The sequence below is a fragment of the Peromyscus eremicus genome, chromosome 19 (genome assembly GCF_949786415.1).
Source record: "Peromyscus eremicus chromosome 19, PerEre_H2_v1, whole genome shotgun sequence".
Taxonomy (NCBI): domain Eukaryota; kingdom Metazoa; phylum Chordata; class Mammalia; order Rodentia; family Cricetidae; genus Peromyscus; species Peromyscus eremicus.
In genome coordinates, this window is record NC_081435.1 from 63,652,956 (window position 1) to 63,724,798 (window position 71,843).

At 48.1% G+C, this 71,843-nt stretch overlaps 1 protein-coding gene and 1 pseudogene across 1 annotated transcript; one reads left to right on the top strand and one right to left on the bottom strand.

The window, feature by feature from the left end:
- The first annotated feature begins 7,306 nt into the window (after window positions 1-7,306).
- Window positions 7,307-18,023, top strand: Zbtb7c (zinc finger and BTB domain containing 7C). Its single transcript, XM_059246191.1, has 2 exons — window positions 7,307-8,523; window positions 15,486-18,023. Exons 1-2 carry the CDS (start codon window positions 7,319-7,321, stop codon window positions 16,135-16,137), a joined length of 1,857 nt encoding a protein of 618 aa, XP_059102174.1. The 5' UTR covers window positions 7,307-7,318; the 3' UTR covers window positions 16,138-18,023.
- Window positions 18,024-44,169: 26,146 nt separating this feature from the next.
- LOC131896235 (U4 spliceosomal RNA) lies at window positions 44,170-44,284 on the bottom strand (annotated as a pseudogene).
- Window positions 44,285-71,843: the final 27,559 nt, after the last annotated feature.

The window sequence follows — 71,843 nt, forward strand, 5'->3', positions numbered from 1 at the left end:
GGATTTGGCAGAGGGAAACATGATCCCCAGCCCCAGGTTTGCTGAGCTGAGCAGCACTCAGGGAGGTACCTGCACTGCAGGTCATAGTAGCAGAATTGTCCCCAAAGTCACACCACCTAGGCAGCCACGGAGGACAAGAAAGCAGTGGCCTGCTGCTCTTTTCTAGCTGTGTGACTCTCAAATCCCATCGAATGGGGATCCCAATCCAATAGAAAATCTGACTAGAAGCAATAAAAAAAGATAGCTTGTGAGTGGCAGACAAGGCTGTGTTCAAATGTCAGGTGTCTCAAGGCAGAGTGTTGGGGTTGTCCTACCTCCGTTAACGACATCCTAACTGTTTCCTTTGTTTCTCTGAGCCAATCTTTTAATTTATTAACTTTAATATAGTGGCTTTATTCTTTGAGAATTTCACACATGCGTGACAATTCATTTTTATCGTATTCCCTCCATTCCTTCTCCTAACTCTTTCTGGATCACTTCCTAGCTCCCATCCCCTCCCAACTTTGTGTCCCTCCCCCTTTTTTTTTTAAAATAACCCACCAAGTCCAATGTGTGCTGCCCATAAAATCATGGATGTGGGGCTGTTCATTAGAGCGTGGTCAACCTACCAGGGGCCACACCCTTAAAGAGAGCTGACTCTCCTCTTCCCATAGCCATCACCTGTCAGAGCTCCTCAGTTAGAGGTGGGGGCTCCTGAGCCTCTCCCCACACAGTGCTGAGCTCATCTCTACTCCGCCATGGCTTGGTGGTGTCCTAGGAATGATGCAGACACAGAAGAAACTGAGTCTGCCCTCCGAATCATCTTGAGATCTATTTCCACGATTAGCGAACCAACGGTAGCAGTGGGTGCCATGTGCTCCTTTCCAGGAATCCCAGCAAGGGTCCTCTGTTAGCTATTGCAGTCTAATGGGGGGCCATACAGGCTTATGCATTAAAGCACCCCCCTTCTGGTTCTCTCAGAAGCTAAAATTTGCCCTGTGCTCCTGAGCCTCGGCTCCCCTGTGTGCCTTAATTTAATCATCTATAAAATGGGCATGTTTGTCTAAGCTCTGCCTGCCTTGTTGGATTAGGAGTCCCTGAGACAAGAAACAGGTTATGAGACCTGGTGCATGCTGGAGATGATAGGGGAGCCCATAGAGGCTGCTCCCAGATGATCTTGTAGGGAGACACCTTAAGAGCATAGGCCTCCACAAAGCTATGAAGGTATGTTGGCTCCTGGTCTGGTCCCATCTGGCCAAGACCCCTGTTTGGGGCATTTGTCCTTTCTGGATTCCACTGGGCAGATGCTGGCAGAAGACGGGCAATGCTCCAGAAGGCAGGTGTGCCTCCCTGGGTCCACACAGCCATGCTGGATGAGACACAGCCCCTGCATTGTAGGAGGAAACCACTCTAGGAGGAGCGTTGAAGTCCCAGAGCCTATCTGCCATGGAGCCATGAAAGGAATCAGACCAGTCCAACTCAGAGCAGAATGAGCTCCTCTAAGCACAAGCTGACTGAGAACCTCAGGATCAAGGTTAAACGTGCTTTTCTAGAAACCCAAAACCTTCCAGATTCAAATGAAGTAGGTTACTGTGGGGTCCCATAAAATCCCCTCTATCCCCCACTGCTTAGATAAGGCCTGGCTCCTGGGAAGAGTTCTGATCAAGCACCCACAGGGTCCCACGCCTTTCTGTCCACACCTCTCAGTTTCACAGGGCTCCGAGCCTCCTACCCCCACTGTTAGTCACCTACAAGTGTGGGCCTCAGCCATCGAATGCACATCCCAGGTCTGCCTCAACTCAAACCCTTGAGCAAGAGAGAGCCACCCTTCAGAGAGAAGAGTTCAGATTTCGCTGTCTCCAAACTAGACCTGGTAGGCAGAAGCATGGCAAAGGCCAGAGGCACGTACTTGCAACATGACTGGGTTCAAATCCTGCTGACACTTGCCCCCTGTGTGGCCTGGGGCTCCTCTCTCATCCTCTGTATAGCTGCTCCTTTATCTGTGCATTGTGAACGATGCTAAGAACACACACCTTCAGCCGTTCTGCAGTTGAGGAAGGATTAGAGGTGGGATGACTCAGGTCTGACAGACACGTGATAAATGGTAGCCGTGGTGTGACTGTGGTGCTGGCTACCAGGGATGCCTTTGGCCTCTTGGAAGGGAGACTAAGAAGCACAGTTCTCTCTCTCTGAAAGAGTAAACACTCACTTGGCAGTTGAATACCTGTTACTTGGGCCCACCTGAATTATAGAACCATTGTGGCCGAGAACAAGGGCCTGCTAAATTAAGCCCGGTGATCATAGCTAATTACCTAGAATGATAATCCAGAGCTCCCACCCCCTCCACCCCCCCCGCACCCCCCACCCCCCACCCCACCCCCGTGTGTGCTCTCTCTCTCCTGTGCCCATTATTCCTAATCTACTTTGCCATTCCCTTCCCATTGGAAGCTTCCAGTCTTTGTCAAGCCTCCGCTTGCTGCTGGGAGTTTGCATGCATGTGCGTTTGTTTTCCCGGTGTGTTATTCTTGGCTTTGGTCTTCACCCTGGCTTGAGTGAGGGGAATGGAGGGAAGAGATGGAAAGCTAAGGCGGGAAAGTTTGGGAAGGGTGTGATGTCTGCTCTGGGACACTGCTGTCACAAGGCCTGAGCACTTCAGGGTCGCCAGGTGAAGCTCCCAGAAGTTTCTTCCCCAAGAGACAGCGAAACAGCCACAGAAGGGCCTCTGTCTGCTTCCTGAACACAATGCTTCCCTCCCTGTCCTCACCCTGAGGGAAAAACACCCCTGAGCTACCATGATTCCATCCCTTCCTCCAGGAATGGAACAGAGATCAGGAACCAACACACAGTGAGAAGTGACTGAGGGAACAGCAGCCTTCATGTCGAGGTCACCAGCCTGTTGACCCCCTCCCGAGCTTTTCATGGTCACATCTGTTATCAGATCATTCATGGCCATCCCATGACGCAATGAGAAGTGGAGAGGCCTCCTACAGCCACCTAACCATAGCTTCATCTTCATGAGTCCAGATCCCAAAGGGGACATGGCTCGGCCATCTGGGAGCCACTTCCTGCACCAGCTGGGGGCTTAGACCTGCTCACCACACTGTGTGACGCAGCAGCATGCCCGGTCACAGGCTCTGGCTGCTGTAAGAAGGCAGAGGAGGGCGTTCTCCCTGAGAACTGATGAATTTGTGTGACCAATATAGACTTCAAACAGACAAGACAGAATTTAATAACACTGTATGAGAAAGTGATAAATCTCCAATTATTGTGAGGGATATGCCTATGCATTTTATCACATATTTACCTATTATACACAATTTTAATATGAATACAGAACATTTTGTAGGGCCATAAATGTAACTCAGTGGTAGGGCACTTACTTGTCCAGCATGTCCCAGGCTCTGGTTCAGTTCTTAATACAGCCACAAAACAAAACAAAAGGGGGGGGGGGGGGGGAATTGAACAATAATTAATGCCTAAACCAGACAGTGTAAGTATTTTCAAGTACACATGAAACATTTGCAAGACTGTCTGTGCTCTGGAATGGAATGAACCTGAGAAGCATTCCCGAGCATTAGCAAGTTCAATAGTTAAGTCCTTAGGAAACAAGAACTGGAGTTCTCTGTGAATGCTCATTCTCCCCCCTTCCATCAGCCTTGGCTTTCACTTAGAGGAAAGGCCGCCCATCCTTCTGAGGCTCAGGACCCAATTACTCCGAGGGTGGCTTTGTGGGAATTAGAGCATGTCAGTTCCTCACAAAATTCACTCTCGTGTGGACTTCTTGACACTGACACATACAATTGTCATCTACCAGAAAGCATCAGAATAAAAGTCCCAGACCTATAATAGAACAAACAGTGGTCCTCGATCAGTTATCTACTTCCGTGTAACAAACAGCTCTGAAACGGAGCGGCCACGGTGGGAGTGAACGTTGATTGTTTTGCATCTGCTGTGGGTCATAGCTTCAGCAGTGGCTCTGGTTCTGTCTCTCATGAGGCTGTGTGCAGTCAAACTGTCACCTGGGCTGCCATCATAGAAGGTCTGACAGGGGACTGGAAGGACCACTCTCAAGTGGGCTTCCTCACACAGCTGTCAGGTGGCACTGGTTGTTCCCAGGAAGCCTCAGTCCCTTGCCACATAGCCCTTTTTGCGGTGTTGTTTGAGCATCCTCCCAACATGGCCTCCTTCCTAGAGTGACCCGAGAGAGCAGAGCTGAAATAGCAATATCTTTCATGACCTCCGTGAGAGGTCAATTGTCAGCCAAACCTGCCCAAATCCTCTTGACATACTACGGTACCATGAAAAACCTCCACAGCAGTAATTCCAGCACTGATAGGGACAGCCCTTACCACAGATTCTTACTACAGACATACGTGCCAGCAGTGTGGTGAGCATTTAATGCCTCTGCCTGCTCTGGTGCAGCAGAGATGCCCCGACATGCTTAAACAAGGGACAGTACAGAGACAGCTAAACTAAATGACAGGATCAGCAAGATACTGAAGATCAAAAACTAGAGAGGCCCCGTGCCTGATTTGAGGGATGGAGATGGCGGTCACATGCCTGGGACACTGGAGTGCACGGCTGTACCTCGGACGTTTATGATGTTCTGTGTTCTGCCAGGAGCAGATCGTGAGCAAATGCTTGGGGGACAAAAGTGGGAGCCATGCCTGGATAGTGGAGATGCAGGGGGCTCTTTGGAGCACAGTGGAGGGAAGTGTGTGCGGTGGCAACCTGTCCTTCCACAGCTGTGTCCAGAAGGCGAACCAGCTGTGGTCCAATTGATTGTTTACCTAGCATGCATGCAGCCCTGAATTCAACCCCCAGCACCCCGTAAAACTGGGCATAATAGAACATGCCTGTGATCCCAGTACATGGGAGGTGGAAGCTGGAGAATTCAAAGCCAGTGTGGGTTACAGAGGACTCTGTTTAAAAAAACAGGGGGGAGGGGTTTTGAAAGCCTGGTGAAGCCTCATCTCCCATTCCTTCCCTCTGTTCCTCTTTCCCTGGCAGAGCTTTGCCAAAACTACCTGGAAAGAGCCACTGGAAACACCTGGCAGGCTGCCTGGAGAGCTAGCAGGGGTCCTTCCGGGGATCAGTGAGAAGCCCCTCCCCTAGACTGTGAGAAAAGGCAGAGGTTCGGAAGGGCCCATGTTCCTGAAGCTGTTCCAGCCTGCCCACCCTCCCGAGAAGGCAGCACCACTCACCCCTGCCACGCTCGGGGATTTCCTCCATTTCAGATCTCCCTCAGGTCTCTGAATGACACTGTCCATGCTTGGTTACCTTTGCTGAGTGGTTAAAACAGACCCAGGGAAGCCACGCTGCGGCTGCCGATCTTAGCACCTCTCGTCTGTGTGATGGTCTCTGCGTGCTCAGTACTCCTCATGGGTGACACAGAAGTCACGATGACACTGAGAGGAAAAATGGTCCTGCCTTGTCCAACCAGTGTTCTCCCGGTCCTGTGTGTCTGAAGCAGGGAGCTGGGACTCGGGGACAGGTGTCCTCAGTTCCCCTTGCTCATGCACAGGTCACACCTCCACGTGGTCAAAAGGCTGTTACCTGGTATTCAGCCACGTAGACTATCCTAGACTGTTTTCTATCACTTGCTTTTTTTTTTAAATTAAATTTCTCTTTTGAGATAGTTTCACATATGTTTGTAAGAGATACTACAGTACCCTTTATATGGCTTTCCTTCATGGTACACATCCATGGTATTACATCCAATATACTGATGCTGCTATGGACAGGACACAGAACACTTCCAGCGCACCAGGTCCACCCCACCCCCCAGTGCTCCTTCACAGCCACACTCCCTCCCCTTCCACACCAGAACTCCCCTCACCCATCCTCTGCTTCTGTGAAGTACCAGTTTCAAGGGTGCTGTGTAGGAAGCCTGTGTTTGGGGATTGGCTCTGTTCACTCATATGACTCCCTGGAGACCCATCCAAGCTGCTGAGTGTATCGGGGTATCAGAGCGCTCCTTTTCATTGCTGAGTGGGGCTCCGAGGAACTGATGCTTTATAGTATGTTCAGCCACCCACCTAATGAGGGGTATCTGTGTGGGCTCCAGTTCAGGGTGATTACCAGACACTCTCAGTTTTCACTTCTCTGGGGTAAATGTGCCACTGCCGGATCGGGTGGTCATTGGGTAGCTAGCCCTTTCAAAATGCTCACAGTGCTTTGCAGAGAGGGTGGACCGTTCCGCCTTCCCCAGCAATGTGTGAGCAATCCATTCCCCCACCCCAGCCTTATCCGGTTTTGGAGTTGTCGCTATTTTTCATTTTAGCCTGGAGACTTGAGTTTGATCCCTGGAACCACATAAAAGTAGAAAGGGAGACAACATAATTGTCCTCTGACCGCCACATAAACTCCATGGCATGTACATCTATGCATACAAACACAATAATAATAATAAACTTAAAGTTATATTTAATATGCTTGACCTTCTGCCAAAGCCTGCCTTGGACATTCTCAGAGCACCTACATTAGCCTACAAGCTAAGCCAAGTCATTGACACAAATCAACTTTATAATAAAAATACCAACTATCTCATAGCTTTTTGAATTGCCGTACAGAAAGAGGATAAACAGAATGGCTGTAAAGTGTCCTTTACACCACCATAAAGTCAAAAGTCCTATATCAGATCATCGTAAGTCAGGGACCATCCATATTGTCAAGAAGCCTCAGCCACTGTCTCTTGTAGGCTTTAAAGAGCTGTGAGCTTAACCGACCAGACCTGAGAAAGTCATCGACAGAGTGCCTGCATCTGTGTTAACTTTAAATACCTGCTTCCAAGAGAAACAGCTTACATATACATATATGGGATGCTAGGGAAAGAATTGCTGAACTGCACATGAAAGAAACTCTGTCGGGCACAGTGAAGCCAGAAGCAAGCTCAGGAGACAAACCATATGCCACCATGGCCCTGTTCACTCACTGAAAATGGGCCACAAAGTTGAGCTGAGGCTTCCTGGTAGCGTATGTAAAATATGAGAATATTCACCACCTGGGGACTTGTGAGCCTCTCCCAGCAGAAGCACTAAACAGTTCCCATGTGAGAGAAGGATGCAGAGGTTTTCACCCCTGTGTTTCATGATGCCCATCATCCTGGCATTCCCCGTGTCCATATTAACAAAGCAGAATTCTGTGAATCAAGCCCATGGAGGTCGCTGTGGCAGCTGATGCACACCACCTGGTAAGACGCTAACTCCAAGAGTCTTAAGGTGCAGAAACCCCAGCCTGAGCTGGGTTGCGACCTACAGGTAAGGCTTGGTCCTCAATCTGCTGTGCTCACTAACTGGTCTCCCTTTCTGTGTGTCCCTGCAGGGCTCTGGCTGAGAACATGGCCAATGACATTGATGAGCTTATCGGCATCCCTTTCCCCAACCACAGCAGCGAGGTGCTGTGCAGCCTCAATGAGCAGCGGCATGCAGGGCTGCTGTGCGACGTGCTGCTGGTGGTTCAGGAGCAGGAGTACCGGACGCACCGCTCAGTGTTGGCTGCCTGCAGCAAGTATTTCAAGAAGCTCTTCACAGCCGGGAGCCTGGCCAGCCAGCCCTATGTCTATGAGATTGACTTTGTCCAGCCTGAGGCTCTGGCCGCCATCCTGGAGTTTGCCTACACCTCCACACTCACCATCACCGCCTCCAACGTCAAGCACATCCTCAATGCTGCCAGGATGCTGGAGATCCAGTGCATCGTGAATGTGTGCCTGGAGATCATGGAGCCTGGCGGCAACGGTGGTGAGGAGGACGACAAGGAGGAGGATGACGATGATGAAGATGACGATGAGGAGGAGGATGAAGAAGAGGAAGAAGAAGAGGAAGAGGAGGAGGATGACACAGAGGACTTTGCTGACCAGGAAAACTTGCCTGACCCCCAGGACATCAACTGCCCCCAAAGCCCCTCCGAGACGGACCATCTCACAGAGAAGGCCTACTCAGACACACCCAGGGACTTCCCCGACTCCTTCCAGCCAGGCAGCCCTGGCCATCTGGGAGTGATACGGGACTTCTCCATTGAATCTCTGCTGAGGGAGAACTTGTACCCCAAAGCCAACATCCCTGACAGAAAACCCTCCTTATCTCCATTTGCCCCAGAATTCTTCCCACACCTCTGGCCAGGGGACTTTGGTGCCTTTGCTCAGCTGCCTGAGCAGCCCATGGACAGTGGGCCACTGGATCTAGTCATCAAGAACCGCAAAATCAAGGAGGAGGAGAAGGAGGAACTAGCCCCGCCCCCACCCCCTCCCTTCCCTAGTGACTTCTTCAAGGACATGTTTCCCGACCTGCCTGGTGGGCCACTGGGCCCTATCAAGGCAGAGAATGACTATGGTGCCTATCTCAACTTCCTGAGTGCCACCCACCTGGGGAGCCTCTTCCCACCCTGGCCGCTGGTGGAGGAGCGCAAGCTGAAGCCCAAGGCCTCCCAGCAGTGCCCCATCTGCCACAAGGTCATCATGGGGGCTGGGAAGCTGCCTCGGCACATGAGGACCCACACCGGGGAGAAGCCGTACATGTGCACCATCTGCGAGGTCCGCTTTACCAGGTGCGAGGCTAGCAGAAAGCTGGCAGGCAGCAGGGGGCGGGGCCAGAGGCCACGGGGGCGGGGAGTGAGAATAGAGAGGAATGTGGAGGTCCGGGGATGGAGAGAGAGCACACACTGAGCTCACTGCTCAGAGTGATGCTAAGCATCACCAGATGCAATGATTTCAACCCCCTCTTAGGAACTAAACTGTTTTCTCAAATACAGTGTTAGGGTGAAGCCTGAGACATAAAAACAGGTCAGAGCAGGGCTGTGCTGGGGAGAACTGAGGAGCCAGGCAGGTCCCGTGGAGGGGAGGTCCTCCCTGTGCTCCATAGGATGAGCAGCAAACGTAGTTAAGCAGTTTCTGTGTGCTGGGGGGGGGGGGGGGGGGCAGTGTTTCCCAGACACTGCTCATGGCTAGCTGGCTGCTCCTATGTGCAGCTGGACAGTCACAAAGATGGGCCTGGAATCCCAGACCTCCCACAACAATAAAGTCTATGAATAGGACACTGCAGGAGCCCCCATAGACCCTTTCCAGTCTCCTGACAGGATGGGCCTCTTACCACATTCTCCTCCTTATTTCTCCACATTGCCAGAAGGATAACTTGAGATCTGAAATCATCACATCATAAGCCTGCTGTCTTGCAGAAGCATCATTCCATTCAGCAAATGTGTGCTATGTACCATTTTGGGCCATGACTTTTGTAGTCAAACCAATAGGTGGGGGGATCTGGGGTCACAACTACCCTCTGCTAGGTTTCAAAAGCTGCTTTTTAAAAAAAAAAAAATCTGGCCTGTTGCTACATCAGTGTCCCTGGTGTAAGGCAGATCTCCTCAGCTAGGTTCCACAGTGGAAGAGTTCTGATGAGTGGCCTTCACATCATTTTGGTGTGTCTGATGTGGACAAAGCCTGTTGGTACCTGTCTTACAGCCGTGGCTTATTGAACGAGGTCCTCTCCCTCTGTCGCTGTGGACTTCAAAGAACTTGCCTTAACAGACCCATTTATTCTAATAGGGTTTCTTGGAATTTTATTCCTTTGAGTTTTCATAGTAAGCATAAGGTTTTGGCCTTCGTAGATGGAGTGGATTTTTGAGTCATGCCCATGTCAACCTAGTGGCTCTTCCAGAAGAAAGCAAGATGAACACTATAAAGTGACAAGGGCTTCTGTCATGGGCGGCAGGACACTCTGTTTGACATAGCGGAGGAAGGACTTGAGAATGTATTTCAGGTGACCTTGGCATTGCTGAAATGTCTCAGCAGGCCATCTGGTGACCGCTTTGAAGGACAACACCGAGGGTTTCTAAGCCACTTCTGGGATGGAAACCACAAACAGAATCTGTCCTGGGTTCTTCCAGAGGGCTTGGAGGGAGAATCTCACCCTGGTTGTATGCCCTTCCTCTTGGCAGATGGCTACAGCAGCCCTGAAATGCTGATGTCAGGGCACCGTATTCCCGTTATCTCACAGGGCAGCTGGAATCCAAATTCCCAGATTCAGCTCCGCCTGGCTGTCCCTGATATGTCCCAGCACACTGAAATCCTGTGGAGTTACACTGTCCCTACTCCCCTCTGCCCCTGAATTCATTTGGCTCCACAGAGCCAGCCAGCCTAAAACACCTGGGCAAGGCTTAGCTAAAGCGTGGAACAGCAGAGGAATGAGCCGGAGTTCATGTGAAGCTAAGTTCAAGTGTGATTCACCCAGCTTCAGCAGGGTCTTTGTGCCTGCCTGCGAGTCCAGCCCCCAGGGGAAGATGTCGAAGACACAGACCAAATGGGGAAGACAGCTGGATCCCAGCCCAGCCATGCTCTTCTGCCCTAACCTCCTGTGCCCGGCCCTGGGCAGAATGGCCAAAGGAACAGCAACCCTCCCTTCAGGGGACGCAGGGTACCCACACTGAGCTACTAGGAGCCCAAGTCCTCTTCTTCCTCCCTCCCTGCCCTCCCTCTGATTTCTCACAAGACAGCCTTCTCAGTGGTCTGTGCAGATCTAGGCCAGTCTACAACAGGCCCTGCCTTTCCTAGGCAAAATGTTAAACTTGTTCGGTCCCTGCAAACAGACTTTGAGCCCTCTGGACACTAGAGCAATCTCCAGGGGAGATTCCCGGGTTCGGGCAACAATGCTGTTTTGTATAGAAGAATGAAATTCCAGAATGTTCCCTCCCAACAAATTCCTGAAGGCCACTTTGTGTGGCCTCTGTGTATGCAGTCCCCCTACCCCTCCAGGTCAGCTCAGCCCTAGAGAGTTTCTGGTTATCAAGCTCCAACCCTGCCCGTCCCAGTCACTCCCCCTCCTTTGCGAGACGACAGCCATCTGGGATCTGGGCCTATCTGTAGCAACTACATTCCAGCCCCCATCTCACCTCCCCTCTCTTGGTTCCCACTCCCCTGACCCTTCTGAACAAGATCAGACCGGCTTTGGGGGCTGCTCTCCAAGGTCAAGGGCAGGAACTGCAGAGGAGATGTTGCTGGAATCCAGACTCCCATCAGGGACTTTTTCTCACCGTGGACTGAGACTGTCGTGCTGATCACTCCCCCATCACATTCTTCAGAACCACTGGCCCTTTGCTTGCTGCCCTCCCCAGGGCTACCCTGAAAGAATCCTTTCCTGCCCAGCCAAAAACCATCCATCTAGAGCTCCAGCCTCGACCTGCCAGGTTGAGGTTTTCCTGCGACCCTCTCTGCAGCCAGTTCCCTTACAGCCCTTCCATGAGGATAGCCTTTGGGCCGAGTTCCCTGGCCGTCATTCATCACACCTTCCCCTCCTCCCCACGTGGAGGCTCTTCTGCAGCATGGTTGCCTCCAGACTGGAATTCCCAGAGTTCCTTGCAAGCTAAGCCATTCCTTTGTACTGAAAGCCAAACAGGCTGAGAGGCTCTGAGCTCAGGCCTTCCTCCCCACAGCTAAGCTCCTGAGTCCATGGGACCTTTTCTCTCTCCTCAGTGCTGGGCAGAACTTAGGTTTTCTGGCTCACCTCAGCCGTCCCATGGATGTAAGAAGGGCCTGCCCTTCTCCATCATAATAGGGTCTGTTGTCTGGATGCCACTTTCTAGAATGCCTACACTTCATGGGAACATCATTTCTTTTGAGTCCTATAGCATTGCCCAGGGCAGAGTTCTCCAAGCAAAACCCCTGCCACCCCAAGTCCTATCTGCTGCCTTCATTCTGTGGGTCTCCAAGAGGAGAGACTTCTCACACCCTGCTATGACCTTGTCCTCGTGATCGCTCAGTTTTAGATAGTCTCACTCATTGTCCCATCCTTGGTTACCAGAGTCTGGAGACTAAAGGGAAGAATTGCGGTGTCTGGAGAGGGGACACCTCAGATGAGCCCTGAAACAGAGGAAAGATAAGAGGTTCTGCTGACTTGGTGGGTGTCACCTGACCTCACCCTGCAGCTAACCTCTGAGCAATTTGTTTCCCCAAAGGCAATCGTTGCTACCAGGCCCTGGGCTCCAAGAAGGCCTCAAGTCCCCTCCTTTCCCTTCTCAGCTCTTGGTCATAGGCCATGAGGTCCTGCCTGTGCCTCCCCCAGCCCTTGGCCAGGAACTCCTAGAGAGTAGGGCTATCCTGTGTTCCTCTTGAGTCCCTCAGGCTACCCATAGCTCCTCATTCAAATGCCTTAACATGGCAGCCAGCAGGAGACAGAGACAAGAGATCCCATGGAGGACAAGGGACAAGCCATTCAGGCAAAGATTAGGTAGCACTGGCTCCCCAAGAACTATGGTACCGCCGGTTTCTGCAGAATCTCTCCAGTAGTCCCAACTCTGTTAGACTACTGGGTCAGCTGAAGGCAAGGTATCAGCAAGGTCTGGCGTGGGCTTTCTCTGCTTTCTTTTTAGTGAAACCCTCTCAACAGCTCTGAGGACCTTGATAAGTTCACAAAATGTCATCAGCATTGGTGACAGGGAGAGTCCCATCAGACCATCAAGCCACAGGAAGTCTGGTTGGACAGTGGCAAGAGACTTCAGACTGACTGGGCATCTCCCAGAGGCTGGGGCCCAGGCCCTGACCCACAACCTTGACTTTTACTAGGACAAGCTCATAAGGCCCCACCAACAGTCTTCCTTACTGTGAGCCTCTCTTTGGGCTGGAAGGCGATGGTGCTCTGGGCGGGATCTCCAATGTAGGGCAATGGAACAAGGTAACAGGAAAGGAGAGGAGAGCCAGAGAGGGCGGCCACTGTTCTCATCGGGGCTGCCCTCGTCGGAGTTAGACTGGGAAGCTCTTGGTGACAAAATGGCACAGCAGGTAAAGGCACTTGCCACCAAAGCCAAGCCTGAAGAATTGAGTTTGATCCTCAGAACGCACATGATAGAAAGAGAAAACTGGATCCCAAAAGGGTGTCCTCCGGCCTCCACATGCACACAATAGCACAGGAATGATCACCCAGGCGTGTACACATTTGTGTGCATACATGTACACACACGCACACACACACAAAAAAAATGTAACAAAAAATTGTGTTCACAGAGACTGAGGAGTTGTTAACCAGCATTCCATGTCACTGGTCAGTCAACAAAGGAATGACCACCACCAGGCTCCTCAGCTTGCAGTAGGTCGTAGCACTTTGAAAAGAGCCTCCAGCAGTCAAAGGTCACCAGGAAGCCTAGGGTTGGACCAGCCTCTGCCTCTGCCCAGCTGTGTGCCCTCACCCAGTCTCCTGCCACCTCCAGCCTATGGTTCCCGAGGTGTCACTTAAGGACATAAAGCAGGTGCTCCCTAAGCCTGCTTCCAACTCCGAGATTCCATTCACAGCAGAGAGGAGGGAGCTGGGAGCCTTTCCTGCTTGTCTGTGCCCTCAGTGCCTGAAGGGATTGGTCTTTCATGGGTTCCAGAGAGACCAGGGGGGATAGATGGCCCACTGTGAGCACACAGCCATGTTGATGTTGGCATGGAGGCTGTCCCTTATCATGTGTCCCTTCCCTCACACACCAGGACTTCTGTGTCCTTGCACATGAGCTTTCTGCCTCCTGTGTCCCACAGCTCCTGGCATCATGAGACAGTTCTGGGTGCACCCATGGACGGAGGTCCTTGACGGGAAACAGCACATCCATGCCACCACTAAACAGATGTCCTCCCTTGCCAGCAAATGGAGGGCCTCGCAGGGCCACCGACATGACGATGACAGTCTAGGTCCCCCACAGTGGGAGACATGCAAACAGGTCTGCAAACAGACCACCAACCAGCAGGAAGAGCAGCTGACTCTTGTCTGGTTCAGGGCTCGGGTTTAGATTTGTCCTTTTTTCCCTTAGTGCTGAGAACTGAACCCAGGACCTTGGACATACTAGGCCTTGTCTTCTGTGGTCACTCCATCTTTGTCCCTCAGGTGACCTGCCTTGAAAAAGAGTGTCTCAAAAAAAAAAAAAAAAAAAGAGTGTCTCAGGTCTTGATAATGGCTCTCATGCTTGCTCGGGAGAGATCCACTAGCCAGGTGCGCCCTGTGCCCCCGTCATGCTGAACACTCAGCCTCCTGGGTTGCAGACGCACTGGGCATGTGCTGCTGGTGGCTGGGAAGTCACAGCAGGTAACTGTGCATGTCAGGGTTGCCGGAGGTTGTAGAAGGGAGGAAAGTCTGATGTGAGGAAACTCCGAGCACCACACCTCTTTCTCCTCTGCCTCCCCTGCTAGTCCCGCTCCCCACCTCCCAGGCTCCCAGCCCCAGGGAGCACAGAAGGGAGGACTGGCTGTGCACACATAGCGTACACACACACACACACACACACACACACACACACACACACACACACACACACACACACACACACACACACACCTCTCTACCTGGCAGTGCCCACAAGGACTTTTTCCTTCTTGCACCCACCCCAGGGGAACTGTTTTCTAAATGAGATCTCATGCGACCTCTAGTGGCCAGAAGACACCCTGCTGTCCAGGGTTATATTGCGGGTGGTTTAAATCTGGACACTTTAGGGAGGACGCTGTGGACTCCACATCTGCTCTGACCTCAAAGCCCAGCCTGGAATTACAGCAGAGGCCACACCCAAGCCCCACCTGCAAGAGGTGGTGGAGACAGCACACGGTGCTCCTGGCCCCTAGCCACGTGGGGAGAGCTGTAGAATAATTCCAGGAGGACATGCCCACTCCCCCACCCCCATCCCCCAGCCAGGCCGAAATGCTCCCTATACTGGTGTCCCGGGTGCTCAGTCCTTAGACAACAAAGCCAGAAGATCGGTTTCCCTTTGCGGACCACCAGGAGGGCCTTGAACTCCCGCCCCCTCAAGCACACCCGGAGTCTCTAAGCAACCCTAGACAACGGGCGTCATGTCTGACCCTAGCTTCAGCTTTGCCTGGAGAGTTTACCTAACTTTGCCTAAGGTCACCCAGCAAGTGGATGGCGGGCCTGCAGCTGGAGCCCCACCCCACCCCATGCCTTGCCTCTGAATAACACTTCTAACCCCAGAGCTCTCCCCCAGATCAGGCTGCATTCTCTCTGCCCCTGGCTCTTTCATAAGCCCTGCAACCCCTGCAAAGACAGAGCCCAGGGCTTAGGTGAGAAACCACCACACCGGCGGGCGGAGGAGCTTTCAGCAAGGTGTGCCAGGCTTCTGGAGTCTCCAGAAGAGTGCCGAGGACTAGCGGCTTAGGATGAGCCTAGAGGCAGAGATCAGAGGGCATCCTGCTTCAGAAAGTCCTTTACCCTTGCAGGGCTGAGACCAGAACGCTGACGCATCTCTCCTGCACGACTGTCTTCCAGGATGTGAGACGGGCCCCTAGTAATAAAGTGGGAGCTTCTCACTCAGAACCTGTGTGTAAAGGGAGTAATGGGATGTCTTTCAGAACATTTCTTTGTCCTGCTTTAATCCAGAGGTGAGGCAGATGTTTGGGCAGAAGTCGAAGGTCAGTCTTAAGACGAATCCCGCTCCTGGGTTGACACCACGGACACACGAAGCCAGTTCTGAAGCAGGAAACAATGTGACGAGCGGGAGCCTGCATCCCACTCAGGGACTAAATCCTGGCTTCTGTATTGCAGGCAGGACAAGCTGAAGATCCACATGCGGAAGCACACGGGGGAGCGGCCCTATCTGTGCATTCACTGCAACGCCAAGTTCGTGCACAACTACGACCTCAAGAACCACATGCGCATCCACACGGGCGTGCGGCCCTACCAGTGCGAGTTCTGCTACAAGAGCTTCACGCGCTCCGACCACCTACACCGCCACATCAAGCGACAGAGCTGTCGCATGGCACGGCCCCGGCGCGGCCGCAAGCCCGCCGCCTGGAGGGCCGCCAGCCTGCTCTTCGGGCCGGGTGGCCCCACGCCCGACAAGGCGGCCTTCGTGATGCCACCCACGCTGGGTGACGTGGGGGGCCACCTGGGCGGCGCGGCGGTGTGCCTCCCGGGCCCCAGCCCTGCCAAGCACTTCCTAGCGGCACCCAAGGGCGCCCTGAGCCTGCAGGAGCTGGAGCGGCAGTTCGAGGAGACGCAGATGAAGCTGTTCGGACGTGCGCAGCTCGAGGCCGAGAGGAACGCAGGCGGCCTCCTGGCCCTGGCACTGGCCGAGAACGTGGCCGCCACGCGGCCCTACTTCCCGCTCCCCGACCCCTGGGCAGCCGGCCTGGCCAGCCTCCCTGGGCTCACTGGCCTCAACCACGTGGCCTCCATGTCTGAAGCCAACAACTAGGCTGGCCCTGGTCCACCCCACTCCAAGACCCTGACTCAAGTCCCTCTTTTAGGCCCGCCCCGCCCCACCCAGTGGATCTGAACTTTCTAGTTGGCAAACACAATGGGAAAAGGAGAAAATACATTTTAGCTGCGCTGCTCTTTTCCCGGCCTTTGCGGGCAGCACCTCCCTTTTGCTGGAGTCTGAGATGGGCATCTCTTCCCTAAGGGTTGGGAGCCCCCGCCTCTTCCTGGCTGTCTCTGATTCACATAGAAACACACAGGGTGCCATGTCTCAGAAGGCCCCCCACGCTAGTGCCAGGAGCACTTTGCAGTGGTATGGGGGAGGGGGGCAGTGAAGAGGGAGCACTCCGCCGGAAGGCATGCCAGGAGGAGCCAGCAGGAGGACTGTGTCCTGACCAGGCACCTTGGTTGAGCCATACTGCCCTGTGGGGGAGTCCCTTCCAACACTGCTTTAGTCAGGAGTCAGGTTTCAGTTTAGAAGTCCCAGGTTCAATTGAGCAATGCTTCCCAGCCATGGGGAAAGACCATCCCACTGGGCAGACAGGCCTCCAGGAGCTAGAAGCTGGCATAGAGAGAGCCCATTTTAAATGGGCTTGTCCTGTGACCTTGGGCAGGTCAACCCTCTGTGCTTCAGAGTCACCCTGCTGTGAAAGGGGGTGGTAACATTCCCCTCCCCCTCTTCCATACACATTCACACCTGTTCCTAAAAAAAAGAAAGTCCCTAGAAAGGTAGCAGTTTAGCACCCCCAGAGTACTGGGAGACAGTCTATCTTACTGGGCTTGGTTACGTTGCCTCCGCATGAAAATCAGGATTTTAGATGAGACCTGTGGCAGAACTAGACAGGGACAACAGAGAGAGATGACTTTCAACGCCCAGAGGTAATTCCAGGAACCCCAAATTCTGCCCCACTTTCTGACAGGCTACTGTCACATCTGGACACCCCTGGAACAACAATCAGCATTTGCCCACTCCCCACCTGCTCCCGAGTTCAGTCTCCTTGAGCTAATACTCAAGTGGGGCTCGTTTCTAACGGCCACCACCTACCTGCCTCCCCCATCTCTGCAAGCGTCACAGCACCCAGGGCTCATCTGTTTGTTTGGAGCGGGGGAATCTCCAGGGTTTGCTGGTGACACCCTTCTACTGTATTTGAGTCGCCAATCCCCCTTTCCATGTTTGACCAAAGGGTTCCCATGCAAAGAGGCAGAATCCTTTGGGTTGTGGTACCCTCCGTGTAGCAGGTCACATGGTAGTAGCAAGACAATTTTGCTGGCCCATGCCTTCTTGGGTTTGCATTGGTTTCTTGACATCCCAGGGAGGAGAATCCACCTGCTTGGAAGGCTTAGGCCTGGAATCCCAGGGCCCCAAGCTGTGGGTACGTGAGACTCAGTTCTTCCAATACTGATTGCCTTGGCTTTATTCTGTACAAATGCAAACAAAAAGGCCAGAGAAGACAGTAGACTCCATCCCTCCCAAAGCTCCCGAGAGAGAGACACCTTGCCTCTCCGTGCCACCAGACCACAGTCCATCCGCGAAGAGTTTCCTCAGATACCCCATCCTCCTCAGCAGATACTGGGGCTGCTGCCTCATAGATCCCTATCGCAGTACAGACTTGTTTCTGGACCCATCCGCCAATATGCACACTCTGACCCCTCAGCCAAGGGACTGCCGCCGCTGACCCAGACTCAGCCGACAGAGGAACCCAGGGGAAGGCAGTACTGTCAGGCTTTTGTTTTGATTTTGTAAAGGTAACGACTTCTTATAAACTCACTTTTTCAGATGACCGCTTAGTATCTTTTGTCATTTGTTTTTGTTTGTTTGTTTTTTCTGGGCTGCCGTTTGGAGTTGTACATTGTAAAATATCCAAAGATGTTGAGTACTGTATGATCGAGCACTTGAAACAAATGGGTTGCGGGGAGAGGGGTGCTTGAGTTTTGTTTTAAACCTTTTTTTTTTTTTTTAATGTTTCTGACTTCCCTGTCTGTCTGTGGGAGAACTTCGGAATTTTTTCTATTTATAACTCTTTTTATGTGACGCCTCTGTGTATAATGACACACAACAGTTTGCCTTAGTGATTCAAGGGACAATCTTCCATAACTTTGGTCGCACGCTGCATCCTGCCCAGAACTGCTCAGCTAATTTTCTGGCCTATTTATTAAATAATGTTAACTGATTTGATTATATTGAGAGTGGTACTTCTGTGAGATGTGACTGCTGGACGTTCACAGGACAGCAAACGAGCCGTACAATCTACAGAAGTTCCTTGCTTACAGTTCAGACCCCATGGGCATGACTATTTGAATGTCAAAGACACCTATATAAAACACAGACCTTTGACTCTTTTTTTAAACAATGTTCTTTTTCACGTGTATGGGTTTTCACTACATGTAGATCTGTGCACCATGTGCATACCTGGTACCCAGGGAGGCCAGCAGAGGGCACTAGATCCCCCGAAACCAGAGTTAGAGATGGTTGTGAGCTGCCACGTGGGTGTTCCGAATCAAACCTGGGTCCTCTGGACCAACTGCTGAACCGTCTCTTTTGGCTCTAATTACTTAAAAGATAATGGGAGGTTTAATTTTATTTTTTGAGGAAGAGGCTCACTATGCATCCCAGACTAGCCTTGAACTTACCATCCTCTTGCCTCAGCCTTTGTACCCGAAGTGTTTGGAGTCAAAGTGAGCTGTTTGTCTAGTGCCACAGCTCAGGCTGGCTTTCCACTTCCCATCCTCATTTCAGGGGGTGGGGGTGGGGAGAAAGGCCAGCGCTCAGTTCTCCAGGCACCAGAGTCTTAGCACAAGGTGGATGTGTGCACACAAGCATGTAGAGATGCAGCCTGTGCTGTGTGACAGGGACAGTCCTGAGGCTGCAGACTGTGGCAGTTCATCTGGTCCTACCAGTTCTCTGGCTTGGGGCCCATCGCCTCCAGCCAGCCTTGCTGCCATGCTGTTCTTGGAGCTCCCTCTCCCTGATGAGGAGTCAGACTTCTCTTCCTCCTTTCACCCAAGCCTCTTCCAACCAGAGCCCCTGGACCCTGCCAGAGAGAGGGAATATGCTCGTCCTTGAACGAGTTCTCCCCGGTGCAGAGCACAGAGCCAGGGCTTAGATTCCTTCAGTAAACAGCATTATGGACAGGTGAAGGCTTAGCCCAGAGCCCTTTCTCTGCTTCCCACCCCCTTTATGGATGTGGTAGGCACTTGCCAGGCAGTAGTTCCCAGGACTGGGGAAAGGATCTGGTCTGGGGGTTGAATCCATTCTCCTCTGAGCTGCATGTTCCCAGACTGATCACTTCCCCACACTGGTTCTCACCATCAGGACTCTTGGTAAAGGAACGTTCCCATGTCTCTACCCAAATAGCCCTCAGGAGAGGACCCAGCCCAGCCTTCCTGACAAGAGACTGAAAGCTAACTAACTGGCCTGACATCCTTCCTGTAAGGGTAGAGTGCCTGCCTCTGAAGTCACCTGGTGGTGACAACTGACACCTCTACACTCTGATACATGCAGGCCTTTATCTTAGCACAAAAATAATGCCCAAGCTGTTTGCCAGGCAAATGGCTTGCTTCTTCACAGACTCTCCTGGTGACATCAAAATGGTCCTTGGCTACCCTACAGTGTTGGGAGGTCAGTCCACAGCTGAGGGCAGGAGCATAGGCTACATGTTCCTAGGAATTCAGGCATTCTGGGATTGTTCAGTTCTCTGCATGTAATCAGACTATTAAAGGATGTAAATCATGTTGGAGGCAGAGTACAGATTAGGGCCCAGTGACTTCTTCCTCCTTGAAGTAAATCTTCTAGCCAGACCATGTGGGAATTCCACAGAGCCGCTCCAGGCTAGTCCCAAGAGAGCTGGTGTGCTGGCCGCCAAGAACCTTCAGGGAGGGACGAGAGCAGGATGAGTCCTCTGAGGACAAGCCAAGGAGCATGCCCCTTCAGCTGGAGAAGGAAGTTTAGAGAAGGGACCAGAACGGACCCCAGGGCTGCGATGGATGGAGGAGAGCATTGGGCCAAGAGTTTGACCAGCTTGAGCCAATGAGAAAGAGACGAGGTGTCCAAACAGAAGTTAGCTTCCTAAATCTGGAGCTCTCCGGAGAGGCATGAGGCCACTTGTGAGGAGTGGGCTCTGACCCTGGCACCATCCATTTCAGAGATGCTGAGGTGGAGAATCCAGCAGGGGAGGAGAAAACTCCCGCTTCCCTTCAGCCGCTTCTATCTGGTTTGTGAACCGTGATATCACGTGGAAGGACCGCTGCCACAGAGACTGGTACAAGTGCAAAAGAAACATAGGGACAATTTCACAAAGCTACCTTGGTCCAGGGCTGCTGGGACATCCCTCTACTCTACTATTGGGACTGGAGAGAAGTGAGTGATAAGGTGACTGGGCCCACATGCTGTTACCTTGGTCTCCTCCACCTGTCCCTAGGGCTTTCTCCATCCTCTCCCTTCCCTCTTGACCTCTTTCCTCCTGGTGGTCCTCCCAGATTGCCACAGAGCAGGTAGGTGCACTCTAGGGGCTGAGCTCTTCCGGGGTGACATTTGCTTTGGGGGTAGGGTAGAGAGCTGGGACTTCGTGGAGAATGCAGAAGCGGAGTGTGAGGCCTTGGCCAGGAACCTGGCTGGTCCTCTAAGGAGGGTATGCACCGGTTGCCTGTTGAGCAGTGGAAACGGGATTGTCCTGGGACGGTTCTGCAGTGAAGTTTGGTGATCAGTGATACCCCGCTCCCAGCCCCCGTGCTCTCCTCCCCTTTGCTCCAGGGCCCTCCCTACTGAGACTGCTCCCACGATGGGGCAGCCCTCGAGTTCTCCAGGCTGGGCGCTGGATGCGCCGGCGCTGGCATGGCTCTCGAGCTCCCCCTACCGGTCCTTTCCGGCGCTGCTCCTGCTCACACGCAAAGAAAAACTAAGGTAGTTTCTGTCCTTCTAGGGTTCAGGGGTACTGAAGACCAGTCAACAACTGAGTTTCCATACAAGAATGGAGCGACTCCCTGGGAAAACCGGGATCCCTTTCCTCCTGTCTACACCCTGGGGCAGAGGTTTCCAGGAGCCAGAGTGCCCACTGACCTAAACCAAAAACATGGATCAAAACAGTTCTGACCAAAACAGAACATGAAAAACATGGAAAAACAAACAAACAAACAAAATACTGACAATTGAGCATTTTAACAGCAGCTAGTCCTGCACCAAACCCAGCTCCCATGCTCACACACACACACACACACACACACACACACACACACACACACGCTGGATCACCAAACGTCTTGGTTAGATTTCTATTGCTGTGATAAAGACTATACAAAAGGCCAACTTGGGGAAGAAGGGATTTGCTCCACCTTCTGCTTCCAGGTCACCCAGTCCATCACTGAGGGCAGGGACTCGAGGCAGGAACCTGGAGGCAGAAACTGAAGCAGAGACCATGGAAGGACACTGCTTACCGTTTTGCTCCTTGTGACTTAGCTCACCCTGGTTTTTACAAAACCTAGGACCACCTGCCCGAGATGGCACCACCCAGAGTGAGCTGGGCCCTCCCACATCAATCAAGAGAATGTATCATAGGCTTGCCTACAGGCCAGTCTGCTGAAGGCGTTCCCTCAGTTTAGATTCCCCCTTCCCAGACATGTTTAGGATTGTGTCAACTTGACAGAAACCAACCAGCACACCAGAGAAGCCATGTCCAAGATGATGTTACTCCTCATAACCATAGGGGACCCAAAGTGCATGACAGAAATGGGCACAGCCGTTGACCCCCAGGCTTCCCAGCTGGACTGTCCATACCTCACACTCTTCATCCTCGTAGCTCCGTCTTTAGCCATGAGCTCTGACCTAGAATGCAAAGCAAAAGACCAAGCCAATGGGTTTCTAGAATGAGGAAGGAAGGCAGATTGAGTCAGACTCATGTTTGTCTAAAAATTAATTAAGTGAAGCATGAAATGACTGTCCAGGTACCCCTGGTGCCTTGTGCCAGCTCCAATCCCGGAAGGAAACATTATCTCCATTTCTGTTTGTTGGGATCCCTGGTCAAACACCATCCTACCTATAAAAGGCATTCCTTAGAGGGAATGAAATCTCTGGCAGGATTTCCACAGGGTCAGAGGGTCAGGCTATCAGGGCTGCCAGGATCGGCTGTGTTACATACCACTGCCACACTGGAAGGGTGCCATGCCTGGACAGATCTGCATGTGTGTTACATAACGGACACGTATGTCAGGATGGTTTCTAGCAGAGGGCAGTGGAGTGACTTAAGAGTGTCTCTGTCCAGTCTGTGCTTGGTCTCCACAGCCCCACACTGCACTGTCAGCTTGCTCCAACAGGGTTTGGATGGTTGCTGCTGTGTGCCACACCCCCAGAAGCTCACAGGGAACTCTGCCCTGAGGCCCGCTGCCACAGACCTACTGCACCTCTCTAGAAACAGATCCCACACTCCACAACTGCTCACTGTTCCCTGCTTAGGACAGTCCAGGCCGGGGCCCCTTACAGGAAATGCCAGGCCCGACACAAGACTATAAGAGGCTGAGGACCTGGCTTCCGTCTTACAGGATGGTTCACACTGTGGGCTCCCCAAACATCAGTCTTACCAATGCAGAGTGGCTTTAAAACATGTCACAGCTCCACGCAATTTCTGACTCACAACAGGCCTAAGGCTCAACTGACAGATGGTGGGGACAAGGCCTCATGGTGAACTTTGACACAGACAAGAGTGGTCCTGGATCACCCACTCCCTGACCACTGAGCCCTGTCTATGGAAGTCAGAGGCCAGAACAGGGCAAGGCTACTGGGCATCTTATTAGAGTTCACTGCTGTTTTCTCTCCTGGCACCTCAGCCCTCTGCAGGTCTCGACAAATGTTCGTCACAGCCCCACCGGCCTCATTCAACACTGCCTCAGCCGAGAGCTCTGGGTAGCAAGACCAAGATGGTCCGCACCTCGCTGTTCCTCAGCAGACATGGCTGAAGAGGCTTCCCTGTTACACCAGGCCCTTCCCTTTAGAGGGAAGAAGTCTGAGAATCCTCTCCATTCAACCGCCTCTCTCTTCAAAGCCAGGTTTCCTAATTCAGTTGGCCCTGCAGAACCAGGTGTTTTGATTTAAATGGCATTTATTTTCCGATCTCCACACCAGTCCTCTAGAAGCCACACCCTAAAATGGAAAAGTGTCGTCTTATTTCCCAGTGCCTGGGATGTCCTGAGCAGGTAAGCCCCTGAGGGGTTAGAAGTGAAGGGGTGAGAAGGCCCGAAGGTCATAGCAAAATATGTCAAAGGGGTCCTGAGAGGAGGCTCCCTCCATCCCGTCCAGGCTCTTCTCTGGGGGAGCTGGCAGACTGACCCATACATGAGTCATGGAGTCCTCTGCTCGCCTGCTCTTCTCCTTCATGAGTGACAGCCACCTGGAGGGTTCTGTAGGCTCTTCATGGGAACACGTGGAACCCAGCCCTCCAACCACCCGGTAGTCGCTGGATCAGTGTGGACTTCCTTCCCGCCCGTTAATAACACTTAAACTAAGAGCGTCCATGTCTTTTCCTTGCCTTCCTTGGCTGATTTTCTCTTACCTTTAGAATGGGAAAGGAAGGAGGGAAAAAGGGAAAAGGATGGAGTGGTTCACTTCCAGGCCCTCTGCCTGGGTCCCACTTCCCCAGACCAGGGCATCAGCAGCATTGGCCCAGGTTGTGGCCCAGCAGTGTGTGTAGGAAGCAGCCCCGGGCACCAGCAGCAGCAGCAGTTCATCCACTGCACAGCTACTGTCTAATCCACGCAGCACTCTCTCCAGAATTCCCTGGAAACACACGCAAATAGGCCACGCGCAGGTGTTCTAAACTCAGCTGCCATCAGGCTGGAAGTGCATACTCCTGGTCCTCTTAGGTTCTGTGTCACATTTGCAGGGGTTTTCACACATAGAAACACGCTGCATGCAGGACAGCCAAAGGGGAACGGATGTTGACCATGGTCAGCACACTTTGTCTGAAAAAATATCACATTCTACGACTGTCATCATCACAAGGAAGACGCTATGATGGCACAGGAAGCCAGTGATAATGTCTAACCATTGGTGTGGACTTTGTTTTTCGGAGACTTTTATTTGTGATTTGGGGATTTGGAAAGTTTCCTTGATTGTTTATTATGCTCCATCCTTAAAAAAAATACTGCTAAGGATAGCCTGATGGAGCACAAAATTAGGTGGCTGGTTTCCTAACCTTTTTCTGTGCCAATTCTCTGCACAACCCTAAGAAAGTTGCTTCCACTCTGAACCTGTGCTGTATGATCTGGAGAATGATGAGGTTCGTAAGAGGAGCCCCAAAACTTCTTTCTACTCTCATAAGAAAAAGGGGACTTGTTTAGAGTTTGTCTGCTCCAAGCAACCTTTGGCAGAGGTCCCATCTCCTAACCTAAGACCACTCTTTTCTCTCTCCAGGACTGAGGCTACCCAAGGGGCAGCAGGTTGTAAATACTGTTGAGAATGCCTCCATCCCAGTTCACACGGCCTTCTGAAAACACCTTCTGTACTGTTCTACCAAGCAGTGCACAGATTGCTTCAACTTCAGGTTTCCTACCTGCAGGGATGGTGCACACATTCTCCTGGGTCATCCTCATGGAGCTGCCTGTGGGGTAGCCCGGGTGAACAGCTTCCTTTCTCATAAGTGGTGTTTTAACTGCAGACACAGAACTGGTCCCAGGGCTTTCTTTCTGCTCACACTTGACTTTTTACTTTGTTCACTATGTCAGACCTGTCTGTAGACACACCCTGCCTCATCACCTGTCTGAGGGTCAGGAACAAGTACTTGTCTAGAGGGGCAAGTCAGAGTCTACCCCCAGATCTCTACTATGGAATCATGGGGAAACGGGGCAGCTGGAATAGGAGTAGGCTCTGATGGAAAGTGCCTTTGAAGTGAGAAGATTCTATGTCTGGTTGCAGGTTTTTCTGAAGTATCTTTGGAAGGCGCCAATGTTGCCACCTTGATTTATGAAATGATGCCAGCTTCCCAGCAGGTCCCAGCAGCCCTACAGATGCTCCATGGCAAGGCTTTGGGAGCCTGCACAAGGTAATCAGAGGGGAAGGGAACTGGGATGTGTGAACCTGCACAGTGACCCCTGTGTGTCTTTTCGGGACTATGCTATCCTGGGTCCCACAGCAGCATTCTTAGCAGTAACAACATCAAAAAAAGTGCCCACACCCCACACATACTACATTACACAAAATGCAGGCCCTCATAGCATTTCATACCAAAGAGGCTCCTTTACAAGTATTTAGAAGTCAACCCAGGCCAGTTTCAGAAGGCTGTGATTCTCTCGGACTGGGCCTTAGAACACCTGAAAGATGGGGATGCTGTATGTCCAGGTGCAGACTGTGTCCTTGGGACACCAGACCACCTTGCGATGGGTCTGGAAAGGGACAGTCAGGTGAAAAGTGTGTTCCAGGTGGAAGGCATGACAGATAGAGGTAAGGAATAGTGGGAGAATCCAGTCACTTGCAAGTGAGGGGAAATGAAAGCCATTCTTGCTTCTGTCTGTCAAGTACCTGGGAACACCTGAGAAAGACCAGAGTCTGTGTTTTAGCACCTAGGATGCCTAGGGATCTTCAGAGAGCATGGAGAATCTACCCTGCCTGCCCCCAGCCTCTTAACTGACTACAGCACCTCAAACCAAATGTCCACTGAAAGGATTTAGGAAACCTAGAAAAAAACTATTTTTTAAAAGTTTCTTTAAGGCATCAGAAAGCAATTGAAGTAGAAAGAATTTGTGGAGCATAATTCAAAAATAAGTCAAGAAAGGCAAGTGCAGAATTGCAAGTAATTTGTCACCACACTAAGACATGGAGCCGAGCTTCCCATCAGCTCCAGAGGCAGGGAGCATATAACCAGAGTTTAGACACCAGAAGTAAAATCAGTAGCTATGTGAGAGGAAATGTTAATTTGTTTCATGTTGTAAACTTCAAGTATATGCAATTAAATGTGGTTTTAAAATAATAAAAAGAAAAATAGAAAAGAAGCACACAGGATGCAAGTTTGGAAATGACTAGAAACAGACTTTAGTATAATTGTGATTAATATATTCTTGGAATTAAATGAGGTAGAGAATGTTGGCAGAAACTTGGAAGCATTAAAGAAAGGTTCAATCTGTAACTACAATATAAGAAATTAAGATTTTAGTGGATGGGCTTAGCAATAGATTACATTAGCTAAAAGAAGATGAATGACTGGTAAAACACAGAGAAGAAAATGTGTGCCTAAAAGGCAGAATCTAAGGAACAGAACACATACAAAAGTATGTGCTGAGGCGCTCGAGAGATAGCTCAGAGGTTCAGAGCACTCAGCAGTCTGGCAGAGGACCCAGGCTGGGTTCCCAGCACCTACAAGGCAGCTCACAACTGCCTGAAATTTCAGTTTTGTGGGAGACCTCTTCTGGCTCCTCCATGCATGTGGTATATAAACTTATGCAAGCAAACACACACACACACACACACACACACACACACACACACACAATTTGTAGTTGGAAGTTTCTCCGGTCCCACCAAGCTCTGAGGTCCCGTATTTCTCCAGTCCTGCAGCCGCTTATAAAATAATCTCTCAGAGGCTTATATTAATTACCAACTGTATGGACTATGGAAAGCTTCTTGCTAGCTAGCTTTTTCATCTTAAATTAACCCATTTCTGTTAATCTATATTTTGCCATGTGGCCATGGCTTTACCCGTGTCCCATTACATGTTGCTCCTTGGATGACGGTTTGGCGTCTCCCCCCACTCTCCTTTCTCTTCTCACTATCTCTCTTGGATTTTTCTGCCTGGCCCCATCCTGCCCTGCCACAGGCCAATGCAGCTTTATTTACTAACCAATTGGAATAGCATACATTCACAGCATACAGAAAGGTATCCCACAGCAACAATTAAACAGATAAATAAATCATTTTTAAAGTATATGCTGAAAAGATTTAGCATATACATAACTTATACCCTGCACAAGAGGAGAAAAAGGAAGAGGTGAGAAGTGTTGACCACTGAGACCCACCCTGAACTAAATAAGGATGTGAGAAACTCTGAGAAAGCCAGGAGAGATGAGGACAAACACATATCTGTAGCTGGGTGCATCTGTGCTGCTGACAACCACAGGGCAAGTCTTCGGAGCACTCAGAGAGAAAAAAGAAGCAACAGTAATACACACAGCAGACTTGGTGGTATCATGTAGCAATTAAGCGGTATTTAGTAGTAAGAATTAAGCAGTCAGCCACCAACAAACTAACGTCTTCATAACACTGTAAAATCCAACAACCAACTCAGGTTTGGGGATATTTTTGTTTGTTCTTGTTTATGGTCTTAAGAAAGTGTCTCACTATATAGCATGGACTGGATGTCTTAGGGTCTCTGTTGCTGCAATGAAACACCATGACCAAAAAGCAAGTTGGGGAGGAAAGGGTTTATTCTTCTTACACTTCCATATTGCTGTTCATCACCAAAGGAAGTCAGGGTAGAAACTCAAACAGGGCCAGAACCTGGAGGCGGGAGCTGATGCAGAGGCCATGGAGGGATGCTGCTTACTGGCTTGTTCCTCATGGCTAGCTCCGCCTGCTTTCTTATAGAACTGATGACCACCTGCCCAGGGATGGCACCACCCACAATGGGCTGGGCCCTCCTGCCTCAATAATTAATTTAAAAAATGACTTACTGCTGTGGGATGTATGGCAAATGTGTTGCTAATTAATCAATAAAACACTGATTGGCTGTTGGCTAGGCAGGAAGTATAGGCGGGGCAAGGAGGAGAATAAAGCTGGGAAGTGGAAGGCTGAGTCAGAGAGAGACACTGCCAGCCGCCACGATGAGAAACAGCTTGTGAAGATGCCGGTAAGCCACGAGCCATGTGGCAAGGTATAGATTAATGGAAATGGATTAATTTAAGCTATAAGAACAGTTAGCAAGAAGCCTGCCACGGCCATACAGTTTGTAAGCAATATAAGTCTCTGTGTTTACTTGGTCGGGTCTGAGAGGCTGTGGGACTGGCAGGTGAGAGAGATTTGTCCTGACTGTGGGCAGGCAGGAAAACTCTAGCTACAACTTACAGGCTTGTCTACAGCTCTATCTTATGGAGGCATTTTCTCAATTGAGGCTCCTTCCTATCCGAGGACTCCAGCTTGTGTCAAGTTGACATAAAACTGGCCAGTACACTGGCCTAGGATTTTCAATCTTACCTCAGCCTCCCTACTACTGGAATTACAGGCATGTGCCCACACTGCCTGCTCCAACTTAGAATTTTATAGTCAATAAACTATCTTCCCAAAGTGAAGCTGAGATAAATTCGTATCAGACCATCAAAAGAGAGAAAAGTCATCACTCGGGGAAGCACATTAAGAAGATACTAGGGAATTATTCAGCAAGAATAAAATGATCTGAGAAAGAAATGCTGGGGAAACAGGGAAATCACAGATAATGAGGTCATCCATTGAGGAAAATGCAAATTAATGTCACCTATGTATCTAAGAATGTCCAATGGGATTGAAATGTAAATTAAGACATAGAACAATAGAGAAACAAAGCCGAGGAGAAGAAATGGAATGAAAGTATTTTACATGAAGCACATTGCCTGGGGATGTTAAAGGTATCAATTAGATAGACCACGTCTGTCTCTAAGAAAACCAATATGGATTTTTTTTAAAAGATTTACTTATTTACTATGTATACAGTGTTCTGCCTGTATGTATGCCCGCATGACAGAAGAGGGCACCAGATCACATTGTAAATGGTTGTGAGTCACCATGTAGTTGCTGGGAATTGAACTCAGGACCTCTGGAAGAGCAGCCAGTGCTCTTTACCTCTGAGCCATCTCTCTAGCCATCTTCCATATGGATGTTTAAAGTAATGCATAAATCAAAAGTGAGTTGCAGAGAAGTTGGACACACACACACACACATACATACCTGCACACATGCACTAAACCAAAGACAGCAATAGACATAAAGTATGAAGGGAAAATTTTTAAGTTAAATATGGTCATTTATGAGAAAAAATAAAGTTAGGATTTGTACATATTTAAGTCCTAGCGTTAAGTACCGAGCGATTTCTTCCACACCAGTCAAGCATGGAGTGGATTAAAATGCAGTAAAGTCAACTACGGACAACAGGAGGGGCTGCTCCAGCAGATCTCAAGGTCACCAATCTTCACAAGTTCACTCATCACACTATTGTGTAAATGTGGACACGGAGACCATTTAAACAGAAGAGCAGTTCTTGAAATAGACAGCTATGTGCAGCTGACAGATGAAAGTGTTCTGCAGAGAAGGGGGAGAGCATGGACTTTCCAGTATGTGGAACTGGGAGCATTAAAATCCAGACCCTACCTCACACCATGCATAAAAACCAACTCTAGGTGAATGGTTGATCTCAGTGTGAACTGCAAAATAATACAGCTAGAAAGGGGTAACTTTAAACATCCCAATGATACATCAGCCACAAAGGAACCAGATTCGCTGGACTAATGAAGACGAGAAACTCCTGTTCATCCAAAGACATCATTAAGAGAGTAAAAGAGGAGAGGAGACATCCTGGGTTTGCTACACTCAGGAGACAGAGGACATCCGGGTATGGTGGCACACACCTGTAATCCAAGCAGTGGGGAAACTGAGGCCTCTGGAGGCTCATGAGTCAGCCTGGGCTACTTAGAGAGACCCTATCTCAGAACAAATAAGTAGCAATGGAAAGAGAAGTCACCAGGCCCCGAGTGGAAAGACACTGGACAGCTATAGCGAACATGAACAGGACTGCAGCAAGCATCTCTCAAAAACGAACAGCAAGGTGACCAGCAAGCCTCAGAAAATGAGCACGGTTCCTTTACTCATCAGAGTCATCGCAGTTAAAACTGCAGTCCAGGCAGGGCAGTGGTGGCGCACGCCTTTAATCCCAGCACTCGGGAGGCAGAGCCAGGCGGATCTCTGTGAGTTCGAGGCCAGCCTGGACTACCAAGTGAGTCCCAGGAAAGGCGCAAAGCTACACAGAGAAACCCTGTCTCGGAAAAAAAAAAAAAACAAAAAAAAAAAAAAAAAAAAAAAAAAAAAAAAAAAAACAAAAAAAAAAAAAAACAACTGCAGTCCAGAACCACAACCCAAAACCAGATTGGCTAAATCGTTAAAGCTGACAATACCAAGTGGTAGCAAAGATGTGGAGCAAGGAACTACTCCCCCAACACTGCCAAAGAGGTGGAACTGGGTATAATCACTTTGCAAAATTATTTGGTACTATCAGCTGAAGTACACATACAGACCTCAGGACCCTTCCCCTCGCTCTATGCCCCCACACAAGTGTATCCATATGCTCACTGAAACATACATCTACAAACATTCATAAGAAGCATTGTTCATAACTGTCCTGAACTGGAAACAGTCAGTGGCAGAAAGAGAGAAATTGAGGCTTCGAAAAACGGGAGGCATGGCCCATACCCATTGGGAAGTAAGCTAAGAGAACTCCCTCCTGGGCACTCTTGTTGAGGACATTGCCCTCCCTGACAGAGGCCTCCCTCCTCCAAGCAGCCCCTTTCCAAGCCACCACAGTAGACAGAAGTAGAGGGCGGCTCCTTGTTGGTTGGTTGATCGGTTAGTTTCTGCCACACTGGAGACTGAACCCGGGGGCCTCTCGTGTGAGGTAAATACTTTACCACCAACTTGTATCGCTATTCATTTTTATATTGTGTTTTGAGGCAGCCTCAGGAAGTCACCCAAGACGGCCTTCAACTCTCTGGGTAGCTCAGATGGGCTTCGAACTTGTGACCATCTTGCTTCCTGAGTAGCAGTTGGGGCCCCGCTAGAAGTCAACTTGTTAAGTCAGTCTGTCTCAAAGAACATTCAGAAGTTATGCTCCAACACACTTGTCCAGCCTCTGCAGGCCTCTCTACCGATAGTTGTCAGGTCCCAGCAGGAGCTCTGAAATGGGAACGGAGTTTGGGGTGAGGACGCCCCTAGAAGTCTCACATAGTAAGTTCAGAGCCCATGGTGGGGAGCCAAGGTAGCCCTGCCAGCGGCACAAGGTGGCTCTTCTTTCAAGCACTACCTGTCATGTTTCCTCCACCTCCCAGATGCAGAGGCAGCCAGGAGGGGCCGTGGGACCTCTCAGAGGAGTTCTCTGGGAAGTCCCCATGCTTGCTGGACAGGACAGTTTTGTGCTGAGGAGTCTGGGCATCCTTGGTCTGCTGTCACATCATTGCTGGCTTTACCCAGGAGGTATCCCAGAGCAGTGTGTAAGCAGAGAGCCTGGGTGGTCACAGGATTAGGGCCCTGCCTGGGCCTGGGTAATTATTTCTGAATCTCAGTTTCTTCTAATGTAAACTAGGAAGTTCATCCACCTTGATGGTTATGGAAATTAGGTATGATTCTGCAAAACTAGAGAGGGTGTGTAAGGACCAGGAGTTAGGGCTGAGAGAGGAGAGTGTTTGTAGGGCAATGGAAATGCCCTGTGATTACTGCAGTGGTCGATACTGGCACCACACATTTGTCGAGTTCCATGAACGCCCCCATGTAAGATATGGGTGGCAATGTGTCTGTGAAGGTTCATGGGGACTAATGGACCACTGTGTGGGTGTTGATGGTTGCCAGGCTACTGGTGCATGGCGACTAGGATAATACAGACCCTCAGTGCTTTCCATTCATCTTGTGTGAACCTAAAAAAGCTGGAAAAAAAAAGTTTTAAACGCGCTTAGTAAGCGCTTTAAAAGACATTCTTTGAGTGTCTACTTTGTATCAGTTTCTAGATACTCAATAAGAGTAAAATAGGTATTGCCTGTAAAACACAGAGAGTTGGGAGTCTAGGAGGTGGCAAGAAATCTCCCTAAAGAGAACATGAACCACACGTCATTTGTTAGGACAGGAAGGCAACCATGCCAGGGACCTTCCAGTGTAGCGAAACTCCGTGAGGAAGATAAGCAGGCCCTGGGCCCTAGCGCCCCCGCGTGGCCGTCTTGAGCATTGCGTCCGCGAGAAACAAAGCAGCTCCGTGCGGCGGGGCGGGGCCGCCACCCCCAAAGGATCCACGTCTGCAAAGAAAGCAGCTGAGCTCTGGACACGCTCCTGGAGATTACTGCGAATGGCAGAAGAAAAGGTACGACGAGACGCCCCGTCCTTTGGGAAAGGCTACCAGCCTGAGCACCGTCCAGCCCCGGCGCCCTGCGGAGATGCCACTCGCGCCAAGTAGGAGAGCGAGACCAAAGGCCACTGTCATGGGGCTGGGGCTGCTGCGTATAGTGAGCCACTGAGCATCGCTTTACCAGTCCAGAGCCTCCGGCCCCTGCCAGGAGCCTCATCAAGTTTGGTGCTTCTGTGTCTCCTGGTCCAGCCGGTAAAGGCTGCCCTTGCTCGGCAGCACCACCTTAGGGCCAAAGGAGGAAATGCAACCAAAGCCTATGGAACAAATCGAGAGCCACCAACCTTGGCAAGGACGGGAACTCTGGTGAGGACAGGCTATGGTGCTGCCACTACTGTCCTTTACTCCGATCCAGAACTAGCCAAGGATCCTTCTTCTGCACCCTGGGCCTGGCTAAGACCAAGCAGGATAGCCCATCAAGGCCCCACTATGGGGTCTAGAATGCTGGAGGGAAAAAGCTAACAGACCCTCTGAATCTAGACTCTCCTTCCCCAACACACGGCCTATAGTACAGTTCGTCTTCTAAGGTCTAAATCAATCCCTATTCCACCTTCCAAGGCGAGCTCCAGGAAGAACTAGCTCAGAGGCTGCCTGGGAACACATCTCTTTTCCTCAGAAACAGACATTCAAGAGTGGCCTTATAGACACAACCCCTTGCCTCCCTCCCCCATCCCCCACACAAGTGTGTGTGCAGCCAGGCACTAGCCATCCTTTGGAAAGGTATAAATGCCATCTACTCAGTCATTAGTCCTTGGTCACAGATTTCACCTTCGCCAATCCTGCCCCCACCCCGTAGCCAACATTTTCCTCTAGGATGCTGAGGGTGGAAGACCCCAGGGAGAGCATTTCATACCTTCCCATCCAGCTGAGAGGATTTTCCAAGAGTCTCTATGCCATGGTAAGCTCACAGCAGGTCTCCTCAAGCCTGCCCCTCTCTGACTCCAAGCTCCCAGCCTCAAACATAGCCTCTTCCTCTGAAGACTATTTCTCAAAGTTGTCAGACACCTTGAGTATGAACCTGCTGAGGCTGTCACTCCTCAGTGACATGGGATGAGCCACCTGCAAGAGTCTTTAACAGCTGACTAAATACAGGGGCTGTGGCCACTTGTGACACTGCTGTGTATACTTAAACACCAGGGCTTGGAAATCACTCCCTAGTGACCTGCTTTCTTAGGGAGATCCATCTTGGTTTCCATATTCTAGACTAGGACAAACCAGATAGGAAATACTGTAGACTCTGGGAGCCATGCAGACTCTGTTGCAAGACTAGCTCTCCCCCTTAATTAAGGCTGTCACAGAGGATATGTGAATGAACAAACGTATAAAACTTTATTTGTAAAAAGCAGGCAGCCAGCTATATCTAAAGGTGGTTTTCTGTTGTTTAGCTTGGGTTAAGACCTATAATTTGTACTTTGGCATCATGACTCAATTGACTGGATGAGGTAAGTGTAAAGACTTCAGTCTGGCTTCAAAAGATCTAGATGTTAAGGCCAGACCCATGTCTCACAGTTGGGTAACCCTGAATCTGTTTTCTCAACTCTTAAAGTGGGAATAATTATGAATGTAGAGGATGGCAAAGATCACTGGAGACCCCATAGGTCTCTGATATGAGCTGAAATTTACTGTAAAGACCTTTATACCCCCAGACCATTTTTATAAACTCTGGAATGCTCTATACTTACGAATTGCCCAGTGTGAATTCGAGGACCATCTGATGTCTCAGCCATCAGAGGAAGAGTGCCAAGGGTCCCGGCAGGTCTGGAGACCTGTGCTTGACTTCGTGGGCTCCTATTTGGATGGATGGCTTGCAGGTGCCATTGCCTACTGCCCTGCACCTTTGAAAAGCCTGCCACAAGCCGAGCGCCTTCACAGGTCTTCACCCATGCTATTCCTTCAGTGTCTAGCCTTTCAACTCCAGCTGGCTAATTGCAGCTACGAAGCAGAAGTTCCTGCCAGCCAGAGACTGGGCAAAGCAGGATCCGTGCTGATACAGCCAACCTCAGGCACAGGACCGAGCTACCTTCTGTCCCCTTGAACATCTGCACTGCTCCACTGTAATGGATGTAAGGATGCTCAAGGACTGGACCACCTCTTTGCACCATTCCTCCTTGTGCTGGCACCCAGGCTAGAACTCCAGAGGCCTTGTTCACACCAGCTCTTTCTGAAAAGCTGGCTGGCTGGAACCTTCCTTGTCCCAAGGACTGGCCCTTGGAGCTGCAGGATTCAGACTCCATGGGTGTTTAGGTGCCACTCCAGGGGTGTCTGTGTCATTTCTTGGTGACCTTCAAGTAGCAGAGGTTGTTAGGTGGGACAGGCTCTCAGCTGGCCAGCCTTGCTGAGAGGCTGGGAGTAGCATCCCTGGAAGGCGCCAGGCGGCTACCCTGGAACTCATGCTCTCATAACTCTGCCCTTTGCCTTTGCACCAAGGGCCCTGCATTCCCAGTGAGTTACGACTGTCAGTTCTGAACTGACAAGCTGTACAGAGGACATTAGCCCAGGGGAGGAAGTGGTAACTTTGCCAACCAACAGCATCATTCTGCAAAGGGATCTTCTCAAGCTACCAGGACAGGCGGCTTCCCACGTCAATAGGTATAACTGCATTTGCTGTTTCCCCCTTTCTGTCCTTCCACTCTCTCTGTATCCATGGAACAGCTGCTTGAACCCTCCCAGAAGGACCCCAACTGGGCAAAGGCTCAGGGTTATCGGCAGAGCCTCAAGGACCTGAGGCTTCCCAACATGAAGGCAGAGGCTCTGTCCTCTGCTCCCAGGGCCAAGCGCAGGGCCCACAGGGAAGACAGGAAAAGGTTACATCAAGAACAGCCTTCTCTGCCTGGACCTGCTTGCTCTGCTGCTCCAGGAGGAGGTAGCAGAATGTGTCAGCTACCCGGGGAGCCAGCAGTGTCCAGCCCCAGGGCCTGGACACAATGACCTCATCAGGCATTTCCAGCTTTTATGATCTGCCAACAAGGCCATCAAATGATGCAGGCTGACCTCTTGGGCAGTGGGTGGTGATCTCATGCCCACTGGAATGAATGTCACTGCCGTTCCCATGCTCTCGGCCAGACCGCAGGCCGCTAGGCCCAGACCAGGGCACACAGCAGGGACCAAAGGGAGAGGAGTGGTCTGGATGCAGAGGACAAGTCAGCAGATAAACTGAGGTGTCATCCAAGAGACTGGGAACTGGGAAACAAGAGTGCTCAGGCCTAGACTACGAGAGGATGTTGGGCTTCTATGTGTAAATGTCAATGGGATCTTTATCTGGCTCCCCAAATGGGCCCCTGGGGAACACCATCATTGCTGTTCATTGTCCATTTACTTGCCTCAGCTTAGGGCTCTGACACAGTCTCTCTCTCCCCATATACCTTTCCCACACAGCCAGTGTCTCTCTGCACAAACATGCTGTGTATGTATCTGCAGACAGTTCTGTAGCGTTGGCTTTAAATCTCGAACCAGACACTTGATAATGGAAGGACCTTGGGCAGGTTTCCTATCCTGCTGCTTGGGTGCTTTGCCTCCTGCCTAGACCAACTGTCCGCATCCTCCCCAGCAAGCACCTAGCCCCAAGGATCCAGCCCCAAACTCTCTTGCCTTGCTGCCTTCTTCCTGCGGGGTGTGGCTGGTTCCTCTACTGCTTTAGATATTTGCATGAAAGAAAAGCGTCTTCAAACTCTCTGCCTCGACTTAAAACAAGAAGCAGCTGCACCCCTGAAGAAAGGGGAGGAGAAGAGGTGGAAAAGGAGGTGGGAGACAGGAGGGAGAGGGAAGAGGAGAAGGAAGGAGAAAGAAGATGAAGGGGAAGGAGAAAAAAGAAAGTGGAAGAGAAAGGAGGAAAAAAAACCAATACCTACTGAGTAGCAAGCTGTCTGCAGGACCACGTCAACCTGAGAAGCGGGCACTATATAATTTGTCTCATTTTGTTTGTTTCTCTGTGTAGCCCTGTCTGTCCTGGAACTCGCTTTGTAGACCAGACTGGCCTCGAACTCAGAGATCTGCCTGCCTCTGCCTCCCAAATGCTAGGAATAAAGGTGTGCACCACCACTGCCCAGCTCACTATAATGAGCCCATGATGTAGGTCACATGCACTGAGTAACTTGTGCTTGTCCATGTGCCGCCCTCGCCTAAGAGTGACATTATTTGTCCTACTTTTTCACTCTGTGTTACCCATATTAATTCTTCCTGTCACTCTGTTGGGGAAGTTCAGGAAACACTTTGAATAAGAATGGTCCCCATTGGCTCACTTGAATGCTTAGTCACCAGGGAGTGGAACTGTTTGATAGGATTAGAAGGATTAGGAGGCGTGGCCTTGTTGGAGGAAGTGTGTCACTGGGGGTAGGCTTTGAAGTTCAAAAACTCACACCAAGCTCAGTGTCTTTTCTTCTTGCTGCCTGTGGATCAGGATGTAGAACTCTAAACTACTCCAACACTATGTCTGCCTGAATGCTACCATGCTCCCCTATGATGCTAAATGGACTAAACCTCTGAAACCATAAGTCAGCCTCCAATTAAATGTTTTCTTTTCCAAGAATTGCCTTGGTTATGATGGCTCTTCACAACAATAGAGCAGTGACTAAGATAGTACTGGAGTAATAACTGGTAACAAGCACCAGGAATGGTACTGGGCTAATGGTTGGTGGCCTGGTTTCTGGTCCAAGCTCCACCAGCTGCAGAATGTATAAATTTAGGTGAAATCATAGTATCTCTGTAGGACTCGACTCCTGTATCTAGCAAATGACAGGTGGGGAAAGTTCAGTCTAGTTCCCCTTTGTCTTGAAAATTCTACCAATCTCTGAAGCAGCCACCCCTTAAGTCCTAACTCAATAAGGCATGGCAATCTGACTACACACCCATACATAAAACATTAGAGAGCACCAGTTTGGCTATGCCATCCATTTACCCATCCCTTCCAGACAGCTTGAAGGGCACCGCTCAGAACAGATTAGTGATTTGAAGCAAACAACTGTGAAATCCCCGGGAGAGCCAGATGCACTTAATCCAGGGCTGGTTATCGGGTCATTTCTGATTCATAGCTCTTGTCTGGTCTTAATTTGCTTGTTAATAGCATGTCCTTGTTCTGCCCTACTTCCCCACTTCTCACTATTGTCCATGCTCTGTTCCTCGGAGGAATTAAGATCACCAAATGTCGCTCTTCTATGGAGAGATGGCTCAGCCCAGCCTCTCTTTTCTGGCCTCCTCATGCCAGGCTGGTCCCTGAATCTCCCACCCACCCACTGCTTCAATCAAGACACATACATGGTAGGAAACATCACTGAGTGAACAGGATACAAGTTTTATTATCTCCTTTGAAGCCAAGTATTGTCCTACTGAAAGGAACTTTGAAGTTTAAGGTCACCGCCCTAGGTGGCCTTTCCCGTGGCTGTCACCAGTCCATTTCTTACTTGACTCTCATTGTAATGTCAAAGCAAAAATCAAATGAACTAACTATACCTATTGTGTTTGAGGTTTTTAAGATGTGTAAGCCTTGGCGACCACAAGAGAGTGCTGAAGTGGGAGCTGGTAAATACTGTTAGTGAGAGCCCCAGCCACTGTGTCTCTCTGGAAGGCAGCTTGACACCACAAGTCAGTTCAAAACCAGGAGTATGGCCGAGAGAACGGCAGCGAACAGCATTCCTCCACGGGGTCTGCTTTGAGTTCCCGCTTAAGCTGCTACCCTGACTTCCCGCAGTAGTGGCTACTGGGAAGTGTAAGTAAATAACAGAAAAGATCCAAAACACGCATGCTTGCATTTGAGTCCATGATTGGTTGGTTGGTCTGTTTTGTTTTGCTAGAAAACTGAGTACAGAGAAGAATAATCATAGGACAGAAACATGGAGCTAGAAGGCATCTCAGAAGAACATCTTTGTAACTGAAAAGTGTCGGCTACAAAGCAGATGTCCAAGAACAAGAGACTCAACAGATAAACGATGCATTTAATAAGGGAATACTCTATGCTCATTAAAATTCATGAATTTCAATGGCAAGAGAGATGGCTCATGATACTCTATTATCTACAAGAATTGGGCTTCAAAATTTCTGTGTGGACTACACCATGAAATCTACACAAATATTAGAGTGCAGCTTATTAATGCTTTTAAAAAAATCTAGGATATAAAGCCAAATATGAACAATGTTTAGTTCTGCATGGTGGGATAATATATGTTTCTTTTCTTTTTTGTAACTATTAAAATTTAGCTTTCTTAACCAGGAAAAATATTCACACATAAAACATGCACTTAAGAAAAAAGAAAAACCGGGCATATATGATAAGTAGTTCTTACCTGGCTGGCTACTCCTGGACTTTCTGCTTCTCATTCTTCGAGTGGGAGGTCTCAGGAGTTTCACATGGTAGTGGGTGGTGCTATCTGTCATTTCAGCAGTTACTCTGGGTTACAAGCCTGTTCCCTCCAGCCCCCCACACCCCAGGTCTGATGAAAGAGCTAAGTTTGCATGTCTTTTTCAGGTCTATTCAGCAGCATCATTCTGGTAACTTGAAGCTGGCTGAGATTTGATAATTTATGCCCTAGAAACTGTCAAAAGTTCCAGAGAGTGTGCATACATATTGTATACCCCAATAAAGCTTGCCAGAGGATCAGAGGACAGAGCCAGCCACTAGATTAGATATAGAGACCAGGCGGTGGTGACACACACCCTTAATCCTATCACTCAGGAGGCAGAGATCCATCTGGATCTCTGTGAGTTCAAGGCCACACTGGAAACAGAGCCAAGCAGTACTAGTTTTAATCCCAGTACTGGGAAGCACACAGACTTTTAATCCCAGGAAGTGTTGGCAGGGCGGAGAAAGGTATATAAGGCATGAGGAAACAGGAACTAAAGCAGTTTAGCGAGACCCTTTCGGGTGAGGACTCAGAGGCTTTCAGTCTGAGGACACAGGATTGGCTGAGGAGTTGGTGAGGTGAGGTTGGCTGTGGCTTGCTCTGCTTCTCTGATCTTTCAGCTTTTACCCCAATATCTGGTACTTGGTCTTTTATTATAAGACCATCTAAGAGTCTAACAACAAGAGAGCCCAAGCAGAGCCAAAAGAACAAGAACAATGCTAGAAGGATCATTGTACCCGACTTCAAGTTATACTACTGAGCCATAGCGTGTGACCAACACAGAAACAGACTCGTGATCATTGGAGTGAAATAGAGGGCCCTGAGACGAACAGCGATAGCCATCTGATATGTGACAAAGGTGAAAAACAAAAAACAACTATGCATTTGAGAAAAGACCATCTCTTTAACAAACGGCATTGGGGGAACTGAGTATCCATGTGTAGCAGGATAAAAATAGATCCCTATCTCTCACCCTGTACAAAAGTCAAGTCCAACAGGATCAAAGACTTTAAAGCAGGCCTTAACACTCTGAAACTGTTAGAGGACAAGATAAGGGAAACACTTCCAGACACAGGCATAGGTAAGCACTTTCCGAATGGGCTCACTCAGGACACAGAGCCAACAGCTGATGAAGGGAACCTCTTTCTGCACAGCAATTGAGTGAGGAGACAGTCCTCAGGCTGAGAGGAAAGCCTTGCTGACTACACATCTGGTGGAGGATTGATATCTAGAATATAAAAGGAACTCAAAACAATTCAAATAAATAAACGGATGAATGAAATGAGCAGAGGGTTCTAAAAAGGTAAATGACAAACAACAAGTGTTCAACATCACTAGCCATTAGAGAAACACAAATTAAAACTATGTGGAGACTATCTCACCCCAGTCAGAATGACATTGCTTCAGACAATAGGCAACAGAGGCTGGAGAGACGGCTCCGCAGTTAAGAAAACTGGCTCTTGACCAGGTTTGGTTCCCAGCATCCACATGGTGGCTCACAACTGTCTGTACCTCCAGTTCCAGGAGCCCTAACTCCCTCTTCTGAACCATGCTGTGGGATGGTCTTTCTGTATGCTGTAAATATGTGTCGCTACCATTGCTTAATAAAGAAGCTGCTTTGGCCAATGGCAAGACAGGTTAGAGCCACGCATGGAAATCCAAACAAAGATACAGGGAGAAGAAAGGCAGAGTTGAGAAAGACGCTGTGGGCCGCCGGGGGAGCAAGATGTAATAGAACACAGGTAAAGCCATGAAATGTGTGGCAATACATAGGTTAATAGAAATGGGTTAATTTAAGATAAAAGAGCTAGTTAGTGAGAAGCCTAGCCATAGACCAAACAATCTGTAATTAATATAAGCCTCTGTGTGTTTATTTGCGACAGAGCAGCTGTGGGACACAGGAAAACTTCTGCTACAGTACCAGGCTTGCAAACAGTGCACAGACATACAGGCAAAACACTCAAACATATAAAATAAATAAATCTAAAAAATATTTTAATTTTTTTACCTAAAAGAAAACAATAAACACTGGTAGGGATGTAGACAAGCTGGAAACCCATTATACACCACTGGCAGGGATATAAACTAGTGTAGCTGCTATGGAAGTCAGCATGGGGGCATCTCTCTATACTAAAAATAGATCTGCCCTATGACCCTGCTGTACTGCTTCTGGACATTTAACCAGAGGACTCCACGCCAACACATAAAGGGGATACTTGCACATCAGCCAATTCACAATGGCTGAACTGTGGGTTCCATAATTAACTTAGGTGTTCATCAACATAAGAATGGATAAAAGATGTGCTACATATGCACAATGAAATTTTTTCATCCATGAAGAAGAACAAAGTTATGTCACTTGCAGAAAAACTAATACAGCTGGAGACAATCATGGCAAACAAACTTAGTCTAAGAAAGTAAACATTACATGTTTTCTCTCACTTCATGTAAATACATAAAGTCATATATGTATGGTGACATGAAAGGGAAAAAGAAGACTATTGGTAATGGGTGAGAGAAGTGCTGGACAGGTTTTATGCTTTTATACTTGTGTGGAAGTGTCCTTATAAAAACCGGCACCATATGCAATGAATAAATGCCAGTGGAAAACATCAGTAAAGCCAATGTGGTAGCACATACCTATAATCCCAGTACCCATTGGGAAGAGGCAGAAGGCACCCATGAGTTTGAGGCCAATCTGATCTACCTACAGAGTTCCAAGCTAGACACAACTAGGGGACACTGTCTCCAAAAACAACAACAAAACAAGGAGCTGGAGAAAGGCTCACAACAGCCTGTAACTCCAGTTCCAGGGGCTCTGACACCTATGGCCTCTGTGCACAATGGTACTTACGTGTACGTGCACACAGCCACACATACTCACATACAAACATAATTTAAAATGTTTTTAAACCTTAAAAAAAAGAACATACATACACACATGCCTTATACTAAAAACAATAAATTGGCCAAGCCATCAATCAACTCCTCCTGTCCAAGAGCCAGTTATTAGACATTGAGTAGTACATGGTTGCTTGAGCTTTTGACACCTCCTCAGCTCCCTGTCACCTTGTAACCTTTGGTGCCTCCAAGCAGCTGTAGGCCTAGTGCCTGCATACCCCCCTCACCTCCAGAAATGACCTTCAGTCCCTTTATCTGGGTCTCAGTATAGCCAGCACTGGCAGAGATGTGAATCACTGGGCTCTACACCTGAAACTCTGGGTGGGCTCAGCTACCTGGATCCAGCAAGGACGTTGCAGGAGAAGCTGGTGTTCTCTCAAGTGTGCACAGAAAAGGGCATCTCTGGCCCCACAAAAGATAAACGCACAGGATGTCAACTATTCTCTTTAAATAAGGCCTGGCTTGAGGGTGTGGGGAAGTCAGATCTACTCCTACCTGAAGTGTTAATGTAATCAATAAAAAAATCGAGAGTCAGATATTGAAGTATTCAATATCTGATAAGATCAGGAAACAGGGAGCAGCCACAGTCGCTTTCTACCTCTACTGTTCCTCTGTCCAAAAGGGCCAAGACCCTCTCTCAGCCCTGCCTTACCACTTCCTGTCTCTTCTCTGTCTACAGTCCTCCAAACCTCTGTGGACAGCTAGACTCCAAGCAAGCTTTATTGTCAGAACACAAAGTATCACACAACATTTCCCATTTTTGTCTAAATGAAAAGCAAAGGTTTTAACTAACATAGTAAAACTATATACAATAAGTACAATAACTATATGCAAATATATACAGGCAAGAATTACATTTAAAATGTCCACTTGCATGTGACAAATTCAGAGAAAATACTCCATTATCTATCCTATTTTGGTGAATTCAAAGTTTTGTACCTAACTCACTTTCTATCCTAACTTGCATTACCAACCCCAAACTATCTTTTTATGTCTCTCAACCTTATACACTTTACACCTCTTTTGTGAGTTTCTTCTGAATTTGTTAGCAAGGAAAATTATAACTATCTAGTCTTCAAATCCACCAGAGACTTCAGAAAGATATAATATTACCTGAGTAAACAGGAAGTACAGAGCAAAGAACTTTCAAAACTAAGAAATGACAGAAACAGCTGAATGCCTGGAAATTCATCCAAGGGTCTTCTGTAATATTGAGGCATCCATCTTCAGCCTACAGGCCTAGACTATGTGACAGACTTTTAAAACAGGAATTTTGAAGAACTGTCCTGTCTTGTCTTGTCAAAGTTCAGCAGCCACTTTCTTTTCTGTCCTGCTTGTCCAATTTGAACAGCATACTGTCAGCTGTCAAGGCAAAGGCAGTTTCTTGCCAAGTGGCTAACTTTTGCCACAAAGAAAGTAAACTCTAGATGGAGTTTCTTCAGTGCCCATCATCTTCCCTGAAGTAGACTGGTGCTGCCAGGAGCAGACATGTCTCATTATCATTAAAAAAAAAAAAAGAACCTTACATTATTAAAACATCGTATATGCCATATTCTGTAGATATTTGAAGTGTTTGAAGACCTCTGTATATCTAAAATATATCTCTGTTTGACCTTGGAAGCATACCTAACATGACTACAAGTTTGATTGTAATATGTGACTAACTACTAACCTGCATTTCTTTATTATCCTAAATAGCTCATAATAATAACTTTCAAGGACTAGAAATTTATATTACATTGTTAAATGAGCTGTATAGGTACAATACCTTAAACAAGAGTAGAAACATATGTATAGAATGTTCTAACAAAAATAACCTTAAATTTCTACCAATATACAAAAAATCCATACCAATGTAAAATATTTAAGACTAGTAGTTGGGTTTTTTTTTTTGTTGTTGTTGTTTAAAAGTAGATTCAATAATCTACCCTTTTATCCTATCATTTCTATATCTCCCCTTTTTTCTCTTCAGAACAAGATCCCTGAATCTAATCTCCTTTGTTCAGCTTTTTTCCTGACCATTACCAATAACAACTTGTAACCAACACCCCCCAAACAATAATAAATATCCATAACCCACTGAATGACCAAAAACCACCCACCTCATCTCTTGGGAATGTTGGCATCATGTTCTTAAAATTACTTCCTGCTGTCTGGGGTGATAGCATCTTTAGGAAACCTTGAAAAAAAATGGGATAATTGTCAAGTCCTAGGGGAGGGTAGCTGTATCATTTGTTGTCCAGTCTTTGTGTAATGGGAAAGTACAGGACTTATCTCAAGTCCTGGCTAGAGCAGTCTGTGAGGCTGGACCATCTCACCTAGCCATCTTGAAATTGTCCTGAGCAGTTTGTAGTTCAAAGCCAATTTTTGGGTGGTATTTGTCAGCTTAGTAGAGTTACCACTATGCAGGTGGAATTATCGCTAAAATCCATCCTCCTTTGGGAGACTTCCAAAGGTCACTCTTAGGCATGGTCATGGTTCACTGCAGAAAATTTAAAAATTTAAATGTCATATGCAGCAGATTTCAAAGAGGTTAAAGGACCATAATTTGTTATGTACATCCATAGTACAAAAATTTAATTTTTACTTACCTGATAGACTCAAACTCAAAATCATGTATAGGAAGCTAGATGAAGCCCTTTTCTAGAATTAGTTAGTACTCTATATGACTGTTAATATTATGACAAAAAGTTTAAAATATATATATAAATTTTATAAATTTTGAAATAATGTTTATACTTTAAGATTTAATTAGCAATAATCGCGCCTCGGATAAACCTCATTGGCTACGATACTGCCACTGCGCAAAGCTATACTTTAAGATTTAAAGAGTCAAAATAAAACCAAAGAATTATGAGATTAGTAGCAATAGAACAGTCGCTTAATTTTGGTTTTTCTTCTGTCCCATATCAGGTGGCTCTTCTGACATGAGACAGAGATTTTGGGTTTTCCTTTAACAAGCATGCTTGGATTTAGAGAAGGAGAGAGCCATGCTCCAACTCCAAAATCAGCTTTAATTTTTAATGGAACTGGGACTACAACAGACCATTTGCATTATGTGTCTATAGAGAACAGCAGAAACAAACATTTGGGAAGATTTATGAAATCTTATCCTGTTGGAAATGTGTTATATCAATAGACCAATTTACTCCTTTTCTTGAGACATTTTCTCTGGATGATTTGTCCTTTGTCTTTAGATGTCTCATTTGTCCAGTGGTCTAAATTCCTTAGCTGGATGCCTTCATTCTCCTGGAAAGACCAAAACAGAACCCTGCTGCAGCCCTAACTTTGGGGAGTTTCCCTTTTGGCAAGTTATATCTGATCAAATGACAAGCATTTGTTAGTCGTATAAGTTGGTTTAGATTGAATGGTCACACTGCTTGATGAACTACTATCTCTTCTAATCAAGAGATCTCTTGTTGGAATCAAACCTTTATCCATTTTGTAGAATGTCATTTATTCATATTTTTAACTTTGGCCTTTGATCATATATAGACGTTTGCCAAAATATTTGCTTTATGGTTTTTCCTGAAATATTTGTTTTATCTTCTAAAGCTATTCTATCATCCTGAGCAGTGTGTGTTTTTTTGTTTTTTTGTTTTTTTTTTGTTTTTTTTGTTTTTTTTTACAATGGGCATTAGGTCCTTTAATTGCTATGGTGAGGAGTTTCCCCCACAATGACAGGGAATGACTGAACCAAATCTGACATGGGGGCCTGTGAGAGGCCCCCCTCAAGGCATTTCCTGATGGTAAAGGGTTACCTTGTTGATCTGCATTCATTGGTCCAATGCATATTCCAGAAGGAAGGGGCTTCTGTTTGGATTATTCCTAGAAAAAGCATTCTTTCTAGGAATGCCCTGCCTACAATCCGTTTAGGTGACCTTGTTTATCACTATTAAAACATCTGACATTTTGATTTTTCTTCAAGCCTCTGGAAATCACCTCTCTTATCCAAGCATCATCATGGTTATGAGATTCAATATTAACTGTATCTCAGGTCCATTCTTAAGACTATGGGTGTTGATCTTGCCTTTAAAGGCCTAATTACCCTTTTGCATTGTGAATTAGCATTTTCAAAAGCCAAAAATTCAATTATTATTTGTCTAGCTTCTAGATTTGGTATCATTTATAGCTGAAGTCAATCTTTATAAAAAATCAGTGAAGGTTTCTTTTGAGCCCTGTATAACTTTAGTAAATGACTCAGTTCTCTTTCTGACTTCTTCAACTATGTCCCAAGCATTCAAAGCTGCTGTATGACGTAGAGTCAAGGTGTGGTCATCATATATAGATTGGCTTTATACATAATCACTCTCTCTAAGAAGTTTATCTTGGGAAATTTCCATACCTCTAGCCCTACTTCATTGTTCATGGTCTTAGCCTCATCTTTCCACCAGGTCCTCCACTGTAATTGAGGACCAGATTCCAATATTTTTGTAACCAAGTCTTTCCAGTCTTATGGGATAATTCTGTTACTAGTTGACCATGAATTTAGCATCGGCCTCATAAAAGGTGACTACATACCATATGAGACTATCACTTTCTTAAATCTCCTCAAATATAACATTTCCACAGGAATCCAGTCAGCTCTTACATAGCCTTGGGGATACCTGTCATTTGGCAGTTGTTCATGTATGGTGACTGGATAAATTAAGGTTGTTGTTTGTTTTTTTTTTTATAAACTTGGGCTGTTCTTTTTTAATTTCATTTTGTAGGGGGGAGGTTGGTTCTCCCTTAAATTCCTCTGTCTTTGTCTGAATATCTCTATTATCTGTTTTAATACGTTTTTCTAAGGCTTCTAACTATTAGTCAAAATTGCATTATTTTCTTTAGTAATTAGTGATAGGGCTTGCATATTATCAGTCAATTTCTCATATTTGGCATTGATATCAACCAACTTTTTTAGGGATAAAACAAAGATTACCAAACCAATAATGATTATAATTAACATTATGTAAATCACAGCTAAGTTAATTATCCCCTCATTTAATTGTTCTTTTTTTTTGTTTGTTTGTTTTTTTGTTTTTTTGAGACAAGGTTTCTCTGTATAGTTTTGGTGCCTGTCCTGGATCTCACTCTGTAGACCAGGCTGGCCTTGAACTCACAGAGATCCACCTGGCTCTGCCTCCCAAGTGCTGGGATTAAAAGCATGCACCACCACCAGGCTAATTGTTCCATTTTTAAATCATCCATTGTGGAATCATACAGAGACCTAACTCCCTCCATCACAATAGTGCTTCCCATTTTTTTAGTGTGGGAAACATCTCTCTCTCTCTCTCTCTCTCTCTCTCTCTCTCTCTCTCTCTCTCTCTCTCTCCCTCTTAACTAATTTCCCCCTTTAAAAAGTCCCAGTGGTCTCACCCAATCTGCTGATGATGATGGTGAAGTGTGAGGCTGACTGTCACTGCATAGAACATCTGGAGGAGAACACAGGCAGTGCACAGCCTGGCTGAAGACAACTGCCACTGATCACGTGGCAGCAGCCTGAGAAGGGGGTCCAGGGGAAGCCCACAACCCATAAGAAAAAGGAGCCAAGGAGCCAACCATCTGAAAGACAGATGTGGGGGAACCTGCCAAGACAGTACATGTGACAGACAGGAAGTGAGAGCATAGAGCTGCCTGAAGGCAGAGCTGGCCACTGGTGAGAGCCTAACTCCAACAGCGTTTGGAGCCCAAGCGCCTGTGGAGTTTGAGTTTGTGGAGATTGCTGTAGAGAGGCTGCAACAGGAAAATCCCAGACTCACTCAGAGGGCTTGGGGAAGAAAGGGAAGCAAGCCAGTGGTGCAGTGACTCTGGCTTATACAGCTCCTGCATGCAGCTCTCATGGGTGCTGGTAGCTGCAAAGCCAGGGGCAAGTGGCTGTTTTGTGAATTCATGCCTCAAAAGTTGGATGCCAGATGAAGTATTAATCTAATTAATCTTATCAATAAAAAATCAAGAGTCAGATATTGAGGTAAGATCCTGAAAGGTCAGGAAACAGGGAGCAGCCACAGTCACTTTCTACCTCTACCGTTCCTCTGTCCAAAAGGGCCAAGATCCTCTCTCAGCTCCGCCTTACCACTTCCTGTCTCTTCTCTGTCTACAGTCCTCCAAACCTCTATGTTCAGCTTGTGACTAGGTCTGCCCTGTTACTCCAAGCAATCTTTATTTGTCAGAACACAATCAAAATATCACACAACCCCTACCTTCTAGAGAGAAAGATCACAGAAATCATTAAGGTTTTATCTCATCTTTTCTCCACCTTTCCATGAGAGAGATGCCTATTACTACTAAAGCCCTCTATACTGAAAGACTGTGTGCTGTGAAGCCCATTCTCCATACACACCTGTTATAATTTAAATGATATGGAAATACCAAACATCAACATGTTTAATGCTCTTTTGGTATTGAATAATCAGTCCAGCCTAGCCTGGCCTCAAGCAGGGGCACACATTTTCATTCAAGGCTGCCCAAGCAAATCTTGGCAGCTCAGGTTCCCAGGCACATACTTTGCACTCGATCCAAGGGGGTGGTGGGTACAGAAGATCTGTTCTGATGTCAGGCACTTGCCTGGGGCAGCCATCCAGTAGACAACGGTAGTCTTGGTTTGACATGCCACAGAATAGAAGGGACTTTGGGACATGCATTTTCCCAATGCTAAGAAAAGAGAACCTCAAAGCAAGCCCGGCCCTTTATCCAGCCAGGTATGCTTGGGCTTCCTTCCCTCAGCCTTCCCTAAGCCATACATGCTGCTGTAATCTGGGGATCTGTCCTTTTCCAGCAGTTACCTCTTGGCTGTTAGGGAGGGACCCTCACCTCCCATGAAAGGGAGTTGTCTTTTAATCGGCACCAGCAGAAGAGAGCAATCACATAAATAACATGCATAAAAATAAAAACCCTACTTGGCTCTGCCATGCACGGTATGTTCCAGGAGCAGCAGATTTGTTCCTCTAATTTGCTTTGGCTGCAATTAATATTAAAACGAGGTGGCAGGGAGTAGGGACAGAGCCTGGTTTCAATGATACGTCACAGCAGAAAACTGAGAGCAGTCAGCAACTGGAGCTGAGCTGTATGACTATGAATGGCTGACTCAGGAGCTATTGATATCGTAGAGGCTTCCCCATAAAGCCATCCAACCCTCTCAATCCCAGACAGGGCATTAGTTTGGGCTACTATTGCTAAGATAAAATATCATGACCAAGCAACTTAGGGAGGAAAGGACTTATGTGGCTTACCTTCCACAGCACTGTTCAGCACTGAAGGAAGTCAGGACAGGAACTCAGAGCAGGAACCTGGAGGCAGGAGCTGATAGAGATGCCATAGAGAGGCGCTGAGTACTGGTTTGTTTCCCATGGCTTGCTTAGCCTGCTTTCTTATAGAACCCAGGACCACCAGCCCAGAGATGGCACTACCCATCAATCACTAATTAAGAAAATGCCCTACAGGCTTGCCGGTAGCCCAGTCTTATAGAGGCATTTTCTCAATTGAGGTTCCCTCCTCTCTAATGACTCTAGCTTGTGTCAAGTGGACATAAAATTAACCAGCACAGCCAGCACCCCACCCAGACTGACTCTCAGAGGCTCCATGCTGTCCCTTAGCCGGGCACAGAGGAGAAACCACAGGCCACAGGGGAGTTCAGCCCAGCACAGTCACAGCATCCCTCCACCCAGAATCCCTGAGCCAGGATGTGTGTGTTGCAGGCCTTGATCCTACTCTCCACAGCTCAAGAAGACAGAAATACCAACACAGAAGAAGCAAGGGGGACAGATGTCACTTTTGTGACAAGCTGCTAAACTTTATTCTACAAGAGAAAATTATCTTTATACTTTTAGCACAGCCTCTCTATCATGCCCCCCCCCATATCCAGCCCTATCCTAAAGGTCTCTAGAGGCTCTGCTAAGAGTTCTCTTCATCAGCATAAACTCAGGTAATGCTGGAAGAGGCTCACTATGAATAACGAAGTATGCTCATGTCACTCAGGAAATTCCAAGGGTTTTAGAAATCTCTGTGCCAGGAAACTGGGCAAAGATCAAATGTATCTTTGATTCCAAGCCAACTTACTTACTGGTTCCCCTGGAGGCCCCTTCTTAATAAGTTATGGGCACACGAGTCTTCCTGCCAGTCTTCTGCTACCAGACAAACCCACCTAGGACAGAGACTAAATGAAACCACACTAACAGCAGCCTCAAGGCTGCCTGGGGGCGCTTGTTCATTCAGTCATTCAGAAATGCGTTGAGTTTTTTCAAGCAGCATGCTGGGCCAGACACATGCACTGCGAACCGCCGGCCATGCTCCCTGCTCTCAGAGGACTTATACTCCAGCTAGGAAGACTGGCACACCCACGTGGCTACTGCTCTGTGTGCTGGGTTACCAGACCATAGTGTGCTGGTAAGCCACACTCATGGCAATGGAAAGCCATGGGCAGGCTTTGCAGAGAAGCACCAGAGATGAGGGGGTTGTACTTTTCTTTTTCTTTCTTATTAGTATATGAGAGAGAGAGAGAAACAGAGACAGAGACAGAGAGACAGAGAAGCAGACAGAAAGATAGAGATAGGCAGAGAGAGAGAGAGAGAGAGAGAGAGAGAGAGAGAGAGAGAGAGAGAGAGAGAGAGAGAGTACATGCGTGTGGTGATACACTGTGTACCCTAATAAAATTTAACTGAAGATCAGAGAACAGAACAAGCCACTAGATTAAACGTAGAGACCAGGCAGTGGTGGCACACACCTTTAATCCTAGCACCCGGGAGGCAGAGATCCATCTGGATCTCTGTGAGTTCAAACCCTGGACTACATGAGATTGACTCAGTCTAGGAGAGAAACAGAGTTGGGCAATGGTGGCACACACCTTTAGTCCCAGCCCTTGAGATCTCACACCTTTAATCCCAGCCCTTGAGATCTCACACCTTTAATCCCAGTATTTGGGAAGCACACATGCCATCAATCCCAGCACTAGGAAGGAAGTGATGACTGGGTGGAGAAAGGTATATAAGGGTGAGGAGACAGGAACTGAAGCTTTCTCAGGCCGAGGAGTTGGTGAGGTAAGAGGTGGTGGCTGTGGCTTGTTCCTTTGTCTCTCTGATCTTCAGGCAAATGTTATTAGGGTACACAGTGTATCACCACGGTTGCCATTGCACTCGTGTGGGGATTAGAGAACAACTTGCAGGACTTGACTCTCTCCTTCCACCTTTCCCTGGGTCCTCAGGCTCCCACGCCGGTTGTCAGGCTTGCAGAGCAAGCACCTTTACCTGTGAGCCGTCTTGTCTGCTCCATAGTTTTGCTTCTCAGGAGGAGCCCTCAGGCTGGAAAGACAGTTGTGCCAGCTGCCATGGTCTGGATGTGAAGAGTTCCCAAAAGGTGTCTGGGCTGAAGGCTTAGTCCTCAGCTGGCGGACACAGATCTGAACCCAGAGAGGTGATTGAATGGACAGGGCACCTCCTTCCTCAATGCATGAATCCCTTGACAGGTTCACAATCCAATGGCAGTATCGGAGGTGATAGAAGCTAAGAGGTGGGGCCTAGTTAGAGGAGGCAGGTCATCAGAAGTAGATCCTGGAAGGTACGTCTTTGGATGATGTATTGTTCCTATCTCACCCGTCTTTCTGCCTAGCATGAGGCGAACAGCTTTCCTCTGACATGCATTTCTACCATGATAATTCTGCCTTGCCACTAGACCTAAAAGCCATGGAGCCGACTGACCATGCACTGAAATCCACGGGTCAAACTAAATCCTGCTTCCCTGACATTGTTCTACTAGGCATTGTCATAGTGATGAAACTCTGACTACAGGTCAGGAAGGGCTACACAAAGTCACTTAAAAGGCTCTTCTAGTGGCTTACGGTCCCAAGGATAGCTGGGACTAGACAGTGGCCACGTGTTCGACAGAGATGACAGAGGAAGAAAAGAACCAGGGGGTTAATCACTAAATCAGGAGACAAGAGCCGTTCATAACATGCTAGGGATGTATCTCAGTGGTAAATACCTGCCTGGTATTCACAAAGCCTTAGATTTGATTCCCAGCACCAAAATAAAAGCCCTTCATGGGGAAGATAATCAAACACCACAGCAGATCTAACCACAGCCCAGGGCACCTCCAGGGCAAATGGAGGTCAGAAGTGATCCTGCTGAACCAAAGTTGGAGGTCAGGATGGCTGCAGAGAGAAGACTTGCACACCTCTATGGGACAGAAAGTGATCGGCTCAGTCTAAAGGCTTGCCCACACTCAAAAGCCTTGGGGTGGGGGTCACAGGCAGGGGGAGGAGCAGGACCTGAGTGATGTGACGTGGAAGACAAGCTAAGAATTTCCCCCAAGACACTTCATGTTGGGGACGAGGGAATCCTAACTGCACAATAAGGCTTACCTGGATGATCTCTCTCTCTCTCTCTCTCTCTCTCTCTCTCTCTCTCTCTCTCTCTCTCTCTCTCTCACACACACACACACACACACACACACACACACACACACACACACACAGAAGGGAGAGAGAGAGAGAGAGAGAGAGAGAGAGAGAGAGAGAGAGAGAGAGAGAGAGCAGGATGAAGAAGGCCACCGAGCATGTGGCTTCCATGCAGGAACAGGTGACTGCACTGGAGAGCTGCTGATATCGGGGCCTAACTAGAGAGGCATCTGTTGAATCCCTCTCATCCCTGGGGAATCTGACAATTGGGTTGTATGTCTCCCCAGATCTCAGCATTCCGAAGTCATAGAAGGAGGAGACAATGAATCCAAAGGTCTGCCCTTACAAACAGAAGAGACCAGGGCCTGGTCAATGCCTGCTGTCTGTAAGGGAGAGTCCTTTCAGGAACCACAGGGTGTTGTGGAATATTATTTTAACTACGCAAAGGTGGTTACATTTATTGATGCTGTGGAATATTACTTTAGCCATGTAAAGGTGTGTTACATTTGTTTATGCTGCATTTGTTTAATTATGAAAATATGTGTTGCTGTTTCACCTTGCCTGCCTCAGGCACCTGATTGGTCTAATAAAGAGCTGAACAGCCAATAGCTAGGCAGAGAAAGTATAGGCGGGACTGGCAGGCAGAGAGAATAAAAAGGAGGAGACATCTAGGCGTGAGAAGAACAAGAGAAGAAGAGAGAAGGGAATGAGGAGAAAGAGAGAGAGATGCCAGGGGCAAGAAGCCAGGCAGCCGCCAGCCAGACTCAGGAAGCAGTGAAAGTAAGCTATGCAGAAGGAAAGAAAGGAAAAAGCCCCTAGGCAAAAGGTAGATAAAGAGAAACAGGTTAAGTTAAAAGAGCTAGCCAGAAATGAGCCTAGGCTGAGCATTCAAAACTAATAATAAATCTGTGTCATGATTTGGGAGCTGGTTGGTGGTCCAAAAGAAAAAGCCTATTTCAACAGGGGGCATAACCACACCTCTCTCCCGACACATGATGGGGTATGAAGGCCAGAGACATGACTTCCTTGTCCCTGGGTGCTCTGCCTTTAGAGCCCCTTCACCTATGCATTTCGCATATAGGTTTACACAACCCAGGACTTTCACCAGCAATTGAAAAGCTCACTCAGCCTGTGGTTGGGCTTCAGGGAATTCAGCTCCAGGAAGATCTGTTGAGTATCTGTTGCAAGTCTGGCTCAGAGGTGCATGCTCTGTGGTCAGGCGGTTTGTTTAGAGCTTATTGAGATAGATGAGGGGCCTCCCTTCTTCAAAATGCTCACAGCATCCCTCCATGGCAGCTGTTAAAATCCCAGTGTACAGGTGAGAAAAAAAACTGAGCTCTACCAGAAAAATAACCTGTCTGACATCACAGTCATGGTAGTGCCACAACTATACACACAATCTAACTTCTAGAACCTTCTCTTTCTCCTCACTCCCTCCAGTGACCTAGTCCCTGCCTTTAAAGTTGTTGGTCTCACCAGAGAGAGAAAATAACAGACGTGAAACATTGACTCACATCAGCAGCGGCAAAGCCTCATTCAAGAGGAGTTGAAGGAAAGAGCCAGCTCTGTGTCTGGAACCCCACATTTCTTGTTAAGTTTCTTTCTCCAATATCTGGTGGGAAATGATAAATAGTATCCTTTCTCATCAATACCACTCAATGAAAGAGCTCATAAATAAATATAGCCATGATGTGTCATTTCATGGTGTGATGCATTGACAGAAATGAGTTCTGCTATTCCATCATTGGTCATTGATTCAGCAACATAGGGCTAGCTATACACCTCTGGAAGGTAATAGTCACTCCTGGTGGCTTCTCATACAACTGAGAAATGCAGCAAAGATGAGGTAGGAGGGTGCTGCCTGTTTCCACAGCATGCTGTTGACTGGGACCTGTTTTTATTGTTTGGGGGTTGTTCGTTTTTGTTTTGTAAGAAGGAACACACTCTGCAATAAGCATACATAGTATAATGTCATAAATGTACAACCTGCCAGCACCGTTGCTGGCCACATTATCTGGTATTACATATCATATGCAATTGTAGGTTCTGTTCGCTATGACTGGCAGTTCAGTACACTTGTTGGCATGAATATTACTGTTAAATATTTATTTAGCATGTAATATAAATATTACTAATAAAACGTGTTAGCGCTATTCCTCATGCTGTGATAGCCCAGGAGAGATGATGTCACCAACCTTTGTTCTACTCCTACAGGACCACTGGTGACCACACTCTGAAATAAGCATACACAGTATAATGTCATTGACTGGACCATTGTTATATACGTCACTGGCATTGGCATAGCTCTAAAGCTGGGGGTGGGGCGCACCTATGTCCCCAGCTACTTGGAAAGCTGCAGGGATCACGTGCTCAAGACCAGCAGTTCAAGAGCAGCCTGGGCAACACAGAGCACATCTCAGAAAACAAAACAGGAGTGTGATGATGCGTGCCTGCAATTCTAGCGCTCAGGAGGCTGGGGCAAGGGCACTGTCTCAAGTTCAAGGCCAGCCTGGGCTACACAACAAGACCTTGTCTCTCAAAACAAAGTAAAAACCTCCATGAGGCATTGTAACACTATTGTTTTTAGTTGAATTTCAATTTTTTTGGATGCTATCTAAAAACCTGAGCTCTTGCCTCCCGCAGAGAGAGATTAATACCAGGATAGTCCTGCGTTGCCTTGGAGACGTCTGCAGGACCATCCTCCATTCCATCAACCACAACCTCTTCGATTTCACAAGCTTCCCCAGACCTCCCAGCCCGTTCGCCTGTGCTGTGCTGGCCCGCCCTCCGTCAGTCTGCTGTCTTCCTCCCTTTGGTTCACCACTGTGGTCCTGTTAACGCACAGCACTTTTCTTGAATAGTCTCCCATTTTCACACATTCTCAGCCATTCTCTCCCCACCCCACCCCCCACCCCCACCCCCGCTTTATTCACCATTTATGTCTCTTCCTCTCCTCTTCTTCCCTCCTTTCTACTGCCTCTGTCTTTTGGGTTTGAAACCTCCAGAAGCGTGAAGTCAAGGCTGATAAGCTAGCTACTGGGCTACTAATGCTCTTCCTCTAGGGCATTGGTTCTCAACTTGTGGGCCATGACCCTTGAGGTCACATATTGGATATCCTGCATATCAGCTATTTAAAGTAGATTCATAACAGCAGCAAAATTACAGTTATGGAGTAGCCATGAAATAACTTTATGGTTGGGGGTCACCACAACATGAGGAGCTGTACTAAAGGGTCACAGCATTAGGAAAGTTGAGAACCCCCCTGCTCTAGAGAAAGGCACATTCGGAGTCTTGAAAAGAAATTAGACAGGATAAAGAGCCAAAGCCATCGGCCATGGAGGCCTTGGGTCCTGCTGCTGCTGCTGCTGCTGCTGCTGCTGCTGCTGCTGCTGCTGCCTTTAGCATATGCATCGGCTGCAGCCTCTGCTGGGGGGTCAGCTGGCTTGTTCCTGGACACCTTCTGGGAAGTGCCAGAGTTCGGGACCATGGAGCACAGCCTGCTTCACTTCTCTCGTGGGGTGAAATATCCAAAAACCGTTTCCTCCCTAATAAGCTGATTCCTGTGACTAAAAAGACAAAGCCATTTCCATCAATGAGTTGAATGATTTCTGTTTGAGAACACATTTCCCCGTGAGACTGAAACAAGTTATTCTCATTGTGGCTGAAAACTGGTAGCCCAGAAACATTTTTATCACCCTGCAATGGGCTTTAATACAGAAAAAGGAAAAAAGCTGCTAACCAGTATCTGGGGCCCCACAGACTTTGATTTCACTCGTACCTCCATTACTGGTGACCACTAGTGGAACCCTAGGCAAGGACTCTTAACGCTTTGTCTAAAATGAGGGTTGAAACGACCCCCTCATGAAGTCACGTGAGGAAAATCAGGAAGCACATGACATGGGTGTAGCCAGAGCGGTCGCTAATTTCATACATCAATTTGGCTGGACCATGGCGTCTAGGTATTTGTTAAACAGTATGAGTATCTCTGTGAGGAGGCTTTGGGATTTCAGCTAAGTGAGTTTGAGTAAAGCATATTGCCCTACTTCATGTAAGTGGGCCTCACCCAACCAATCAAAGCTGGACAGAACAAAAGAATCCAGCCTTATCCAGCACCAGAGGGCTCCCCACAAACAGCCTTTGAAAGTCACTTGTGACATCATCAGTTCTTCCTAATTCTAGAGTTGGTTAAATATCCACCACGACTTACCACTGAGTATGGGCTTGCCAGCTTCCACGTTCACCTGAGCCACTTCCTTCCAAAATCCATTCCTGTCTACAAACGCTCTCCCTGTTGGTTCTAATTCAACACCCATTTCATGGAAAGTATCCAACAAGACTGCAGTTTTTGATTTTGAAATCCTCATTGTTGCCATTTTTTCTGTTGTGGTGGCCAAGGAGGGGGACATAGACCCCCTCCTGTCACATAGACCCAGCCTCCTCACTAGTAACCTGTGGCCCCCGGGTGATGAAGTCAACACAAAGGACCAATTTACAGGAAGCCACTCTCCATCTACTACACCCAGAATGCAGCACCAACTTCTCAGCACTGAGCCAAGGTCCCCAGGCTGACCTCTCTCCTTCCCCATGCAAACATTTCCTCCAGGACACTCCCCCTCTGTGACCAACTGCGACTAACAAGCACAATGGGCCTCTCTGCCTGGACTAGCATCCTGACTGCCTTGCTGTCTTCTTTTTACTCTGCATAACCCTGGGCACATCAGAGCTCCACCGTAGTCCGCCCCCAGTCTGGGAACCTGCTTAGGAAACCAATCTCTGGACTCCCACACCTCAACAGGCTCCAGACCTTACACCTGATGGCCTTGTAAGATTTGTCTGAAATGTCTCAGTAATGCTACATGAAGGCCAGGGCCTGTATCCAGCTCATTCTCTTCCCTCACAGAGCTCAGGATAGCATCGAGTCAAATACTCATACTCAACATTCAGTAGAGAATGGCGAGATCTTCCCCATCTCAACTTCTAGGTTTTGTGTACAATAAAGGTTTGAATAGCCTTTGGCAGCTAGCCAGAGCAAAGGGGCCTCACAGTGAAGTTAAGGGGCCCCTTGGAAAACAGCAAGTTCCCATGCTGATGGCTGCCAGTCCTCTGCGGTGGTCTTTATCTCCAGAACCATTAGAAGTGCTGAAGAACCCCTTCCCACTTGGTTGTTCACATTTGCAGATAGGACTGGAGTCGGTTCTTCGACTGAGCCATCTAGAAGCAGAACGTGAGGCAAGGCCTCGGCACACTTGATTGATGGGAGGATGCACATAGGAACAGGGGGTGTGGGACAGCCTAGGAACGAGCTCTGCAAGGATGTCTCAGCTCAGGGGCAATCTCAGCTTGATCCTTGGGGAGCTTCAGAGCACAGACTTCACGGTGAACTTCTTGTCACCATGAGGTAGTGGCAATTCAAACCAACCACCCTCCTTGGAACTGAAACTCCTCAGTGTGAACAAACATCATTGTTGGGGATCCAGCTTTTCAATTCCAAGCCAGTAAGTTATGTCTTTGAGCTGTGTCCTTATCAGGAAGGAGCCAAGGCCAGTTGGTGCTAGTGCATCCAGGGATGGGCTCTAGGGAAGGTGGATGTACACCATCCCAGAAAAGGGATTTGGAAGGCAGGCAAGGGGTGGGCATCTGATTGCATTCACTGGGCAGGCAAAATCCAGCGAAGCATCTTTCTGTTGCATCCCGCAAAGCCTGGAGGCCCTGATGGCTGCATTTCTTGCCCCTTCTAGAGCCCCCTAAAGAAGGCCTCAGCTCAAGCCAGCCTGGAGTCTGATTTGGATAGCACCTGACTGACTCCCTCCAGCCTCTGTTGGCTTCCTGCTTGTTTGTGACTCAATTAAATTAACAAACTGCTTTCCCTGCCCAGACTCTTTCTGCTGCCTGGATTTTAGCATATGTCAGTCAGGGTGGCTCAGCTTCTCCAGATGGCTATGAGCACGCTCCACAGACCTAATGCCAGCTCGTGGCCAGGGAGTCCCAAAGACTCAGACACAGAAGCATACAGGAGAGAGGAGGAAACTGGGTTAAGCAGGAGAGGAAAAGAAAGAAGAAAGGAACAGAAGTGTTGGGTAGGGCACAGAGGCAGCTAATGTTCTTCCCCCTAGGGACACCAGCAGCTGCTGAGGACCCCATTTTCCTGCGGAGAAAGCCCTCAACTCCAGAAGATTGGTAGGGACATCAAATAGTCTCAAATTTATTTGGAACCTGAGGCCTGAGAGTGGTGTTTCTCAAAGTACATTCTCTGGAACACAAGCAGTAACATTTTGGAACTTATAAGAAACCCAGGCTCAGTCTCACCCCAGACCCACAAAATCAGACTCCTTGATGGGCACAGCAATCTGTATTGTTGGTTTATTTAATGTATATGGATATTTTACCCACATGTATGTCTGTGTACCATGTGTATGCCTGGTACCCAAGGAGGCCAGCAGAGGGCATCAGATGTCCAAGGACTAGAGTTACAGCAGTCATGAGCTACCAATGTGGGAGCTAGGGATCGAACCCGGGTCCACCCAGTGCTCTTAACCACTGAGCCATTTGTCCAGCCCCAGAGATCTGTTTTAAGCAAGCTTCTCAGATCTGATGCCCACTCAAGTGTGAGAGCCTCTCCTGGGTGTTCAGCTCTCCTTCTGGGACACCGCAGAGGTGACTGTGTTCTGGGTCAGCTGGAGTTGACCATCCCCCAGGTCAACTGCAGGATGTTATCAAGCTCAATAATGAAACGAAAATGGCGACCAGGAGAAAAGGGTGCTTCAAGACTCCAAGGATTCTTCAGCTGGCCCGTGACAGCTCAAAGTGACCGGCTTTAACTTCCCATCGTGGAAGACCAGAATGGAGAGGAGACACTAAAGGGAAGGCAGCCTGACCCCAGCTACAGAAGGAAAGGCAAATTTGGGGATTAAGTGGTGTCAGGTCCAGATCAGAAGAGGGAGGGAAGTGGGGAGGAAAAAGAGAAAGAACGTGGGGAGGAGGACGGGAGAGGGAAGCTGGGGAACAGGTAACCAGCCAGTCTGGGGGGTGTCCAAAAGACCATCATCATTGTTCAGCAGGAATGCTGCTCTTCTGGATTCTGGACCAGGGCAATAGGCTGGTGAGAGGCCAGGGACCAGTTCAACAGGTATGGGAATCAAGCTTATCCCATGCATCTGGCATTGGGGTTGGGTAGATAACAGAGAAAGTACTACCCATGCCACTGGAAACACATGCCTTACCTAGACCATGCAGCAGCCACCAGAGTCCAGCCTGTAACTATGCCAATTGGTGTGGCTCCCGCTGTCCCATTGGCTGATACACCAAGGGAAGCCCTATGTCTAGATGGAGGAATGGCATGGCAGGTCCTGCAAGATAAGCTACAAGAAGTCTACATATTGCCCGAGTATTCAGCAGTGACCCATCAGGACTGGCAGTAGGATGGAGGGACTGCCATCATGCTAGGTACCCTGCCTGGAGCTTTCAATAAGCCCCTGCCTTCAGCAATATGACATATCTAACTTCTGTACTTGACACAACACGCAGCTGAAGCCTGCCCCACCCCCAACCCCCATTAAACAATCTTTGTGGAGTCTCCAGCTAGGAGGTAGAGGATGGGAGACAAGGCAAATATGTAGCAGATTCCAGCTCTCCCAGTCACAGCCGTGTCAGGAGGGTAGCTAGTGCAAGCTGAGTGCTTGGCTGTCTCCTGTTCATCAGGCCAATTTCGCCTTTGACCTTGAGAGGCAGCTCCAGTTCTTCTCACTATTGGCCTCCTCCAGATGTCCTCAAACACCATTGTACTAACTTCTACTTGAAAAGAGCAACAACTCAGCAAAGACATGTCAGGGGCATGGCCAATTTTCCTCTTGGAACCTCCAAGCCCCAGCTCTTGCCTTCTTGTTGATATGTCTGGACATTGCCTATCAGCCTCCTTCAGCTGTAAAGCCTTGAGTCTAAGGACCCCAGCTGTGGTAGTTCGAATGTAATTGGTCCCCATGAGCTCATTGGGCATGGCACTACTAGGAGGTGTGGCTTTGTTGGAGTAGGTGTGGCTTTGTTGGAGGAAGTGTGTCACTATGGAGGTGGGCTTTGAGGTCTCATATATGCTCAAGCTTTGCTCAGAGTGAGACAGACCACTTCCTGTTGCCTGCAAGATGGACTCTCAGCTACCTCTCCAGCACCGTGTCTGCTTGCACATGGCCATGCCCTGCCATGATGATAATGGCCTGAACCTCTGAACTGTAAGTGAGCCACCCCAATTAAATGTTTTCCTTTGTAAGAGCTGCTGTGGTCATGGCATCTCTTCATAGTAGACAATAGAAACCCTAACTAAGACACCAGTACATTAGGAAAAGTAGTTTCTTCTTCACTTTCAATTTCAATGGAAGGACTATACTGGGCTTTTCTTCTCCTTGTATCTCTATATGACTGAAAGTTTTGTTGTTTTAATCAAAGAGCAAGTGTGTCATTTGAGTGTTTTAAAAATGATAAGGAAAAAACTAAAAGAATTTACAAAAAGCAATTACTTGGACCAAACCTTTTTTTTGCTTATTTTATTTCTATGTGTGGTAGTGTTGGACTTTAAAAGGAAGAAATGAATTCCTCTCTGGGGCTTTGAGCCCCATTCTCCTGGGGGCCCTGGGGGTGGCGGTGGGGGCAGGAGTGCTCTTTGCTTACCATTGGCAGCTGAGCAGCAACAACGATTGATTTTTTCATCTCAGTTGTCAAATGAGGTGGTGGTGGAGATTAAGGAGGATTAAGTGATTATGTTAAAGAATAATGTCCTCCAGTGCCCAGTATGTTCAGAATTGAAACAGGGATTGAAGTTAATAGGATGTTTCTATGAAATCTGGTAATTATTTGAGTGAGTTCCCAAGTAATTCAGTAGGAAACAGCTCTAGTTTACTTAACGACGCCTGCACATCTCAATGTCCTGAATTGACAGGAATCACGTTAGAACGACCCAAGTCTTCTTGTTAAAAGCAAAATAGAAATAGCATGCCTCATCCTGGAAGAAAGAAAAGGAGAAGCTAACTCCGGTGGTGTCTCCCCCACTTTTATCTCCCATCCTCATTCTCACCTCACCCCCGGAATGGGACATTAACCCCTCCTTTCTTAGACAAAGCTTAGAGGCCACGCACACCTGAGGCGTACCATGAGAAGGCCATGGACGACCCTGGGCTACAGAAATCAGAGTGAAGGAGGTTTGTGGAGACGACTGCGGGGAGACCAGGAAGATGGTCCAAAAGGATGGAAGCATAGGAACCGGGCCAGGGAGACACAGCGTGCAGAGCCTGCCTAAGCAACTGCTGTCTGGTTCCTCCTTGTAGTTCCGTGGTTTGGGTAGTGTGAAGACGGGACATATTGACAGTCACAGACCTGGGAGTCAGTCTGACTGCCCGCTAGAGGCTAAGGCCCAGGAGGAGAGAGCTGGATCTCACGTGGGTTCAGAGTGGTTCTGGGTGAGTGAAATCAGCATCAGGGAGTGAGTGGGCCTGGAAACGGAAACCTGCTGGGCCTGTCACAAACACCCTGAATCCACATTGTCGGGTGTCTGAACAAGGGAAGTGCTGGGACAAACCCTGTACCTCAAGGAGATGGGAGATGCTGCACCGCACCCTCCCCCCACTCCTCACTCTCCCCCCTCCCCTGCCACCAGGATCCTGGAGAAAAGTATAGTATCAAAAGGCCTAGAACTTTTTTCGGGCTCAGGTGTGTTTGATTTGAGGCACAGCACCCAGTACTAAAGGGAAGGACTAAAGTACAGTCAGGTTAGAGAACTGAAGCGGCCTCTAGGGATTCCCCTGAAGGTAGGGCGGCTAGATAAGATACCAGGATCAGCCTGGGAGCCGTGGCAGACAATCAGGAAACGACCTGTCAGTCCATGGACCCCCTAGGAGCTGCATTCTGGCTTTCTTGGCTAAATCTTGTCAACCTTTGCTGTAGGAAACATGTAGGTGATTTTTATTTCCTTCTTGGACTGCGGATTTGCTATCTCGTGGACAAGTATTGTTTTGGTATCGTGGAGGAAAATCCCAATCCACATGCTCTAATTCCTGAGTAAGTCTTACTGTCAGGTCTGGAGACAGGGAGGGACCCTAGAATGGCATGAATTGACTGCAGCACCGTTCCTAGGTCCACAGTCCCAGACGGCAGCAGCTCTGTCTGTGCCCTCATAAGGTCCATCAATTCCTGTCACCTCCTATCTCCATAAAACTCCAGGTTCCCTTTCTCCCCTCCATCCCTTGCTCCGTCCCTCCCTCCTGGGTAAATCCATTAACTGCCTTGGAACCTTGAGGCCCCGGGTCTTATAGATCTTGCCTGTCCATCAGGCCTGTCCTGGGAGAAAAGAAGCCTCAGCTCCTTTGTCTGCTGATCTTTCAGATTATGCACTCCCACATCTTTCCCGTTCCAGCCAGGGAGCCCTTGAGCATCCTTACTAAGAGATTCTGTATCCAGCCCAGCCGTCATTATAGAGGGGGAAGGGTTCTGTGACCTTAACAATACCAAAATCCACGGATATTCACATCTCTTCTTGTGGTTATTTACAAGTAAACCTGCACATACTCTGTCAGACACTTTAATCCATCTTTAGATCTAGGGAGAATGCCTAAAACAGTTTTAATGTGATATAAATATGAGTCGCATTTTTATTTGTACCAGTTTTTATTGCTGCATTGTTCTTTTTATTGGCCATTTTTTTTCAACATTTTGGACCCAGGATTGGTTAGTCAGTAGACACAGAACCTGTGGCTATGAAGAGCCCATTGCAAAATCATGTAGACAGCAAAATTCATAATCTTATACCAATGTCAAATCCTTGCTAACTTTCAACCTGTTAGAAAATCTTAATAGAAGTTTGCTTTTAAAAAATACATATGTAAGCATATACATTGGTATGCAAATATTTACCTTGAGAGCTTCGTAAAATATTTAAAACCCAAGACTATTATCCGGGCACTCATCTGAATCGCACTCTTTAGTGCTAATTATAAACAACCCAGTCTGGCCCTTGTCTTTAATGGCTTTATAAGTGCTAGGCTTGCCTTTCCAATTAGACTATAAACTGTCTTTTGCGTCTCTAATATCTCTCAGAGCACCTGCTTTCGAGTGGGCCTTGGTAAAAGTTTAATGATATGTCTGACTCCACAGGGCTTGGGTCTTCAGCTTGCTCCTTCTTCCTGCAGCCCCCACTCGGGTCCCATCCACCAACCATTAGAAACGACCACTTTCCCTAAACTCTCACTGCGTTTTCCACCCGTCACTTTTAACATTGACATCCCCCGTGGACAAGTCACACACCAGAGTTAACTGCAGCATCATTCAGCATCCCACTTCGCCTTTTAAGCACACCCAGAATAAATCTCCACCTACCTCGAGATGGGGTATGGTCAGTGTGAGCTCACGCCCTCTCAGAGTGTTAATGTTTTCGAACATCATCGTCAACGGAACTTGAGTAGCAGGTGTGTCCTTGATGCCATTCAAGGGAACGAGAGAGATCTTCCTCTAACTACAAAGCCCATGCAAATATTAAAAATGCAGAAAAGCATGCAGGGAAAAAGTGAAAAGGTAGCTTTTTTTAAATTAAAGATTTGTGTTTTTTTTTAATTATACATATACATGTGTGTCTATGTGTGCAGGTGCTACCAGAGGTTGAAAGAGAGCATTGGATCCCCTAGAGCTGGAGTTTCAGGCAGTTGTGAGTGCTAAGAACCAAACTCCGGTCCTTTGCAGGAGCAGCAAGTGCTTTTAACCAGTATGGCTCTAACTTCCATGTTCCAACACAAAACAGTAAACTTCTAATTCTTCCCACTGTCATTCTGTGTATATATATATATGCCCAGCATCTTACCATGTGTGGATTGTATACATGCGTGCATGTAAATCTGTCCAAGTGCACATAAACAGCTTCATATGACAAACATCTTCCTTTTCCTTTAAAGAAATACTGAGCAAACATTTTCCCTGGCCAAACACTCTTACAGTGCTTGTTTCCAGTTTTTCTGTTATAATGGTCAGTAGCCCTGTGTGTAATTCCAGGAGTTGGGAGGCAGAGACAGGTGCATCTTGAGTTCAGGGTCAGTCTGGACTACACAGGGAGACAAGATTCTTTTAAAAAGTAAAAGCATTCAGTAAAGTTCTCGGTCATTACCTTGTACTTACAAGCTCTGCATGTTTAGGGGAAGGCTCTGGAGAATAGAAGCTGTTGGTAATGCAGATTTATAAGGCTTTAAATATTTAGGTAAGCCATTATCCCAAGACATTGTACTGTGTACACCGACCAAGGGGATTTCTAACAAGGATGAAGAGGGGCTTTTCCAGCCCCTCACTGGGAATGGAAGGCAACAACGGCTTCTTTAGGCTTCCCAATGTGGCAGTGTTTGTAGCCACCAAACCCCATCCCAGCCTTTCTTTTAAGTGCATTCATTCATTCATCCAACAAAGCTTGAGAGTCTGTGCTGTAGCAGACCATCTGGGTCAGTGGTTCTCAACCTTCCTAACCATGAGACCCTTTACTACAGTTCCTCATGGTGGGGTGATCCCCCCAACCATAAAATTACCTTTGTTGCTACTTCATAACTATAATTTTGCTAGTGTTATGAACTGTAATGTAAGTATCTGATATGCGACCCCTGTGAAAGGATCGTTCAGCTTCCCCAAAGGGGTCGCGACCCACAGGTTGAGAACTTCTGCTTTAAGGATTCTAAGTATAGGGAGTAAGTGGTGATGTCATTCATGTATTTGCTTATTTAACAAACAATTAATCAGTGCTTACTGTGGTAGGGGCTGGCTATCGTGCCCAGAATGAAGCAAAGCTGGCCCACCTTTGCTGCGGTACCAATGATTGTGATCAGTCTCAGCTTGATATCGTCTCAGGGCTGGATGCTGGCGACATACAGGAAGGGAAAACAAACAAGCAAAGCAAGCTTAGGAGCAAGTTTCTCTACCTCAGAAAGTACCTTTGGAACCCTTTACGGGGTTGACACTGATCCGAACCCACACAGCCAGCTCTGCAGTGAGTGTTGTGGGGCGGAGGGGTCCATGCCCTTGATGACTTTCCATCTACCCAGAGGCAACAAGCCTGAATCACAGCATAGGCACACACGTGGAAACTTTGGGAGAGCGTGCACGTGTGTCCAGTGGTGAGGCTGGTGGTGGAAGGCCTACAGAAACTCGGGAGGGGAACTGTGTTGTTGGTGGCTTTCAAGATGCACCTAGGGCCCTTGGGTGAGCTTTATTTAGTCCAGTCCCCTGGTTTCAAGCTGCATGTACTGGTGCCCAAGACCCAAAGGCAGAGAGCAGGAAGTATACCCTTCTCATGCAGGGCCAAGGGAAGAAGAAATCACTCAGAAGAGCAACAGTTTTGGGGCTCCTGACCTTTGGGTTGAATGCCTGAGGGTATAGCTTTTCCTAGGTCACACACGGCATACAGTGCGGTGAGCGTAGCTTTCCTCCCCCAGGCTTGCCCGGGGAAATCTTGGTTATTGCTTATGGTTGGGCCTAAGAGGCCACACAGAGGATGTTGGCTTTAGTATCTGCATATAAAACAAATATGACAGCACTAATTAGAGCCAACCCGGCTGAAGGGGCTGATTGGAGTGTTCCCTTCCACCTGGCGAGAAAGGAGAAGAAACAGAAAAGGGCCCGTTTTATGCTTATATTAGTTACTTTTCTTTGTTTCTATGATTAAATATCTGACAAAAAAAAAAAAGCATGTGTGTATATGTGTTTGTGTGCACACACGGAGGTCAAGGGCAACATAGGGTCTACCTCTATCATTCTCCACCTTAGTTTTCAGACAGGACTTTCCACTGAACCTGGCTTGTCTACAAGTCCCTGGGATCCACCTGTCCTTGTGTCCTCAGCACTGGCACTGTGGACAAACTCCATTGCTCCTGGGCTCTTCTGTGAGTGCTGGCATCTAGTCCAGGGCCCTTGTCCTTCTGCAGTAAATCTTTACCCACTGAGCCATGCCCCAAGTCCCTTCCTTTTTTAGATTTTTATTCTTTTAATCCTGTGTGTGTGTTTGGGCATGTGAGTGTAGCTAGTGCCTTCAGAGAACAGAGAAGCATGCTGCATGTACTGGAGCTGGAATTACAGGCTGTTGTGAGCCTCCCAGGGTAGGTGCTGGGAAATGAACTTAAATCCTCTGAGCCATCTCTCCAGGCTCTATGCCCTCTTCTTGCCTGGCACCCCAGCCCATAGGTTAGTGCCCACATTCAGGAGAAGTCTCCCTGCTTCAAGTGCTTCTGTCTGGAACACCCACACACACACACCAAAAGACACACCTAAGGATGTGTTTAACGGGTGTCCTATGTGCTCCCTCATCTAATCAAGTTGACAAAATTAATTCTTTAAAGATTCTGCTTTTATTCAAATTCATATACATATATGCAATTTACGATATTTACATATACATTTGTTAATATAATATAAATTACACTTACTTTCTCTTGTAACCAACTATTTCCAGTTTTCTTCTAGCTAACAGAAGCCCGTCGTTCACTACCTCAAATGTCTCTCTTTCCAGAAGGGACCCTTCCAGCTACTGATGGCTTCCGGGTTTACATATGTGCTGGTAGGAAACATCCCCATCCTGTGTGTTTTACTTCTTCCCTTCATGGGTAACTGATGACTTCCTGTGGGGGATGAGCCTCAGCACTCCCCCTCTATTCGGTCCCATCCCTCCTTCCTAGTCCACTACCGCTGCTTTGGGTCAGATCGCTGCTGAAGTTCCAGCGTTACAGTGAGGTGAACATTCTCCGTGGCTGGTCCATTTGCTACACTCTGGTCACTTTTACATCCCTTTTTGTGTCCACTGGAATCACTATCTCTTTCTCTTTGTATGTGATTGTCTGTGTTTCAGCAATCCAACCCCAATTTTCTCTGTAGCGATCTGTCTTCTCCCAAGATCACATGCACCGATTTTTCTAGCAATTTCATCTTTGTGAGAAGGCCCTCCAGAGACCCCCTGACCTGCTCCAGACTGAACTGGTTCCTTTCCGCCACAGGCCCCCCATCACTCCAGGCTGCGCTATTCAATAGTATCTGGCCCCCAGTTCTCCCCCCCCCATTCCAGTTGGTGGTTTGGTTTCCTGAGCTCCCAGTTTGTCTTCTCCTGAGGTAGCCCCCTCGTTCTGGTAAAGCACATGAGTGACCATCAGAAAATGGCGCAGGAGAGATAAATTCCCAGGCTTCGGTTGTAAGGGAACATCGTGGTTAGTTGTCTGGCTGGGCAATGTCTGGAAACTTTTCTCTAGGATTCTGAATGTCTGTCTTCTTTCCTTCGGTGCCATTGTCCAGCAGTCTCCTGCCTTCCTGATTCTTGATCACAGCATATCTGGTTTTTGTCTTCTTCCTGGTAATGACAAGATCTACTCGAATCTAGTGTTCTGAAATTTCTAGTTGTACGGCTCTGTGTGAGTCCCTTAGGACACTCATGGCTTCCTATGATGAAAAGGGTGTTAGGTGTGGGAATTTTACAGCACTTAAAAAAAAGGTTTATTATTTTCATTTATGTGTATGTGTCAGTATCTGTCCACCTGCATATAGATGTCTGCTCAGAAGCCAGAAGAGGGCTTGGGATTCCCTGGAGAGGTTTGTGAGCTGCCCAGTGTGGGTGTGGCTGGAAACTGAACTCCAGTCCTCTCCAACACTAGCCGGTGTCCTTGACCACTGAGCTGTGGTTCCAGTCCTTGACAGAATCATTTCATTGACTCTTCTTCTCCTTTATGTTCTCTTTTTTCTTACTTCCTGGAGCGTCTATACTTTGTTCTTAGAAATCCTGGACTGGCTTAGGCACCTTATCTTTATTTTGTTCAAATCATAACTTCTTTACTTTGTTTTCTGGGAGAGTTCTTCAATTCTAACTTCCTAGTTTTCAGATTTACTCTCTTAATTTGAAATGCCAAGAATTCTTTATGTGGGCATGTATGCACACATAAGCATACTTTAATATAATATTATGTATTTCCATGTAGATATGTCTATAATTTAATATGATATTATGTATTTCCATGTAGATATATGTCTATAACCATGTAAACATCAGTTATGGGTTTAGGGTGGCGATGTTTCTTGTTCTAAGTAGCAAAGTTCCTTTAAAAAGCCCATTTTCTGCTTGTTTTGTGTCTATTGTTCATATTAGGAGATTCCTTCTTATAAATCTTGTCTATCTTGGAGAAATTGTCTGTGTGTATGCGTGTGTGTATGCACATTTGTTTGTTACGGGAGTGCAAGTGCACTTGTGTATGCATGTGTGAGAGCTCGAGAAAGTCTGATGTCTTTCTCAGGAATGTAGTCAGCTTTCTCTGAAATAGTCTCTCTCACCAATCAGGCTGTACTGTCTGGCAGGAAGCCCCACGGATCCCCCTGCTTCTGCCTTCCCAGCACATATTCACATGGGTGCTGAGGACTGAACTCCGGTCCTCACACTTGTGACAAAGTTATTCTACTGATTGAGATATCGCCCCAGCCCGATTTATCTATCTATAGCAAAAGGCAAACAGACAAAAAACAAACCAAGACATCTATCCTAATGTGTGCACAGTGTCATTTCACACAGTGTTATTTACTTTAAAAGCATGTTTTTTTTAAAAATCCTGAGCTAATACTGTGCAACAGCAATATGCCAGCCCCACTTTAAGAGGGTATAATTAATACACGTTATTTAAGTCCAGGAGACAAAGAAACTTACTGCACACTCAGGGCTGTAGGGCACTTCTCAGCTTAGTGAGTCTGGCTCTTTTCCTTGTGGAACTCCAAATCAGTGCCTGTAAGTCTTTCCTTTGGGGCCATCATATTATCAGAGGGGACTATACAAAGTGCCTACCTAAAGAGTGACAATCTGACTAACAGATTGCTGGGAGTGGGGGACCTCAGTGTCCCCTGTCTTCTGGAGCCCCTACCTCCCATTGGTGTTGCCCTCCGTCAACTTCTTCCGGATTAGGGGAGAGGCAGCTACCCTGTTGCAGACACACAGGAGGAAGATGGAGACTGCTTCCCAAACAGGCCTCCAGCCAGTCCTTCTAATTTTATCTCTCCTCGCCCTCACCTCCACTTCTAGAAGTGCCTGGTGCTGCCAACTCTAGAGCCTGCTGGGGATTCTGGCTTACAAATTGAGTTGGTTTCCCACATTCTGCACTATTGGCTTACGATTCCGTTTTCTCTCTGTTTTCTGGGTCTGCGAAGTAAATTACCCCTTATCTAGTTGCATCGCGGGTTTCCAGTTTTACTGCTGTTTTCCACTCTCCAATTGTCCCTACTGATGTGGGTTTGTGCCTTTAAAAACCCCTCTCCTGGCGCTCTAATGGGGTTTCAGTCAGGAATGGAATCAGATGTTTTCATCTTCACACAAATCCCCCGGCTGTGCAACTTCTCCCTTTCTCGTTTCCAACTATTTGTTCTTCTACCTAGAAATTCCCATGGTAAGGACAGAAAGCAGAGAAACACACCCTCCGCAGTCCCCTGAAAAGCAGCCTTCAGGAAAGGGGAAGGCAGTGAGCTGGGATGTGGCTTAGCGGCAGAGTGCTTGCCTGGAAAGGGCCGGAACGTGGAGAAAGGATGTGTTGTAAGATGTGCATTCCAGCAGCGTATTGAGTGTGATTCTCCGACCTGGTAGGGCTGAATAAAGTCTTGGCTTTTGAGATGACACTAAAAACAGTATTTCTTCCTTGGGGGTTAGGCCCCCACTTAAGAACTTTATTCCTGAGTTTCCTGGGGGAGATGAGAGTTAAACTTTGATCTAAGGGGGCATGAGCCTAGGTGCAACATGAAAAATTGCACTATACGGATACAGTGTCCACAGTGACACACCGCCCTTGCACTCCACAAGTTGAGGGACCTTTTAGGACGGGCCTGTGACCAGGTGTCTTTTTTTACAAGCCTTCTGTAAATGACCATTTGTAAGCTCTTTTCTTTTCTTTTTAAATAATGTGGATTATAAAATAGGATCCTTTAGGATAGGGGTGTGTATCTCCATGGCTAAAGAGCTTGCCTCCATGCACAACCCCTGGGTTTCTATCTCTGACGTGAAAAAGACAAAATAAAGCACATCCGTTAGCACAGTGAGAGCAACATTGCTTCACTCCCTTTGCAGCAGACTTGGAAGGACTTGGAGAGGCACAAGCTCCTCCACCTCATACAAGTCCTACCAAGTCTGGCTGTTGGGAGCAGTTGCAGGGATGGGATTCAGAGAGTTCAGGACCTTCCGGAAAAGAATGACAGGCAACACTGAACTAACACCGCCCCCCGCCCCGCCCCCAGCCCCCGGCTTCCTACCTAGCCCTCTTTACTACCCTGCAGTCTATCTTCCTTGGTTTGCTTTCTGTCTCACCCTCTATACTAAACGTGTAAACTTTGGATATTGTCTGTGTCCCCAGGACAAACGATGCTTTTCCAGCTTTAAATGAATATTGGTTGGGATGGATGAAAAAATGAAGAACCGAGGGGGACTCAGAAGCACCCCTCCACCCCTAGAGAAAAAACCAAGCGCTCTGTGTTAGAGTGTGGGGGAAGCTGTGTGCTGGGATCGCAGAGGCGTGGGTTCAGGCTGGATGCTGAGAGATGGCAGAGTGAGCAGCTTCAAAGGCCATGGATGCGTTCTTGACCCTAACCATTGGCCGACTCTACCATGCCCCCACTCCTAGTGCTTCACCGTGGGGAGTTTTTCCAGCACTTGTGATTGCTGGGACAGTGTGGCTCCCTGCCTTTCTTCTCAGTGGTAATCTTACCAAACAACACAGAGGACCCTTATCTCCTAAGCAAACATACAGCCCTTACCCGACCCCCAGAAAGAACTGGCCTGTGACTTTGCTCCCTAGCACAAACATTGTTGTTCCAGCCCTCTTTCGCCTGCTGCCCGATTTCACAGGGACAACTTGTGGTTAGCTCGGTGATGTGACAGGGGAGGCAGGGACAATGGTCAAGGGACAGCATGAAGGAAGCAGTTTGACCCAGAATGCTGAGGCTAGGGATCTGAGCATGGGGAATGTCACGCTACGGAGCCACGGCTGCTGCCAGATACATGGAGAATGCCAGCAGGGGCAGAGGTGACACAAACCAGATCACTTCCTCCTGACGTGGCCACCAGACCTTTCACTGACTGCCCTTAAGTTCTCGGTGACACCCTGCCTCTCTGGCACCATCCCTAGGTGCCCAAGAAGGACATGGGACTTGATATGTCATCACGGTGGGTCAGGGCCTAAGGACTTGGGACAGGGGCTGGGAAGATGTGAAGGCTTTTTAAGATAAGACAATCTGGCATGCTTGAGTGGCTCTTGGTGGTTGTAGTAAGGTGGTGGGGTGAGGAGGGAGCAGCTTCTACCAGCTGTTGCATGGGAAAGAGAATGGAGGCTCCTCCCTCCCCCCATTCTAATCCTTTGGAGACATTTTCCAAAGGTAATGTTACCCCAAAGGTGGCCCCCAAGATCCTTGCCAGGTCTGTGCCCTGAGTGTGTATGGCTCAGATACATGGCAGAGATGAAAAGATTCTGTGATTCTAAGCAAACCCTCTGGGACAGCCCTGCCATCATTGGGAGCCCTTTCAGCCAGATCATCCACTGTTGGCCCCGAGGAAGCTGCTGCCATAACAGGCCCACATGGCAGAAGGCAGTGGGCAGCCCTTGGGACTTCTAGGCTCTCAAATCTACAACCACAAGGAACTGAATTCTCCCAACAGCCAGGGCTGAGAAGAAGCTTGGGATGAGATGGAAGCCTGGGCCAGCTGAGTGGTTTCCACCTGATGATACCTGGAGGGGAGGACCAGAGCGAGCCCTCTACACTATAGACTTGAGTCTACTGACTTCTGGCACAACCAACCCTCCCATTCATAATTGGGTTGTGTGTGCAAAGCCACTGCATTATGCTAACGTGTTGCCAAAGAGAAAACAAATACAGCATTAAGCATGCACAAGGGCTTGGATTTTGTCCCTAGCACCACAGACAAGGAAAAGAGAGAGAGAGAGAGAAAGAAAGAGAGAGAGAGAGAGAGAGAGAGAGAGAGAGAGAGAGAGAGAGAGAG

What these genes read in the sequence shown, in the direction of transcription:
- Zbtb7c (XM_059246191.1), top strand. Translation starts at nt 7,319, where the DNA reads ATGGCCAATGACATTGATGAGCTTATCGGCATCCCTTTCCCCAACCAC. An exon ending in TGCGAGGTCCGCTTTACCAG is followed by an intron (nt 8,524 to 15,485) that starts GTGCGAGGCTAG and finishes TCTGTATTGCAG; the next exon opens with GCAGGACAAGCTGAAGATCC.